This window comes from Neolamprologus brichardi, chromosome 20, assembly GCF_056152115.1.
Source record: "Neolamprologus brichardi isolate AB-2024 chromosome 20, ASM5615211v1, whole genome shotgun sequence".
Classification (NCBI taxonomy): domain Eukaryota; kingdom Metazoa; phylum Chordata; class Actinopteri; order Cichliformes; family Cichlidae; genus Neolamprologus; species Neolamprologus brichardi.
This window is the reverse complement of record NC_142123.1, coordinates 16,240,831-16,310,560: the sequence shown is the minus strand read 5'-3', so window position 1 is coordinate 16,310,560 and position 69,730 is coordinate 16,240,831. Positions and strand designations below refer to the sequence as shown.

At 39.8% G+C, this 69,730-nt stretch overlaps 6 protein-coding genes and 1 long non-coding RNA gene across 15 annotated transcripts; 2 read left to right on the top strand and 5 right to left on the bottom strand.

Annotated features, from left to right (window-relative positions):
- Window positions 1-50: 50 nt before the first annotated feature.
- Window positions 51-16,328, bottom strand: ikbkg (inhibitor of nuclear factor kappa B kinase regulatory subunit gamma). Of its 5 annotated transcripts, XM_006808633.3 has the most exons (17): window positions 16,234-16,328; window positions 15,980-16,026; window positions 15,292-15,432; window positions 10,904-11,178; window positions 10,377-10,451; window positions 10,159-10,260; window positions 9,538-9,723; window positions 8,610-8,671; window positions 8,334-8,381; window positions 7,643-7,745; window positions 7,412-7,527; window positions 7,150-7,302; window positions 6,519-6,591; window positions 6,269-6,403; window positions 4,956-5,092; window positions 4,708-4,784; window positions 51-1,289 (listed from the first exon to the last, which is right to left on the bottom strand). In XM_006808633.3, exons 3-17 carry the CDS (start codon window positions 15,428-15,430, stop codon window positions 1,105-1,107), a joined length of 1,866 nt encoding a protein of 621 aa, XP_006808696.2. In that variant the 5' UTR covers window positions 15,431-15,432; window positions 15,980-16,026; window positions 16,234-16,328; the 3' UTR covers window positions 51-1,104. The 5 variants fall into 5 exon arrangements, with proteins under 5 accessions (XP_006808696.2, XP_035771667.2, XP_006808697.2 ...); XM_035915774.2 differs by having other exon boundaries at window positions 15,980-16,316; XM_006808634.3 differs by lacking the exon at window positions 8,334-8,381 and having other exon boundaries at window positions 15,980-16,316.
- Window positions 16,329-20,040: 3,712 nt separating this feature from the next.
- On the top strand, window positions 20,041-26,254 carry tmed4 (transmembrane p24 trafficking protein 4). Its single transcript, XM_006808632.2, has 5 exons — window positions 20,041-20,236; window positions 21,856-21,956; window positions 23,056-23,181; window positions 24,592-24,738; window positions 24,844-26,254. The coding sequence occupies exons 1-5, from the start codon at window positions 20,074-20,076 to the stop codon at window positions 24,991-24,993; spliced, it is 687 nt and encodes a 228-aa protein (XP_006808695.1). The 5' UTR covers window positions 20,041-20,073; the 3' UTR covers window positions 24,994-26,254.
- Window positions 26,255-26,365: 111 nt separating this feature from the next.
- On the bottom strand, window positions 26,366-30,111 carry plpbp (pyridoxal phosphate binding protein). Of its 2 annotated transcripts, none has more exons than XM_006808630.3 (8): window positions 29,969-30,111; window positions 29,263-29,370; window positions 29,128-29,163; window positions 28,972-29,047; window positions 28,343-28,483; window positions 28,120-28,262; window positions 27,901-27,999; window positions 26,366-27,520 (listed from the first exon to the last, which is right to left on the bottom strand). In XM_006808630.3, exons 1-8 carry the CDS (start codon window positions 30,056-30,058, stop codon window positions 27,329-27,331), a joined length of 885 nt encoding a protein of 294 aa, XP_006808693.2. In that variant the 5' UTR covers window positions 30,059-30,111; the 3' UTR covers window positions 26,366-27,328. The 2 variants fall into 2 exon arrangements, with proteins under 2 accessions (XP_006808693.2, XP_006808694.2); XM_006808631.3 differs by having other exon boundaries at window positions 29,871-30,000.
- Window positions 30,112-31,615: 1,504 nt separating this feature from the next.
- snrpg (small nuclear ribonucleoprotein polypeptide G) lies at window positions 31,616-34,581 on the bottom strand. The gene is made up of 4 exons (XM_006808629.3): window positions 34,443-34,581; window positions 34,247-34,269; window positions 33,448-33,572; window positions 31,616-31,874 (listed from the first exon to the last, which is right to left on the bottom strand). Exons 1-4 carry the CDS (start codon window positions 34,472-34,474, stop codon window positions 31,824-31,826), a joined length of 231 nt encoding a protein of 76 aa, XP_006808692.1. The 5' UTR covers window positions 34,475-34,581; the 3' UTR covers window positions 31,616-31,823.
- Window positions 34,582-38,025: 3,444 nt separating this feature from the next.
- si:ch211-148l7.4 (uncharacterized) lies at window positions 38,026-41,958 on the bottom strand. Its single transcript, XM_006808628.2, has 2 exons — window positions 41,805-41,958; window positions 38,026-41,382 (listed from the first exon to the last, which is right to left on the bottom strand). The coding sequence occupies exon 2, from the start codon at window positions 41,355-41,357 to the stop codon at window positions 39,801-39,803; it is 1,557 nt and encodes a 518-aa protein (XP_006808691.1). The 5' UTR covers window positions 41,358-41,382; window positions 41,805-41,958; the 3' UTR covers window positions 38,026-39,800.
- Window positions 41,959-43,813: 1,855 nt separating this feature from the next.
- On the bottom strand, window positions 43,814-68,943 carry tbc1d22b (TBC1 domain family, member 22B). 4 transcript variants are annotated; one of them, XM_006808626.3, is made up of 14 exons: window positions 68,673-68,943; window positions 64,449-64,505; window positions 62,502-62,694; window positions 62,225-62,387; window positions 59,270-59,437; window positions 56,873-56,943; window positions 56,476-56,604; window positions 56,321-56,386; window positions 54,075-54,189; window positions 53,801-53,907; window positions 53,653-53,728; window positions 53,428-53,555; window positions 51,210-51,305; window positions 43,814-46,167 (listed from the first exon to the last, which is right to left on the bottom strand). In XM_006808626.3, the coding sequence occupies exons 1-14, from the start codon at window positions 68,726-68,728 to the stop codon at window positions 46,039-46,041; spliced, it is 1,554 nt and encodes a 517-aa protein (XP_006808689.2). In that variant the 5' UTR covers window positions 68,729-68,943; the 3' UTR covers window positions 43,814-46,038. The 4 variants fall into 4 exon arrangements, with proteins under 4 accessions (XP_006808689.2, XP_035771669.2, XP_006808688.2 ...); XM_035915776.2 differs by having other exon boundaries at window positions 43,815-46,167; window positions 56,873-56,940; window positions 62,225-62,390; XM_006808625.3 differs by having other exon boundaries at window positions 43,816-46,167; window positions 62,225-62,390.
- LOC102795536 (uncharacterized) lies at window positions 47,096-47,890 on the top strand. Its single transcript, XR_437689.3, has 3 exons — window positions 47,096-47,452; window positions 47,547-47,666; window positions 47,753-47,890. It is a non-coding gene; the product is annotated as an uncharacterized LOC102795536 (long non-coding RNA).
- Window positions 68,944-69,730: the final 787 nt, after the last annotated feature.

Here is a 69,730-nt window from a genome sequence, read left to right as displayed (position 1 = left end):
GTGTTTCTAAACGAAACATCAATTCCATATCTATATAAAAACATATAAAGTCAAATGCATAACTGATTTATTTTGTAAATCTCCAACAGTTTGATGTATTTTTTCCACAAATGTTTCTATACTTAGTTAAAATCCACACAAACTGTGAAGAAATCTTACATTCAGATAGATAAATAGGTGCAACAAGTAAAGCTAAGAGAGAAGATGGGTCACAAAAGGGCTGTTGGGTTAAGGACTGGGTTTAGCATGAGGTGCAGTCAGTCATGTACACAGGCACAGAACACAGAGAATGGTTACTTTTTTCCTCCAACAAGAGTAAATCCATCTCTAATACATCATAATACATGTTCTGAGGTAATGCAGACAGCTACGTTTACAACCATAACATGTCTGACTTTTTTTTTTAAGCTCAATATGTTATTCACATGATCGTGTGTTTTCTTCTCTGGATTGTCACTCCTTTTTTTTCTTCTAAACTTATCATCACCTTAGGTCTAATAATTACTGATCTTTTGGACTGATGCAATTACAAGTATACACATTTACTTCACAGCATGTAGTGTGCTCCTCTGTCATCACTACAGCATTAAAACAAAGAAGCAAGGAAATGGGGGATACAGGATCATGTGAATCTAATCACTGAATCTAAAAAATACTGATGAAAATGTGCATCAAAGTGCTGTCTCAGAGGAAAGTAAGCATAGGAAAAGGTAAGAGGGGAAACATAAGAACAGAAATGATTATAATGATTGTAGAAAGGGAAAAACTACAGCAGAGACTGGATCCACACTAGAGCTACAGGGAAATATCATGCTGATTTTCTTGCTTTTCTTTCACTTGTTCAAACTGTCATAAGATTGCCTTGGCATGAACTGTCTCGATTCCAGCATACTGAACTGTTCAACAGAAAGATCCAGAATTTGTGTTCAGGTTTGTGGATGTGTGTTTGTTTGAGAGAGAGAAAGCGAGAGTAAGGTGCAACTATTCAAACATGTTTTTCCAGCGGGCACCCAGAAATGGGAGAAGACACACTAAATCTAAACAGACTATACATACTGCATATCTATGTATGTTGTTGTCATGGTGCGCAGGGCAATGCTTATGTTACTGTATACAGTCCATTACATGTATCTGCAGTGTGTCCATATCTGGAGCCAGGTACTGGCACTTAGGACAACATAAATCCGGCAGCTCCTCAGTTCCGACTGGACCTTGATCACCGACTGGTCCCAATCCCGGAGTACGGAATGAGGGAGCAGGGGGCACCGTGTTGAAAGGGGGGAACACACCTAAGGCCGAGAGAAAGAAAACCTTTAAAAGAGAAACCACGTTTTACATTTCCTCAGTATATGGTGGTGGTAAAAGGTAGATTTACTCAAGTACGTATACACTGATCTTGACTTGAAAAACTAGACTGTCTATTGTTATCAACAGGACGATTTTAATTCAGTATAGTTCTGTTGTTTCTCTGGTAATAATAATAATAATAATAATAATAATAATAATGGATTGTATTTATACAGCACTTTTCGGGGCCCTCAAAGCGCTTTACAATTCCACTATTCATTCACTCTCACATTCACACACTGGTGGAGGCAAGCTACAGTTGTAGCCACAGCTGCCCTGGGGCAGACTGACAGAAGCGAGGCTGCCATATCGCGCCATCAGCCCCTCTGGCCATCACCAGTAGGCGGTAGGGTAAAGTGTCTTGCCCAAGGACACAACGACCGAGACTGTCCGAGCCAGGGCTCGACCGGCAACCTTCCAATTACAAGACGAACTGCCAACTCTTGAGCCACGATCGCCCTGGTAAGTACTCCACGTGTCAGCAGCAGTGCACCAGTGTCCAGAAGGAAGGCTACCATAACATGAAGGAATTTAACAACAAGAGCTGAGCGGTATTTTGTACTTGCTGCTTCATCACCTTTTCTATACCTGTGAATAAACCGCAAACAGCTGTCAAGTTAGTACAATGCTTTCCATGTCATCTCTCTCCCTCTCTCATTATGTTCTGACTAATTAAATCAATACTTGTTGGGAAGAGGCTTTTGCACTGACAGTAATATAGCCAGTTGTAATCAGCTCCATTAATCAAGTTGACACATGCAAGCAGGTACTCAGCCAGTAGCAGTATGCAGTAAAGACTTTCACACGATTTTGAATTAAGGCTACATCCACACTTATGGATGGATCCATGAATCGTTTTCAAACAAAAATGCATCGTTTTCTCTCCGTTTTGGCCTCCCGTCCACACTGAGACGGCATTTTCCCCGAAGGAAAACAGCGTTTTCAAAACGCTCTCGAAAACGCATACATTTGAAGATGGTGCTTTCGCGTCGCAGTGTGGACAGCAAAAACTGAGACTTTTAAAAACAATGACACATGTTAGTCATATGATGCAGTCATGTGACCAATTAAACAAAGACAGCGGAGGGCATTATACAGCAGTTGTTTTGTTTGCTCTCAATTTTGACAGCCCTAAAAAAGATGAAGATCAGTTTGTACATGCTCCCGATAGGTTTTCTTCAAATTCTTTAATTCTCACTTGCTTTTGCAACTTTGTACTTTTGTGTTACTCACAGCACAACTCAACCTCATTGTTAGTCCATTTAAAAAAACTTGGTGCTTTTCCTTGACATTTTGCTGCGACGTTTCAAAGAGCCGGAAACTAAATAAACGGCAGACAGAAATGAGGCAGGCCAAATCCTCTTGCATTTCACGCATGCGCAGTACTGGACCGTAAGCGTTTTAGGCCGCTTCAATGTGGACGCACAACTCTGTGAAAACAACTGAAAACGCTAGTGTGGACGCGGAGCACTTTCAGATGAAAACGCCGTTTTCAAATCTATCCGGGCCAGTGTGGACGTAGCCTAAGAAAAGCAAAACAGTTAATAGCAAAAATAGTTTTTAAATTCTTACTGTTTTTAACTTGTATTATGTTTTTTACTTGTATTGCTATGTATTAGGGCTGCACAATTAATCGTTAGAAAATTGCGATCTCAATTCATACTTATGTGCGATCTCATTTCGAAATGACAACGATTTAAAAAAAAAAAAGATGACGATTGTACCGCATTTTGATCCGGGACATAAGCTGCATGAAAACAAGCGCTCACTCTTCCTGCTCAACAAATGACAAGGGCGGAGGCTTATACCACGTGATACAGAAGTCAGCTGGCAGGGAAAAAACAACGGAGAGCACGTGAGAGATGACGAAGCTGTAAAGGCCAAGAAAGTGACAGGAGAGAATCTGTCCCGGTCAACCACCCAAACATCAATATCGGGAACCTTATACAGCGCCTCCCCATACCCGTCGAACTCCAGCAGGCACAAAGAAATTACGAAGGCTATCACTTATCACCTGACCAAAGATATGGCTCCCATCAATACTGTTCAAAACGAGGGACTTAGGAAAATGATCAACATCCTAGATAAACGCTACACAGTGCCGTTTTAAAAATGTTGCACTACCTGCTCTATACACGCAGTGTCGAGCAACGGTGGAGACGGAATTACAAGCAGTACAACATTTTGCGGCAACGACAAAATGTGAGACATTTATTGTTTTTATGTTTATTTGTTGTTTTTATGTTCAGTCTCAACTGCTACGAAGTTGATGTGCAGTTAATAAGTGCAATAAATATTTATATTGGAAAAGAAAATCGTGAGAGAATCGTGATCTCAATTCTAAGCAAAAAAATCGTGATTCTCATTTTATGCAAAATCGTGCAGCCCTACTATGTATCACTTTTATTTATCTTTTTAGTTTCAAATAGATGTATGGCACTTTGTTTGAAACGCTTTATAAATAAAGTTATTATTATTATAATTACTATTAAAAGTACACTGTAAGAATAACATCCATAAATACCTGTGCTAATATTGAGGCAAAAAAGTAGGATCGCTAATTTGAAAAGTATTTTTTTTCTCACTGTTGCATTTATTTACAACATATACGTAGTTAGATCCAAATGGTTTTGGACAATGACACATTTTTAGCCATTTATCCTCTGTACACCACCACAGTGGATTTAAATCAAATAATCAAGATGCAATTGAAGTGCAGACCTAAAAAAAAGTATTACAATACATGTTTAGGATTTACAAACATTTTTTTTACATAATCCTCCATTTTAAGAGGCTCAAAATTAGTTGGACAATTGACTGACAAGCATTTCATGGCCAGCAAAATGAGTTCTGAAGTGTATAATAATTTACACTCTGCTTTAATTCAGCCTAATGCAACAAAACTGATCAGATAACGTTTCAATGTACAAATGGAGAATGACCCAAACCATACTGGAAAAGCAACCCGAACGTTTCTGAAGGCAAAGAAATGGGATATATTCTTCAATGGTTAAGTCAGTGACCTGATTTCAAACTAATAGCACATGCTCTTTAGTGACTGCATAAAAGGAAACTGACTGTGGTCAAGCAAAACTAGACATTCAACAGACATTGTCATAAGATACAGGCACTTCCAAAGAGCGTTACTATTTCTTTGAATCTTATGAACAAAACATTGAATCTACTAATGAATAAAATAATTGTTAAAAACTTTAACAAATTAATAGTTTTTAATTGCAGCACTATATGTGAATAAATTAAAAAAGAAAATAAATTCCAAAAAACACACAGCATGAAATTTTCTCAATTTCAGTAGTGAAAGTAGAGCTTCATGAAAATAAAACTATCATGATTCTGTACCTTGTGGGGGGGGGATGAGTGTGGGCCGTGCAGAGAAGTCATCCAGGTGTCTCATCTTCATTTGTTCCATACGTGCACTGAAACAGAAGGGAGCATTGAAAAGTTCTATGTTAAATCTCATCTTATTAACTGTACATGCAGATGAAACACACATGATGAAGCATAAACACATCCACATACCCAAACTGATGGCACAAATAATTATTATAATTTGCAATGTCTTGGTTTTTGTTTTTTTTGGTTTTTACCGTGCGGTAGCTTCCTGTTTAAGCCTCTCATTCTCAGCCAAGGCCTGATTCAGCTGCTCCTGCAGCTCCTCCTTTTTCTGGTTTAACTTCTCTCTGGCTTCTCGCTCAGCAAGAAAATCTGCCTTGTAGATCTCAGCCTGGGTGAGAGAGACATGTGAGGTCATTTTTCATGCAGTAATTTGGGTTCATTTCAATAAACTGGCATTACATACATGTTAAAATGTCGGCGTGGCTGATACAGACTGAAGTTCAAATATGTGCTGTCATCATTATAAGAATACTGAGGTTCTCTCTACTCTTTCCAGGGCAGCTGCTGAAGTCACCTTAGTTTGTGGTGGTTTGAAACAATTATTAGCACTTTAGATTTTCCAGAGTGATTCAAAGGACTCCTATGAGAGGAAAGAATCTGAGGGACCAGTTCACCTTGGCTGGGATAGTGTGGAGGGCACTCAGGGGAGAGCATCTGGTGGCCAGGCCTATCGAACCTATGTGTTACACTACACAGCATTCCTGGAAATGTCTATACCAGGTCTATGTAGGGGTTAGGAAAGTCCATCCATTAGTCGAATTTAGGATTCAGAGGGAACAATGTGGTTTTAGTTCTGGTTGTGGAATGCTGAACGAGCCCCTTACCCTCTCACAGATATTCAAGTGTGCATTTATTCTACATGTACTTTGTGCATGTGGAGAGGGCATTTTTCCATTGAAAGATACGGAAGAAGGTCATTTGGTCCCTGTGCACCCGCAGTGAGAGTTTCATCCACATTTCAGGCAATGAGCTGAACACAATCCCAGCAGAGTTGGTCTCCACCAGGACTGTCCTCAACACCATTTATATTCATAATTTTTATGGACAGAATTTCTAGACAAGAGCTAAGTTGCACCGGTGGCTCTCAAACAGTCTTTGTGTCAGATTCAAGATGCTGCGATTAGCATTTGGGCATTTTTGCTCCACATTGATTACATCACACTTGGGTCGTGACAATGAGATTCACTATACCACTATTGTGGACTAAAGAAATCATATCTCTAATATCTCCCCATTTATAGAAAATTTCAAAAAGTAATGCAATCATTTTTTATTTATTTAAAGTTACAGTGTAAAAAAATCACACCACTAGAAGTCAGTAGACTGCAAATTGAGTTCTATGCATAAACTTAGCTACATTGGCCGCTGTTCATCTGTAGACTGTCAGTCCGCTGTTTACTTCAACTGTCAATATGTGTCCATAGTCACTGTCATCTACCAGACCTGTCAAGTGACCACTTTATAAGTCAGGAAGTACATCAGCTCAACAGCTAAGAAGGAATACCTGTGCAGTAAGGACAGGAATTGTTTCCAGGGAGCCTTTCTGTTGCTCCACCTCTTCCTTCAGTTTATCAATCAGGTCCTGCTTCAGGGCCAGCGCTCGCTCAGCCTCCTCCAGTCGGCTGCACAGATCTCCACCCTGGAATGCATACACACAGATTCATGTTTGGACTTGACCCCCAAGGTATTCCAAAACTAATGAGTGTAAAACCTTTTTTAATTTAATGTTTGTTTGTTTGGGTGTGTATTTTTACCTCATTCTTCAGTTTAGAATCATAGTCTCTAAAGAGACATGTGTATGCATGCTGTAGCTGTGTCAGTTTTTTCCTGAGGAAATAAAGTGCAATATATTGGTAAACGTTCAATAAACCAAAAGGAGGAATGACCAAAGAGACTGTTAACAACACAGAGCTATTACCAATCAGTTTGTCTGGCTAGTGATCTATCACAGTTCACAGGTATTGCCCATAAAATCACAAATATGACTTTGACCACAATTTGGGTTAAAACCCATTAGGTTATCATTGTGTATAATTACCAGTGTAATGCATCAATAATGTAATATAGAACCACTTTTTTGCACAAAAGATTAAATAGTAAAGTAATTATTCAGGGTCATCACAAGCTAGTATACCCTTAAGTCCTAAGCTCGGATAAAATGGGAGGCTTGTGTCAGGAAGGGCATCCGATGTAAGAACTGTGCCAAATCAAACATACATATCCGTTCACTCTGGTGGCCCCTTGTTAAATAAGGGAGCAGTTAAAAGCTTCTACATTTTTTTAATGCATGTTCCACCACTCAAATAAATCTTTCTAAATAGCACAACAGTGCAGAAACATATGAATCATGTTGGCTTCTTCTATCTGTTCGCATCTTGGACTCACTTCTCCTCAGTGACAACATGTCTCTCTGACTTCAGGGCCTGCTCCAGGCTCTGGGTTTGCAGCAGCAGCTTGTCCATGGCTACATGATGCTGTTTCTTCTGCTGTTCAAGCTCCCGCTCTGCCACCTGCAGGGCCTTTATTTTACTGCTTAATCTGCACACAAGCAAAAAAAACAACAACAAAAAACACATGAGCACACCTAAAGGGTGAACTAAGACATAATTCTGTGTATGGATCTATTGCAGGTGATGTAACAACTTACTTGTCTTCCAGGAGTACGCGTTCATGCTCACTTTTGTCCAACCAGCTCTGTCTTTCCTGTAGTTCTCCTAGCAGGGAAGTTGCCTGAGCTTTCAGGGCCTCGCAGTCCTTGGCAAGCTACAAAAACACAAACAAGCTTTTTTGCACTCCGCTTGCTAGAATTAAAAGTATAGGAGGTAGAAGATTTTTTTATGCTGTCAGAGTAAAAATGACAGCTAGTCACATGTGATACCTGGGCACAGTCCTTGTCCTTCTGTTTGAGCAGAGCTTCAGTTCTGTCCCTCTGAGCTGAGCTCTTCTGCAGGTAATCAAGCTTCTCCTCCAGCTCCCGATACCTACAAAATAAAAATCACTTGTAACAGGCAGTGACCGTGACAAATATTGAAAAATAAATAAATAAATATAGGAATGCCCTTTTTAAATGACTGTCTAATACAAACAGACAGCATGTATATACAATATACTGCATATCATTATATATTAGACTCAAAGAGCTAATCTTTTCTATAAAAGCACAATTTGAAAGACCAGTTAATTTGACATAAAAATAAATTAATTTAAAGTAGTTAGAAAATCTGAATATTGTACTTGTACATTACTGGATTAAACATTTATAGGATGTCTTTTAATAACTTTTGGAAATCATGAATGAGATAAAATACTAGATGACACTGGACAAATCATTGCTGTTGTTTTACAACATTATTGTGTTATTGGTCTGTGAGCTGAAGTTTGGCAGCTCTAATAAAATAAATGAAATAAATACAAATACATTTCCTAAAACAAACAAACAAAGAAAACAGGCTTTTTTCAGAATAAGAGACACGCAGGTAGACCTCCTGCAGTGATGGAGAAGACAGCAGAGCAGGAAGCAGACGTGCAAACAGTGAGAAAGACAAAGCCACACAGAACTGCGGGCTCACCTGCCCTGTGTGGCCTGAAGTTGCTCTGTGAGCTTAGCCAGGCTAGAGCTGGGAAAAGGGAACAGAAAGAGAGGAAGGAGAAGGAAGACAGCATCTCAAACGTGAGGCTTTTGTTGTTTTAAGCAATCAAAAAGCATGCTGGTGTCATTTTCCAAAAGAGAGCAATTCTCTGCAGATATTCTGTATCATTAAACAGAACTGTGTTAAAGGTTTAGCAGAAAGTAAAGTTAGTGCTGTTAGTTTCCAACAGTGCGCTTAAGTGAAAATGCTTCATACCAGTCGGACGAGTGCTGTGCCTCAGAGCGCTGCTGGACAACCTCCTCAGTAACATTGTTCGTCTGTAAAATAGTCATACAAGTTTTTCCACATCACAGATGACAAAACAGATTGTGTTTATCATCACGTGATCTCTTTTGTCATTTGCAAGCAGTGAAAGGTCACATCTACCAGTGACACGCAAAATGCAACAGAGGAAAACAAGCCATTACTTTGTGAGGAGATTTCTTCTGATAACAATTTATCATTTTTTAAATCTTCTTTATTCATGTTTTCAAATGTTATTATTAACTGTAGTGCTAATTGCTATTTAACATTTATGCAAAGAACAACACACAAGGAGGCTGAAAGCCACCAGGTGGAACTGAGACATGAATCTTCAACGTAACCTAAACAGTGTTGTTTAGGAAAGCTACTCAAAATTATTTTATTATTTTTGATGTGATTAGTTTTTATTTACCATGAATCTGATTTGTCTGACTACCAATCCAAAACCTGAAACACCTCAATCATATTTCAAATATGATTACATGCAGCAGCATCCGTGAGCGAAATGATAGAGTTCAGCACATGTAGCTACACGGTATAGTAACATTACCGATAAATCATTGCTAATATTTGATATTTATATTATTAATTAATATTTTTACCGATTTTACTTATTATTGTATTTGTGATTTCATATTAACTTTTACCTTAACATGCCAGCTAACTGCTATATTATCTACAGTAGCATCTGGGTGTTACGTTCAAGGCCAAGTGGCAGTTCATGCTATACAAATCTGGAAAGTTATGTGACAAAAACAGAACATTCACACATTGTTTTGCTAGTAAATGTTCCCTTTACACCTTCCAGGATCATCTACATTGCTACCTTACCATAGTGACTCATCTGAAAGACTTTTATGTGCCTGGATATCAACGTTACCTGTGCCTGGGCCAGTTTACCCCGGAGCTGGTCTATGCAGTGAAGCATTCGCTCCTTCTCTTTCTCTCCCTCGTCCCTCTGCTTCTCTAGCTCCTCATTTTTCCTTCTCAGCTCTCGCATCCCTTCCTCCAGTTTCTCTTTGTGGCTCTTCAGCAGCTGCAGGAACTCGTTTGCACCTTCCACAGGCTCCAGAGAAAAAAATGGAAGTGGCATAGAGATGGGTTAAATAGATGAACATACAGAGAAGAATGAGGAAAAATGGATCGTGTTCGTTGTGGGCTTCAGCACTGAAACTACACCGAAACATCCAACACCATGTGGCTAAGGAGAAAATGAGAGGTTGTGATTGGGATAAACTGTGTTTTCAAAATTTTATTTGAGTGTTGTCGAAAAAACCCCACGTTTGACCTCAAAATTTATGCTGCTGAATGTAAAACACAGTCCAACACACTTCAGTTGCTGCCAATGTCATTTTAGTCACATTTTCTATTAGTTACAATTTTTGACCTCAGCCATTGTTTGTAGATTAGGTGAGGAAAGCTCAAACTGGAAGTGTGAGGCCTGCAGGTGCAGCGTTAGAGATCTGACTGGTAGAATTAGGATGGGAGTGACCGGGCTCACCTGGCTATTGTCATTGCCCATTATATCTCCCAGTTCATCTGAAAATGATATGGGGGGAGAGGATTGTGCATAACTCAATGAGCTATGCACACTTGTGTTATCCTAGACACACAGACACACTGATTAGATGAAAAATATGAGCAGAAAAAAAAAACAGAGTTTGACTGACCATGACAGCACATGAACATGAGCCACAAACACACACACAAACATCTTACCAGGCTGCGAGGCAGTGATGTCTGTGTGCATTGCTCTGTATCTTCGACTCTCTTCTTTTCTCGCTGATCTAGAGTCTGAGAGACATAATGGAAAAGATTAAAAGTCCATTTCTCACCTTTCCCATGATATATATGGAGGCTCATATTAAACAGGATTAAAAAATTAAAAAAAGAAGAAGACCTGTTTCAGACCTTTTTTAAAATCTTTGCTCTGTATGTTGTCATATGAGCAGATATCCCTAATATGGTCATCTCTGGCTATTATACAAAAAAACCCACCCACCTATTACCCAAGCATTTCGTTACTGAGGAACAGCCAATCAAAAGAAAGCTAGCTTAAAGGGGGGGGATGAGCTAAAACAGTTTGTTTCTGTACTGAGGGGCCACACAAAAACCCGTGTGAGTAAGGATTGCCTTATATACATCTACAGGACACACAGATTTGGTGCATGTCTGCTTGCCTTTGTAAATTTGAAAGTAGGTAAATGGAAACATAACTAATAATTATCAATTTCCAGCTAGCCAACCTGTGGTCCGTCCACTGGTCCATTCCTGGCTGGCCGTAGCTGCGGGTTTTCAGTCTGGCTGGAGCTGCAGCAGTGATTAGACGAGGTGTTGGAGGAGCCAGGTCCGTTCACCATGCTCTGTAAGGAGTGGTTCTCCTGGGCCAGCCTCTCCACCAGGGACCTTGCTTCTTGGAAGCGACAGCTGAGAAACTCTCGTTCCTCTTTTGTCCTTCGTTGCCATCCCTCCATCTCCTCACAGCGCTGACGCAAGGCCAGGTTGCTCCGCCGCAGGGCCTCTGTGGGAACAGAATGAGGTGGTAAAAGGAGATGGGGGAGACTAATATATACTAAATACAGTCATGTGAAAAATAATCATTTCACAGGCTCTGCAAAGTCCTGTAAAAGACAAATCTGTGAAACTGTGATTCAGTAGCTTGCAGAAATACCTGTACCTGACTATCAGTCTCTCACACGATTGTGGAGGATATTTCACTGATTCCTCTTTGCTCCACTTCACTTAGTTGTACACTTGTCATTTCAGGCAGGCTGATGTCTGGACTTTGGGCCACTGCAACACTTTGATTCTTCTGGGGTTTTTTAGTGTAGATTTGGTGATGTGGTTGAGATCACTGTCCCATTGTTGCATGACCCCACTTTACGCTAAGCTTTAGCTGTCAGATAGAGAGCCTCAGCTTTGAATCTATAATACTTTCACCAAATGTGCCACTGTGCATTATAACCAAATACAATCTCCACTTTGCTCTCATCTATCCAAAGACATTGTTTCAGAGTTCCTGTGATTTGTTCAGAGGCAACTTTGCAAAGCTAAGCTATGCTCCCATCTTTTTTTTAGCGAGAGGAAGTTTTCTCCTGGGAACCATTCCAGTACAGCCATACTCCTTTAGTCCTTTTCTAATTGTCAGTCCATGAATTTAAACATGCTAATTGAAGCCGGTGGAGTCTGAGAAGTAGCCTTCAGGGTTTTTGTAATCTCCCTTTGCATTGCATGCACTGACCTTGGGGTAAATTTGATAGGACATCCACTCCTGTGTTAACATGCACCTGAAAACCAGCAACCTTAATTTTTTTTTTGAAATGGTCACACCTGCTGTAAGGGTGTACTTTCTGTATAAAGGTGTGTGAAAAGTATGCTTTTCACACGACTGCGTGTTAATGATATTACTGAGTAACTGAATTAGTTTGCTGATGGTTTCCTTGAATTAATGTTAATAAATATAATTTGCTTAACTGAAACACTGTTCCACTGACACATAAAATCTAATTATACTTTTACAAACTCTTGCTCAGTTCTTGGAAATGCACTCAGATATGACTTTTATTTTTGTGACACCCTTTCCTAACTGAGCTGTAGCTGATGTCAACATGAGCATAGAGTTTAAATAATGACACAGACTCAGTTTGCTGACTCTTTCTTCGCCTTCCTGTTGCGCTACTGTGTCTATTAGTCATGTTTACCATTATACAAATGTTGACAAAATAAATGTTCAACTTTATTTGCAGTAAAAACATTTCTCAGTTGAATTAATTTACATAAGCTGCAGCATATAAAGGTTAACGCCAACTAATGCTAGTTAACTTCAGATAGAGTTTGCTGTATAACTGAATATAGAAATCTTCCTCTTTACACTCTATAAACTCAACAGTGAATGACTGAAAATACTTTGTTTAAATGTTCCTTTGAAACAGTAATGTGTACTCAGTAAACACACCACATTACTTACATTAATAAAGTATTTTTTGTGCACTTATCTTGAGAGAGAACGCATACTGAGCATACCATACTACATACTGGACACAGTTAAAGTGCTGTGACTCACAAGGTGTGTAAAGTAAAGTAAAGTAAAATTTTACTTATATAGCACCTTTCAAGATAAAAATCTCAAAGTGCTTCACATAAGCTAAAACATAAAAATAAAAATCAACCAAAAGCAGGTTTAAAAAGATGAGTTTTTAGCTGTTTTTTTAAAAGCGGCCACTGAGTCCACAGATCTCAGGCTCAAAGGGAGAGAGTTCCACAGTCTGGGGGCCACAGTTACAAAAGCTCTGTCGCCTTTTGTTTTCAGCCTCATATGTTGGACAACCAGCAAGCCCTGATCACATGACCTCAGGGACCTGCTGGGAATGTATGGATGTAAAAGTTCACTTATATATATGTTGGTGCTTGTCCATGCAGAGCCCTGAAAGTCAAGGTCAAAACCTTAAAGTGGATTCTGAATTTAAGAGGGAGCCAGTGCAGCTGAATCAGCAGGGGTGTGGTATGGGAGTACTTGGAGGACTTGGTCAGAAGCTTTGCAGCAGCGTTCTGAACAACTTGCAGATGCTCCAAAGAGGCTTTACATAAACAAGTAAACAAAGAATTACAATAATCCAGACGAGATGAAACAAATGCATGAATGACAATTTCTAATTCGGAGCGCGATACAATGGGACTCAGCTTAGCAATGTTTCTCAAGTGATAAAAACAGGAGCGGACCAGATTTTACATGGGCATCCAAAGTCAGAGCTGAGTCAATAGTAACACCAAGGTTCCTGATAGACGGTTTGGCAAATGTAGCAAGTGGACCCAAGTTTTCCATAACACTAGGAACAATTTTTTTAGGAGCATAAACAAGGACTTCAGTCTTCTCCTCATTTAGTTGAAAAAAAGTTTCCAGCCATCCAACCTCTAATGGAGTCTATGCACCTATGCAAAATCTGTAGCTTGGAAACATCTTGGGGCTTAAAGGAGATATATAACTTAATATCATCTGCATAGCAGTGAAACGAAATGTCCTTAAAAGTGCTCAATAAGTGCTGAAGAGGAAGTAAATACAACAAAAACAATAAAGGCCCCAAAACAGAACCTTGTGGCACACCATAGGTAAGAAAAGTAGAAGAGGAACTGTACTTAGAGGTAGCCACAGAAAAGGATCGTTCATGCAAATAAGATTCAAACCAGTCCAAAGCAGCCCCTGATATACCCACCCAGTGTCTCAGCCTATCTAGCAGAATATGATGGTCCACAGTATCAAAGGCGGAGGTCAGGTCCAACATCAACAAAACGGAGCATTCTCCTGCATCACATCTCATCAAAATGTCTTTGGAGACACTAAGAAGTGTAGTTTCAGTAGAGTGAGATATACGAAAGCCAGATTGGAATTTATCCAGAATGCTCTATTAATCTAAAACAGCTATAAGCTGCTTAGCCACAACCTTTTCTAAAATCTTAGCAATGAACGGTAATTTTGAAATTGGTCTGTAGCGTCAAGCTTAGGTTCTTTTTAAACAGTGGGTGAATAACAGCATTCTTACAATAAACAGGGACCTGACCGGAAATCAGTGAGGTATTGATAATTGTAAGCACAGTGACCAATAGACTGAAAGACATTTTTAAACAAAGATCCATGTAAAATATCAAGAGAGCAGGAGGATGCTCTCATTGAATCAACGCCTCCATGTTTCTGCTGATCTAGCTTATGTTTTTCTGTCTGTATTTGTGGTGTAGGTAAAGGGGGATCCTGCTGCTTTGTGAGGCATCTGTTGTAGTCAAAACACTTGCAAACAGGTGTGAAGAATTGTTCAACTTCATTGCATGCATCATTAGGTCTCGTTAAATGCTTACTAATTTGTAAATGTGAATAAAGGAATTTGTATCTTAAGTAACATGTGCTTGCAAACTGAGACCTGGAATTGAGTATACAAGTGTGTAAATGACCTGTAGTTAGAGACAAGCGTTCCCACAGATATTTACATCTACAGCGGCACAAGTATATCTGTATAACTCATGAACTTTCTATTTTTCAGCCATTAATATCTCCGTACACATCTGTAGATTTCATTACACTAGGAAATCTGAAAATAGATTGAGGTTTTTACAAATGTACAAATCGGACGTCTTTTCCTGTTAAATGATAGTTCTGCCTCACCAACATCATCAGATACTTGCTCATAGGGGATTGTCTGCTCTTTGGGGTTTTCCCTCTATTATGCTGTAGGGTCTTCACCTTACCATATAAATGTGACTAACACCAGAGACATTGTAAGAATGAGATGTGACACTTTAAGAGCAAAGATGCTGATAGAAACAGAACTTCTAGGGGGAAAAAGCTTTTTAAAACTTCATCCTGGAGCAAAGTCTGTAACCTTTGAAAGTATTTGTTATCTCTGCATACAGTTTGTATATCCCAGTGACCACTGAATTCAAGAGTTAATGTAGATAAATGCTTTAAAATAATGAACCATGCAAATATGCTTCTAAAATGGCTTTTAAATGACAAGATTTGTTTCTTTCTTTCTTTCTTTCTTTCTTTCTTTCTTCTTCTTCTTCTTTCTGCGTCTGCTGTTTGAGCTCATCACTCAGTGCAGCGATATTCTTTTAAGAGACCTTTTTTTCATCTGAACATGCTTACCTCTAAGCTGCTGGTTGTCACTCAACAATCTGGTCACCACTTCATTGGCTGCAAGCTCTGGTGGGACCCTGAGGGTCCCTCCACTCTCTTCTCCGGACATCTCCCATTGCATGGGGCCATCGGGTTGTGGCTGCACCATCACTGCAGAAACACATCAACATTACATCACATATACACACATTTCTTGTTTAACTAAACCGTTATTAATGTTGAACATCAATATGCCGATGACCTCCCCGGCATTCTTCATCACATGACACATGGCAGACCAGGCCTCAGCGCCCTTTAGGCGGCCCAGGCTGTAAACTTTCATTTTCACTTTAATACAACGTCTAAATCCAAGTCCAGCTTGTGTGTGAAATGGGTATCTGACCTGATGATAGACTTCATGAGTCAAAGATAAAATGTAAGTGATTTTTGAGCTCACGTACAGGAATGGAGGAAAACATTACGTCATCCGCATTACCGAGGCAATGGACTCGACACAAATGTAGATTAATTAAAGTACAAACGCCAGTCGTCAATTTTAGCCAAAAGCACCAGATCGCCCCAGCTGTGTTATAGGTAACGTTATAAACATCTTATTTTCTCCCCAACTAAACAAACAGGGTCAAACATGACTCCCGTACTAATTCTAAGCCCATCTGGCAGGTAATGTAGCAGTATTACTATGTGAAACTTCACTTACCCAATCTTCTTTTTCACTCCAGTCGCGTAGAGTATCAGACAACACAGCTGTCAGTCACATACAAACTGTTAGTAAGGGTATTTAACGCAATTAAACCAGCGTCAGGGAGCTGGCGCTAAACAGCTAGCGACTTAGCTAATGAGCTAGCTAGGATAACAAACCAAAAAGACAACAAAGTAAACTTAGGCACGTGTTGACTGACATTAAACTAAAACTACATTAACGAGCTGTCTGTCTTCAGAAAGATATTGTACCTGGTTTGTAATATTATTCCAACGGACTGAACGTGTTTGACATGGGCTGAGCTATCTGTTAAAGCTGAAGCGAGTGTTGTTAGCGCAGGAAATGAGAGAGAAAATTTCACCCTGAGTTGAGTCTCTCAGGCTAACCCCTAAGTCTTGCTAGTTTGAAACGTTTCACATCCCATTATTTATTAGAATTAATAGAATATCTTCTGAAACTCAATTCAAATGGTGACCCATTTTAACTGAAACGGATTGCCCATTATATCTAAAACATTAACATAAACTGGGCTGTTAACTAAAACATAAATGTGGTTTATTTTACAAAATGTCAGCATTTTATCTGACAGGAACCATCATGACATGGAGTAATTTAGAGTAATTCATTATCCTTTTTATAATTGATTTATTGGCTTGCATGCTAAAATTGAATGTGTCAGGTCAGTCACGCAGTTTTCTGTGTCAATCTCGCAATGAGGTGCTGCTCTGCACCACCTAAGTCTCAGACCAATAAAATCAACCAACTCAAGTGTTAAATGTACTGTACTGTTGTGGCACCAGCCTGCAATCACTATCACTCACTGGCTTAAAGCTTTAAAAGAGCTAACATGCTCATAGCTTAAATGACCAGTTTTACAGACTTTGCTGATTTCATGCCTAAATTACACAGATACACAGCTAAGTGACAAAACAGTGGCATATATACAAATATTAACTTTCAATATTGATACCATTAGTACTAGCGGACAATACTTCGGTGACTAAAGCTGGTTAGATATTTTGGGTATATACTGAAATTTGTTATAATCAAACTATTAATATCTTTCTAAAACATACGACGTTGTCACCTTGAGGGACTATAAAAAGGAAACAGAACTCACTTGTATCAAGTCAATAAAAAGGCCTAAAACAAAATACTAAACAGAAGAAAGAAGAAGAGACATAACAATTTAACATAAACCAGTGACTCTCCAAAAGTTGATTCTGTTCATCTGGACGTAGCGTATTCTGGGAGAAACGTTTCGTCACTCATCCAAGTGACTTCTTCAGTCTCAGCTGACTGCAGGATTCCCCAATCTTATAAACAGTACATTTGCATAATGACTGTAACCAGCCCACTGAAGGAACAATGGGCTGTGAGGTCAGTTCCTTAATCATAATTATGCAAATTCTCATGACCATTGATCAACAACCACTGACCAAAACCCACTGATCAAAGACCACTGATCAACGGCCATGAGTACCATTCACAGAGAGTTGGGGAATGGCTGCAATCACAGCATTGTAAGATGGCGAAAGATGTACCCTTAGGCCCCCTCCTCGATTCAGAGATGGTCTTTCCCTTTTCACGTAAATGGCCTCCTTGACTCCATGCTCAAACCAGCGTTCTTCCCTGTCCAGGATGTGTACATCCTCATCCTTGAAAGAGTGTCCACTAGCCTGTAGGTGTAAATAGACTGCAGAGTCCTGGCCTGACGAGGTAGCTCTTCTATGTTGTGCCATCTGCTTCGCCAGAGGTTGTTTGGTTTCCCCGATGTATAAATCCTGGCACTTAACAGCATACACTATGTTACTCTGTTTGTGTCGGGGGACCTGATCCTTGGGGTGGACCAATTTTTGGCGCAGCGTGTTTTGGGGTTTAAAAGTCACAGAGACCCGGTGTTTCGAAAAAATGCGTCTCAACTGTTCCGATACTCCTGACACATATGGGATCACTACAGGTTTTCGCTTGGGCAGCGGTTGTCCTTCTCTCCTGGATTGGCTGGAGCTTTCTTTAGGTGCATTTCCAGCTTTGACAAAAGTCCAGCTGGGATAACCACATTTACTCAGGGCCTTTTTGATGTGCTGTTCTTCTGCCTCCCTGGCCGCTGTGTCAGTGGGGATGGTGTTCGCTCTGTGTTGTAGCGTCCTGATGACACCCAGTTTGTGCTCCAGTGGATGATGAGAGTCAAACCTTAGATACTGATCCGTATGTGTAGGTTTACGGTACACGTCAGCTTTTAGATGTCCCCCATTACTGATGAAAATCTCACAGTCTAAGAAGGCTAACCTGCCACTTTTCATATCCTCCCTGGGGAATTTGATGTGTCGGTCCACCGAGTTAATGTGATCCGTGAAATGTAGTACGTCCTGAGATTTGATTTTCACCCAGGTGTCATCCACATATCTGAACCAATGGCTTGGTGGTGTTCCAGGGTAGGATAGCAAAGCCCTCTTTTCCACTTCTTCCATGTACAAATTGGCCACGATGGGTAAAACTGGGGAGCCCATAGCACACCCATGTTTCTGCCTGTAGAACTGACCCTTGTATGTGAAGTAGGTGGAATGAAGACACAGTTCCAAAAGCAAACACACTTGGTCGATGCTGAGAGTAGTCCTGTTGCTGAGGTTGGTGTCATCCTGTAATCTCTTACGGACTACCTCCAACGCTTCCGTGACTGGGATGCAAGTGAAGAGAGATGTAACGTCGTACGAGACCATGGTTTCATCTGCCTCCATAATGACATCTCTCACCTTCTCAACAAAATCCAGGGTGTTCTGGATGTGGTGTTCAGAGCTGCCCACCAGTGGGTTGAGGATCAAAGCCAGAAACTTGGAGATGTTATAGGTGACAAAATTGATCATGCAGACAATCGGTCTTAAAGGTGCACCCTGTTTATGTATTTTTGGTAAACCATACAGACTTGGTGTAGATTCCCCTGGGTATAGCCTGTGGTATGAGGTCTGGTCAATAGCCTTGTCTTGTTCTAACTGCTTCAGACAGTCTATCACCCTCTTCCTGTAGCCACTTTCTGGGTCTCGTTTCAGGGGCTCATAAGTATTTTCATCACTGAGTAGTGACAAAATCTTCTCATGATAGTCTTTCTGGTTTAGCAATACTGTGCACCTACCCTTGTCTGCCGGAAGGATGATAATGTTGTTGTCATCACTAAGTGATGTGAGTGCCTTCCTCTCCTCCATGGTGATGTTGGATGCTGGAGGCTTTGCATTGCTGAGACAGGCCGAAACTTTCGTCCGTAGTTGCTCTGCTTCCACTTCTGCAATATTGTTGTTATGAATTGCTGTTTCTGTGGCTGTAGTCAGTTCCACTAGTGGGATTTGTCTCAGTGTGACAGCAAAATTCAACCCTTTAGCAAAGATGTTTTTCTCTGTTTGGGTGAGCTGTCTGTCAGACAAATTCTTCACCCACTTGTCCACATCCTCCGTGTCGCATCCTTGTCTCTTTTGGCCACTGAGGACACTCTCCGTATTTTGCGGTGGTTTCCGACGTACAACAAGTAAGTCAAACTTCCTTTGTTGCCTGGTCTTAGACTTCTTGTGCTGAGCTAGACGAGCCTTCTCAGTAAAGTCAAACACCTTTATAACAGTATTCTCATCTAAAAGACCGAAAGTTGAGGCACACAACGACATGTCCCGCTGGTAAAATTTCTGGGCTGCCTTTCCTCATAACAGCCATCCCTCAAGATTTTCTCCATTTAAAGCAATGCATTATCAGGCATTGTAACATCTAGTCCTTTTACTAAAAAACTGGTTTCAACTGCATCTGAATAATCCAACAATTCCAAGATGAGGCTTCGGTCACTACTAATATGTTTTTCTTTTTCATAATACAGTGGGTTTCTGTTAGGATTTAGGATTAGGATTTTTAGATCTATTTATTGAATTTATTAAAAAGGTCTGTGCACTAAAATATAAAACTTATTCACGGGGTGAATCGTGGACGAGCGTGGAAGAAAGTCGTGCCTGAGAGGTTAAACTCAGGGCACCTCCTTACACTAGGAAATCCCCTTCCTTTTTTCGCCGAGAGAGAAACGTCAGGTAGCCGCAGCGGCTTTACAACTTCCTGTGCTGATGCGCCCAAGTGAAAGAGGCCACAAGATGCTGTCTTTCCCGGCTGCTGGAGTTATTTTATTACTAGCTTGGATTTATCCAAGTGACAGCCTTTATTTTCACATAGGGGAGACGGAGAAAAAATGTTTCATTGAAGAAATTCCGGATGAGACCATGGTTATTGGTAAGGACTATTCGCTTGTTAGCATAACCTAGCTAACTAACAGTACACGCTAACAGCTGGCTGCAGAAGAGATGCTGCGTTGGAAATGACAACGGGGACCACACGAAGACTTCTTCACGGTGTTCACACCGGTTAAAAGTGTTTAAGCAGCAAACTGTCAAGTTTTGGCCTACTAAAGAGGCAATCGGTTTGTCTCTTTATACTTAAAAAATATGTTAACGTGAGTTTCTAATCTTAGTTAGCTAAACAGTATTTTACACCTGAAGCTAGCATAGTTGGAGTTGTACGTGGTAAAACTGGACGGGTTAACATACGTATAAATAATATAAATATATATATATAAACAACCCATATTAGTGTCAAGTATTGCCGAAATAGTATTGTAAATATTTGTGCCAGCCTTGAATTCATAATTTGTCCACATCTAGAAGGTTTAGCTTTACCTTCACTCGGATGAATGCATTGGCACTGCTCCCCGCAGATCTATTTGTGGCAAGTAACCTTCACAGTACACTTGATTCGGTACATTTTAAGCATATGGATCTTTACTGTAGTTTTATGGTGTAATAGATTTAAATGACACGCTTTCACCAAGACTTTTTTATTTAAAAATTGTCCAAACTCAATTTCTTTTTCACACTGGGTAACAATATTCATATTACTAGAAATCTGAGCAGATTTCTGAGCATGATGGTGATGCACCTAATATATGACAGTATTTTTTTTTAAACCAATTTTAGGAACAGTATCCACAAAATTGTACTTACCTTACAGGGCTTTTATATGTGTCACATGTTTGCATTTTATGTATTTATGCATTTTTAGGATGTGTGTAAGGGTTCAGCTGCACTCAGAATGCTAAAACATTCTTAAATTGATTTCAGAAATGAGTTTTTTTTTAATGCTGCTTTAATTAGGTGTAAAAAAAAAACCAAAAAGAAAAAAAGGTGACTCTATGATGCTACACTCCATTAACTCTACTGAGTGTTTTGGCCCTTACAGTTTAATATTTTGGTCTTGCTCTCAACGCTCTGCCAGCAGTGATTTTACTAACTGCAGCAGTGGTGTTTTGACTTTAGCTACATTTACTAGCTTGTGAATTTTGTGTTTAAAAACAATTTTTTGCCTGACATGAACAGAAATATGCATATTGTCAGGATGTAGAGCTGCATTTTTAAGATCTTAAGCTGACTCCGCTATTTTTATGAATGCTTTTTAGAACGTCAGAAAACTGAATTCCAGCATTTCCAAAAGTGAAATCTGCCTTTATACCCAAACATGCATAAATGTTAAAGGCTGTTAAAAGTACAGATCCACTGAGAACTGTTGTATATTTACGCTTTAATGCATCAAATATTTGAAATAAAAAAATAAAAATAAACTATGTTTACTTACTTACATTTTGCTTTTTATGCTTTACCATTCAACGTGTTTTTATGTCCTGACCCTGTACATCTTGCGTAAATACCCTTGTTCAGTGTTATGATAGTATTTCCAACAGTATGTTTAATATAAACACACTTTACTGGCTGTGTTAGCAGTGCAGAAGTGAATGATTACATGATCCATTGATGGTATGTTTGCTTGTTTTGTTTTGTTTTGTTTTTTTTATTTAAAAGGAAAGTACAGGACTCAACTGTGGGACAAACAAACCGGCTCCTTCCTTCCATCCACCCCTGGTCTTGGGATGCATGTGGAGATCAAGGATCCAGACACAAAGGTAAATACATGAGAGGTAATTTTCCATGAAGTGAAATTATTCTCAAATGAATGCTCTATGTTCCACAAGTGTAAACTAAGATTTGCAAAATGGTACAATTTGTATTTTTGAGTAGTCAAAAATGTGTGCTCAAATCTAAATCCAAAGCAATTTGAAAACACAAAAGACAATTTTACAAAATACACATATGAAAACTTGAATAAACGCTAATCATTGACACACAGATTTTTAAGTTCAGCTATCTAAATTGATCATTTTTGCTTTCATAAACCTTACATATGTTTGTTAGTCATTAAGCTAAGATGAATGCTATTGTGCTGTGTTCTGAGACTGGTAAGGTGATTCAGATGTAGTTATCCCACATTACCTGAATTATATCTGTATTTCGATTATACAGAAGAATAGTTATCTTGTACTAACTTAAGAGGATGAGCCAGAGGGATGGCTTATCGTGCTGTTCTCCAATCCGCAGAGGCATACTGATTGGCTGTTTTTGTAGCGGAAGAGCATCCACCAGGAAGCAGCAGCATATTTGAACCATATATTAACCTTCATATATTGCTATATAGGATCTGTAAGTGAAGGGTGACAGGTTTTTTTTGTTTATTTAGAAAACAAAAATGTCTGTGTTGTTTGAAGTAATGCAGAAATCCACAAGATTACCAGATCTTCCAGTTTTTTAAGAGGACTTGAACGCTGCTTACGTTTGTGGATCTGTTCTAAGCTGACACTGTGAAAAGAGTCCCAAACCCCTCTGTGCATCTCTGAATTGATCTGTGGAGGAAGCCTTTTGAAAGCAAAAATCATAAAATTTATGTAGCTGAACTTAAAAATGTGCATAAATGATGAGTATTTATTCAGGTTTGGATATTTGCATTTGCAAAAGAGTTTTACCTTCATTCAAAAAGCTTTGTACACCTGTATGGATTGGAGCCTGCAGTTGTGAGTACGAACACACATTTGTAAATCTTAGTTTACCCTTCTTGGTTATAACATACACTTTTGCAACCCTTTTGATACCAATTTAGCTCCATAGTTTTCTAATACACATGGAACATATAAGTTAAATCTAAGCATTTGCTGCTTACACATTCCCCAGATCATCCTTTCGCGTCAGTATGGATCGGATGGACGGTTCACATTTACTTCCCATACACCTGGAGAGCATCAGATCTGTTTGCATTCAAACTCTACCAAGATGGCTCTGTTTGCAGGTGGAAAACTGGTATGTACAGAAGTGCACCTCTGACTTTTTGAACTGCCAGACTGCTTTCAATTTAAAATAATTATCATTTGTTTAACAATAACTGAGTAATGTTAAGCAGTGTATAAATGTTTAAACTGTACATTAAATGAGTGGTTTAAAAAATAAACGACCTAAAAGTAGTTGATAAATCATTAAAAAAAGAAAAAGAAGTGTGATGTTAGTCAAGTTTAGTGTATAAATGGTTATAATGGGTAGAGATTGTTTATATTTGACCAATTTCAGTTGGTAAGTTTGAAATTGCTAGCTAAAATAGTTAAAAAAGGAGCTGAATACCTGCAGATAATTAAATTTAAATGATTAAATTAAGTGATTTAAAAAAAATTAGTTGATGAATTAGGTTTTTAAAGTAATGGTAAAACCCTAGCTACATAAGGGTAAGTTTATAACAGATAAATAATCCTTGTAATACAAAGTTGACCAGATTTCTTAAATGAAAACTCTGTCACCCTTTCTGAAGTATTTGACCTTCACACCAGTGTTAGATAACACATTTACTTGTGTCTAAAAACTTAAATTTCTCAGTAGTCTGAGATTGAAGGTGAGTTAACCCTAGACGCAACGAAACAACAACAACAGTGGCAGCCTACCTTAATGCTGTTTGATCAGCAGCGAAAATGTAGAGTCAAGTCACTAGAAACACAGTGCTACCTTAGATAAATTCAAAGTATTGTCTCTTTTTGTATTTTTGCATTACCTATTTATTATCATACATCTTAGACTTATGTTAATATATTTTTTGGGCACATCAGTGAGCTTAAAAATAGTTTTCACTGATATTGTTTGTTTGTTTTAATCTTTATATATAAAAAAGCCTCTTAACTTTGTCTGGTCTGGCACTAGTCTGCACTTCACCTCAGACTGAAGTAGCAAACAATATGCCAGTATCCAGAGAACATAATGTATGTGCTGTAAAATAACACCAATAAATATGGGTGTGTTGAGCTATGCTGGAAATGACCTAAGCCCATTCTGATTCTTTTGTTTGAGCCTCTTGGAAGGTTTTTCCACCAGATTAGCTGAGGTTCTTAAACCAGTACAGTTCAATATTCTTGGGACCTTGGTGCTAGCATTTCAACTATGCTTTGAGTGAAAACATCATAATCAAGGATACATTAGCACCAAAGAATCCCACTGATGTCATCGTTCTTCTTCTGTGGAAGGAGAACCTGCTACTTTTTGCTTCCAGACAGGAGTGAAATTTTAAGGTCTAAAAAAAATTATTTCATAAGGACAGTGTGCAGCTGTAGTCACCATTTCCCAAATAAAACTTAAGGTTTTAGTTAGTACATCAATTTAGCTTATTCTAAGGAAGTTCTTGATCTGAATTTGACTGAAAAGCATGTAAATCTGAAGTGTCTGTTACTGCAGAGAGTGCATCTGGACATTCAAGTGGGAGAACATACCAACAACTATCCTGAAATTGCAGCTAAGGACAAACTCACCGAGCTGCAGCTACGAGTCCGACAGCTGCTGGACCAAGTCGAACAGATCCAGAAGGAGCAAAACTACCAGAGGGTGAGTTAAAAAACCCCAAAAAAACCAAAACAGTTCTGTTTCATGGCAGAAGCATTGGAGTTGAAGCCACTGCAGTGACTTGAATATGCTGGTTGTCTTCTGCAGTATCGTGAGGAGCGCTTTCGCATGACGAGTGAGAGCACCAACCAGCGTGTTCTCTGGTGGTCCATTGCTCAGACGGTCATCCTCATTGTCACTGGTATTTGGCAGATGAAGCACTTGAAGAGCTTCTTTGAGGCCAAGAAACTGGTGTAACGTGAGTGTGAACAGAATCAGTGAGTGTGAAATGACACGAGCAGACAGACTTTGCTCACCCAAATAAAAAGGTGTAGGAGGAGACACTTGGTCCTAATATTAGCCATAAATGGTACGCGCAAATCTGCAGATACAATTTTGTGTCCCGGGTAATGTGGCTTTTTCCTTTCCTTTTAGTTTTTCCACAGTAACTCAAAACGGTTTGTTGTGTAATCCTGACAACACTGGACGTGTCACCTTTCTATCTTAAAGTGCAGGAAAAAGCATTTTTGTGATTGTATATGAAGAAAAATGAGAATGCTGAAGTTGTTACAAGTATTTAATTTTGGTCATTGTTAGCGTTACACATAGTTTCACACAGGTTTTGTAACTTTTAACCATAGGATTTCAGCTGTACTCATCAGGTACATACATTTCTGCATATACTATAATGCCTTTGGTTCCTTTTGCGCCCATTTCAGTGCTTGAGTCCCAGTTAGTTTTTATAAGCAGCATAATAAATAGTTTATAATTATTCCAGAACTGTGTTAAATACGCACATACAGGTATTCAATGATTAACTCACGATACTTTGCCCACAATAGCAATGACATCATGATTCTGTGATATACATTAGGTTGATTTATTCAATGCATTGAGTTTCTATAGCTATATTTAGCTATATATAATATTAATATTTATTTAACCTATTGAATATTTTAGAGCTACAGCTTTGATATTGTTTCAGGTGCTTTACAGAAGCTATACCAATATTAAACCACTCGTCGAGATAGGCTTACAGTTATATTATAAACCTTTTATATGCTGCTTGTTTGTGTGATGTTAAAGTGTTACCATCCATCTTTCTACAGACTATGTATTGTTTGTAGTATACCAGATCTATCTGTAGAGCCAGTTTATGATATTAACAACAGGAATGTGTGTATAGATACTGGCTGCCCTTTTCTAATGCCTTTTACAAGGATTTATTACTACAAGAGCCTCTACACTTATCATTCCTGACACTAGATTGTGTTTCAACAAAACTTATTTATTGAACAATTGTGACTTTTTTTTTTTTTTTTTTGCTGGGCTAGAGCCAAGTTGACTGTCAAACATTAGCAGGACAGCATTTTAAGATTTCTGATCATTTCTTAAATGTAGAGTTTAGATCCAATTTCAGATCCATAGACATCATATGCACTGAAGCCTTTTCAGAAATGTTAAATTGCCACTCTGGAAATATTCTGTTTTTTTACTGTGGTCTGGGTGCCTGTTTCACATGCTTAATAAAAAAATAATTAAAAAAAAAAACTTTGGCTGAACTCTTTTTTTGTTGTTGTTGTTATTTGCGCCACTTTGTCCTAAGGAGAAGGAATACACAGCAAATGGATCATCGTTTCAACAATAAAATTTATTGCTTGGCTTCGGCTTCCCTGTGAGCCAGATTCCAAACCAAACAATGCTGAAATGCCTCGGTAGGACAGTAACCACACATTAAATCACAAACTGACCTTTTTTCTCCCCATGTTGACAGAAAAAAACAAAAACAAAAGACACACACAGATCTTGTGATACCGGTAAATAAACCACTGCTACACCATCAGAGCTGCAGTGTGAAAACCTTTGCATAGGTTAACCCTCACACTCACCTCCAACAAAGCACCACAGCACGGACACGAGACTGCTACACAGAAACACTTCCTCGGTTTACGCTCAGGTTTATTAATATCAAGAATAGAGTTTTGTCACCTTTGGCACACCAAACAGAACAATATCAAACACACAATACAATGTGTCATTATAAAGGGATAAATGATTTATTTGTTAAATCAGGTCTTTGTTTCATATGTTCAACAAAAGTGGTACACTGTGCTGTGTAGAGGTCCTGATCTGTGGGAGACACATTTCAGCACCGTCATGTGTTTGAGTGGAAAAGTAGAAAATATCACACACCATCACAAGAATCCAAAGAAACCTCACGCAAAAACACTGAAGTCGTTGTGTTTTCAGTAGTTTGTCTTGTATCCAGTTATCTTGACTAAAAGGTTTTCCATGAGGAGCAAGTCAGGGCACTAAAAGTTAATAACACTTGTTAAACAACGTTAAAAAGGTTTTCTAGCTCTGTGCCAAATGCCACTTTAATGCTTAAACTGCAACAAGGGCACACAAAAAGTTAGGATTAGGCAAATACAATTTACAATTAATGCAGGATTCCTCAATCCTAGCTCCACAAGGCTGTGTGGAAAAGATCTGCTTCACCGCTCTGTTCGTTCTGCATGTGAAGAGCAGAGCTCTTTTGTTTTTTGTTTTGCTTTTTTAATTAAAGGTATTTCAAAGAAGGAGAGGCTCTTTCTTAGCGTTCAGACACGGTGAGGTGCTGCATCTTCTTGGCGGCATCTTCTGACACCATCTTAGATGTTTTCTCGGGACTGGGAACTGGACTGGGACCGGGACTGGGATTAGGAGTGTTCAATGCACTGTTGGGATACTCCCTGTTGCCGAATATGATACTACCCACTCGCACATTGGTGGAACCCACCTCAATCTTTACATGGAAGCAAAGAAAACAAAAACAACAGTTAAAAAGGAAGAAAATGGGATGTGCAGATTCAAATCAAATATCAGCAACAATGCTGAGGAGTCTCCAAGGACAAATGTTTGTGCAGACTGTCAGATTTTCACGAAGACTCCACTGATCTTTTCTGCAGTGCCAGTACAATGTTGACATTTTTTCAAAGTTCAACTTTTAGGAAATGCAATGTATGTGCTGATGTGGGGTTTGACACAGACATTCATGACCTACAGAGGATCATTGACTTTAATCAAAGTGCATGCTCTGAAGCAAAAGAAATTTGATTTCAGAATTTGGACACTCAAAGTTTTTTAAATTGCTGTTACCAGCTTCCATACAGGAGGGACACTCACCGCATGTTCAAAATCGGTGGACATACCCATACTCAGCTCTACGTCCTCCGTAGGCAGCTTCAGACTGTCACACACCTCCTGTCTCCGACTCAGCAGCATCTGTGCAGGTGTATTGTTAGGATTACAGACTGACACTAATATTAATAATGTTTTTCATTTTTCTTGGTCCACACAAAAATGACCACAGGTATATGTAGCCGTTCTGTAATTGTTTCGTACCTGGAAGTCTGGGTTGGGCCCCAGAGTGAGTTCATAGCCGTAGCGCCCAATGGTCATGAGTCCTAAGAAGTGCAGGGCGGGACACTGTGTCACTATGTGCTTCACCGTGTTGACCGTGTCCTCTGGTGGCAAGCCATGTTTGCCTAAGACAAACATTTGACGCATTGTTCACGTAACAGCAGCAGTGTTGGTGATCAGATCGTCACACCCAAGAAGCACTCACTCTGTTCTCCGCTGGTGTTGACCTGAACCATGACCTTTAACCTCTGTGTGCTGGCTCCTCTGATGCGCTGCCACGAGCTGTTGACCCTGTCAGCCAGTTTTGCAGAGTCTATTGTCTCCACAAGGAAGAGATTCTGGACTCCTGCAAAAATGAGGATAAAAGGGTATCATGCTGCTATAGCTTTAATTTGGTACAGTCATGGTAAAGAGAAAGTACACCCAACAAGCATCATGGCCCTTCCCACACTGCTTCTCAAAGATCACTGCTGATTGTCTTCCCTGTGTTAACACACACCCGAATGGTCCAAATGATCACACTGACAAAACGTCTGCCTTTATAGTCACGCTTGTAACGATTAGAAGTACCTGACTGTTCTCTCTTTAATTACTATGGTAGCAGTAAGAGTGTACTTTTTTCAAACACTGTTTTGTTAAAACAGATAATGACACAGTGTAATATGACGTGTTGTTGTTCATCTGAGGTTCTATCTACCTAATTTTCAGACCTGCTAACGACAAGATGTTTTTAGTTTTTTTTTTTAGGTTTACATAAAACCTTAGAATAACCACAAATCACTCTGAGCGTTTCGCAGGTCTGTGACCTCTACGAGAGAGCTGATGGTCACTCACCCAAAAGTTTGTTGACGTTATTCTTCTGTAGATGGCCGATAAAATGCCACTTGATTTCTGGACACAATTCTAAAATCTGGATGAAGGGAAAAGAAACACGGTCAAGGTCTGCGGTGGGGGAGGAGCAATCCAATCTTCTAAAATATGTGAACCTACCAGAGGATCTGAAGCTTTGTCAACAAGTTCATTAACCTAGGGAGAAATGAAGGGCAACGTCAATCATCTGTATTACTGTCCACCTTCATTCTCCTCACAGGTCATGCAGAGACGCTGGCAGTGTTCCACACTCACATAATTTTCCCCAAAGTTCCGCTGCCCTTGCTTGTAGGCCTCTACAACCATCTCTGGGGGTTTTGTCTTGCTGACAGCTACAAGGCGGGGTGGTACAGCTGGTAGTGTCTGAGGAAGGACAACAAAAGCTCATTTTTCATCTGTATCAGTGAGCATCAGCAGAGGAGCGTGTGATGCAGCATGCAAGCAGAGGTCTTTTGCAGAGGAGTGAGTCAGCCCTGTCAGCATCATCCAAAACAACGATCCTTCCGGCTGCATTCACATCCTGCTACAGATCGTTCAGCTGCTCCTCATCATTTAGATAAACCAGCTCACAGCATGTTCCCACAGCTGTGACCTACATCAACCTTGATTCTATTTGAATGGAGTGGCACTTGTTGAAAAGGACATCTACACTCGTGGACGTTTCCCATAGAGCAACAGTCACACAATAATGGAATGAGTAACTGACAGACATCATCTGTACCCACTAACACGCAAACACAGCCAGAGTGCGTGTACCATGCTCCCCGCACGCACTGTCACGCTGCATGCATGGGGTGTTATGAAAGTGCTGCCGCAAGCCCGACTGTCTCCCATTCAAAGGTTGAAGTGTTTGGCAGCCTTACATAACGATTCGTGCTGCCGCAGCACGTTTTTCTCAGGGCCCCAAGAGAGGAGCGAAGGCAGCGGCGCTACCGAGCGGAGCATCCCGGCCTGCAGTTACCTTAGGCCGCCGGGCCGCCGCCTGGTTCACCCGTTCCACTACCGACTGCAAAGCCTTGGCAACTTCCTCCGACATCGCTACTTTCCACATTCCGTTGAAACAGCTATGACACAGAACGTAAAGAAACGCGTCCGCACTGACGACACTCGGCTTTCAAAATAAAAGTCCAGCTGAACGGGAAGTCAGTCGTCCGGAGTGCGCCCCCTGTCGACCCGCCGTCAGCATTTGCGCATTATGATTACACATGCACACAGCACTCAAACGCACCGGAACTGAATCCTGAGTGAGAATTCCTCTCCGGCTTCAGGCCAGAAGAAAAAAACTTTTTGAAGTCATATTTAGGAATAAGGTCAGCAAAACTGTCTTTACCAGGTTTTTCTAGATGCAGATTTTATGTGCTGCTGACATATAAAGGACAACAGTATCCAGAGGCATTTGTTGGCTGCTGCAGTCTGGGAGACTTGCTACTGAAAAGGAATGACATTGTTGTTTTTGTGTATGTAGATACAACCTGTTGGCAGTAAAACCTTTATTTCGATCATATCCTGCATTAAAAACACATCTAAAACAATACACACACTTTATATATTTGTGATCACTTAATTCTTTTTCTAAATATAAGAATTGCATTAGGATAAGACAGGTTTAGTCATTTATTTATGTAGTCTTTAGTAGTTCTCTTAAAGACAACGTTGGCTGCTTTTTGTCCCATTCTCTGTCAACGTGATCCCACACTGCTTCACTAATGTTGGCTGAGCTCTGGGGACACCAAACCATGACTGACTGATCAAATTTCACTCACTTCACATGGCCTGTTGCCACTGATTTTCAAGCCACTTCTAATGTCAAATCAGAATCCTTTAATAATCCCTAAGGAAATTATGTGAACACACATACCTCAGCCTTTTCTGCCTGTTTGTCTTCCTTAAGGATGACTTGTTGACAGCCACTCTTCCACTCAGACCATTTCTGACGAGTCTTTGGTGAACAGTAGATGGGTCAGTAAAGGGCCTGTGCCAGATCTCTGCTGGATTCTTCTTTTATTTCTTAAGAACATGACATTCAGATACTGTTTGGCTGCTGTAGTGCTTTAGGCCGGCCACTCCTTTAATCCTTCACTTGTTTGTTTTTCCCAAAAAATTTTAAGCACACACTTGACACAATCTTGGCTCAAATATTCAGTTAACAGCTCTTTGGGCATCACATCATTGGTGACCCCCCCACACACACTCTTTTACATCTGTCAGGCTGCTATCTTTGTAGATTCTGAAGCAGAAGGAAGAAATTACTTTTTTGTAAAAGGCAGTGACTAAGTGCATACCTAAATTCAACATGTATTTGGTTTTCTCCTTTTGAAAATAGGCAGGTATAAATGAGCTCAGCAGCAGCCAATCTCCAAAGAAAAACTTTTAGCTTCCAAAGGCCCAGAGAATTACTTAAAATTTCCAAGAAAATCTGTCTCTTAGTGGGGAAAATATGAAGAAATAAGGGGGTTGCACAGTATTTTATATCGGTCCAGCTGGACTCTTATCATCATATTTAGTGTGCAGCTTCCTCTGCCTGTTGCTATAGTAACATGTTGACAGTAACAGAACAATAACTTGTTGTATTGTGGTAATGTGATATAAACTGAATGCAGAAAACCAATTACAAAGAAAACTGATTTATTCACAAGATCACACATTTCAAAAGTCCAAACAAAAAGACTGTATCTATCATCTCACAATTCAAATACAAATGCTTTGTCTCCTTACTGAGGAGCCAGAAAGGGACAATAATGTAAAAAAAACAAAACAAAACAAAACAAAACAAACCAAAATGTAGGGATCATTTTCTTCAGGTGCCTCCTCCGCTCTCATACTCTCTCCAAGGCCTCCAGCATGATGATGCTGTTTCCCCTGATGACCTGTGAGAAACAACACCACACAGAGTAAACACACTGCCATCATGGCAAATCTCCTAAAGGTTTTAAATAAAGCACTGAGCTCTCCAAATCTAAACAGAATTTAGTATCTTATTCATAGAAGGTAAAGCAAACAGCTTTTCTTGACATTTTAAAGCCTAAATTATACTGAACAGCTGAGCACTCATTCCTGTTGTTTGTAGTTCATTGCCTGGGGAGAATGTGTACTTAGTGTAAAGTAAATCATCCACAGACACAGAGTCCACACAGTCACAAAAAGCAGGCAGGCACAAACTGCCCTAACCATCTCATGATGAAATTTATATCAGTGGGACCTGAGTGTACCCTAGCGGACTTGCTGACGGTATAATTCCTGCTTCAAACCGAGCTAGGATGGTTTTGAAATGAATGAAAATGATTTCCTGGGGCAAACAGCAGCAGATGCAGGTATAACTAATAATGTATGGTATGTGAACACAATTCCACAAGTGTGCTATCGTGCAGTCCACCAAACAGTCCCAACAGCATGTCACTGGATGTGGAAGACATATGTGTTGTTCAAATGCTCACAGGTTGACAAGTGGGCCAGAAACGGGGAGGGCGCGATTGTGGAGTTCGGCAGGAAAGGGTATGACTCAAACATAAAAAGAAAAGTACAGACCGTGACTGCAGTGGACACTTTTTGTTGTTTTTGAAAACACTGTTCACTTCATCTTTATACTTCTCCAAGGCTGGCTGATGGAACAACGACAGCACATGCAAGTGTGGCCCACGCACAGGTTGTAATACATATTTGTGACACTCCATCAACAACAAACACCCTCTGCAGGCAGTCTGTGATTGCCCAGGAACTGCGTTCATGCTACTCCCACTCAAGAATAAAACAAGCATAACAATCTGAAGTTGTTCAGGTCATGGTTAATGTTATCAGGGACGTGCTAAATGTCTGTGAAATAAGGCCCTAAAACTTGTTCCACCAGCTGAGCTAAAACCAAACTGTCAAGTACAACCAGGTAACAAAGGACGAAATACTAGTAGCACATGATATGCAACCAAAATGTATACAAATGACTCCACCAAGTCTCTTTGCAGTCCATATGACAGGAAGAGCAAGCGGTGGATGGAAATGACTAACATGATGGAAAAACAGGGCTTTAATCAGGCACAAAATATTTATTTTATTTTGTAATGATATCGTGCAGATTTCAATTTGTACTGCTGCTGAAACAGAGTGTGCCAAAATGCAAAGGGTTCACGTGCAAATGAATATTGGCAATCCTGTTAATATACTACAGCTAAAGCTATCAAGAAAGATCGGGGTCTTAATGGGAGTGCTTTGCAGCACGTTCAGACCGTGGCAAATATGAAGTCTGACACCATTATAACCAGAACTCTCTCGTAAATAAACAAGCTGTAATTGAGAGGAGAGCAGACTGCTTGAAGATAACAATGCTGTGCTTATCTTAAGTGCACAACTTTTCTTTGGTTGGATGCACAAACTAAAGAATGAACAGAAGGAATGGGTTCATGGCCTTTGGTGACAATACAGAAAATTAAGAAAGACAAAGGTACTGACCACCATGCCAATTGTGTTCTGCTGTCCTCCGGGGCCCATCTCCAGACAGTCATCCACCACCAGGTTCATAAAAGGGTCAAACCCCCGCAGGATGCCTTGCACATGTCTGCCTCCATTCAGCTTCACTGAAAGGAGAAAAAATAAATCACTATGAGGAATTTTACAAACTGCTCAGTTTATTTATTTCTGACACTGATCCATCTTTAAACTCAAAGTTTAGATTGTCCACATACTACCACGAATATTTACATACAGCAAAGTAAGACATCCATATTTATGCTATCACATAACCTAACTTTTGAGTCCACATCTATGAAAGGTACTTGACTTACCCAGTGTGAGGAATCAACTTATTATTCCGAGGGTTACAACAAGCTTATTTTCCAACTTTTAAAGACCATAAAGACATCTCACAATTATAGTATAGTGTCAATGAAAGACAGTAGGGGTTATAAGACCTGTGCAAGTTATACAATATATCAACATTTGTCCTAACCATCGCATTTCTAGCAGTACTTCCCAGCAACACAACACGCTGCGCGTATTAAAATAAATTTCCCCCCATGTGTATTGCCTGCACTACATGTCTGCTCTTTGTTATGAGATCCTGAACAAACAGTGAGCAGAGGTCATCGAACGAGGCTTTGTGAAGTGTACCAGCTGAAAACATAATTACTGAAATTATTCAATAACTTTGCTTTGATAATTCATGCTGTTGCTCAAAAACAACAAAAGACAGGAACAGATTCACTTTTAACATTCCGGCTGCATTTGAATCTGTGCTTGGAGTCATACTCACATGAAAGCTTCTTGTCCATGAACCTGGAAAAGAAACCCATCAGCATCGGTTACATGGTCACAGTTTCTTCACAGGCATGTTAGCTAATGCTAGCTTGTGGCTATTACAAACAATGTACCAGATCTGCTATACAGGAAACAAGAAGCACGTACAAAATAACCAGTGCGCGTTTATTTATCAAAGATCACTGACTTACTTCTTCAGCTCGGGTGGGTGTGCTTTACTCATTTTTATCTGTATTTTCTGAACGCCGAGGCACTCGTTCGCAATCTCTTCGTTTCACGAAACCGCGGAAGGAAAGCGTGCGCCGACAACCGGAACTTCATTGGTGAAATCTCATAGTGGACCTTCTGCGTTTTCCTCACAGCGCCGCCATGAGGACAGGAGGAGGGAGAGCCGGCCAGCTTTGAATGCACATAGTAGTGGAAGAAATATTCAAATCATTTATTTAAATGCAATTATCACAGTATATCCCTCACATCACCACCGGAAACAGCTTTTCCTGTTGATAAAAGGCAGGATAGATTCATACTTCGATGTTTAGGCAAAATTCTAACCAGGGGCGATTTTAGCCCATTTTTGGGGGTGCTTCAGCACCCCCAAAATGAATCAAAGCACCCCCAAAGATTTCTTACTTTTTTTTGACAATATTTGTTGTTTGTGTGACACACTATTAAAAATATAAAAAATATACAGTACTTAATTGAGATGGAAGATTTAACAGCAAAAGTTTAGATAACCCCCCCCCCCCCCCCTCCCAAAATGGTTTGTTCCAGCTCGGCTCTCCCCTGCTCTGCAGCGCCGTTGCTGCCAGAGCAATGGTGGCTGTTACGCAGCGGAACGGAGGTGTGAGTGCCTGGCTTAAAACAGGACATATTAGCTGCATTTAACCTTCAGTTACTCTTTATATAGTTTGGTAGGAGTCAGACCATGTTTCTTTTTAGCTGAAAAACATTACACCCAGGTAACCTGCAGTGTTGAAAATGTCTTTTCCGACGATGTTTGCTACCCTACAATCCGTCCTGCTCTGTAGTAAAATCAGTGATATTTGACCGTCCCGTTGCGCCCATTGAAATTTATATAGCCTATTTAAAATCTAAAACTTAACATTATCTAGCCTGCTGTTGTTACTACTGTCCTGTTTGAAATGTAATGAGAGAAACTGGTTATTTTGTCATATGTGCATGTGCCGATATTGAACCCAAGTTACTAACTAGCTAACTGACTGGATGCAGTACAAAGAGGCAGCCAGGTTCATAATGGATATGAGGAAGTTTTTTCAAAAGAAGGAGCCACATTTAGGTAAAAGTGTAAAATCAAATGATCCATCAATAAAGGATAATGTTGGATCAGTGTTTCAATATTTGTATCCTTTATTAGATGTGCATGTGGTTTGGTTATTTGCGTTTTGGTTGAAAGTACACTGAGAGAGGACTTTTTTTTTATTAGTGATCTTAATAGTATTTTTTTTTTAATCTAATTGAATACAATCTATTTGTGTATGATTGTCAGTCCAAAGAGGGAGAGAGGAAAGAGGGGAACATGAGGAGAAAGTACAAGATCAGGAAGAACCAGGTAAGGAAACAGACAGGGAGTACTAACAGGCAAGACAGAAACTGTTAAACTGGCAAATAAAAAAAACAACAACTAATTTTACTCATACAATCTGGAAGTTGTGTTCTCCCTATATTAAAGCTGCTATACAGAATCTACTAAACAAACTGGGTTGTCAGCCCTGGCACTGCATTACCATATTGAGCTTCAGTCAGAGGAAGTCGGGTTGCCAAAAACTTTTTGAAGCTCAAGAGTGAGGCTGGTGCCATTCCAGATATGTTAACATTGTACAATCTTCTGGATAATCAGATCTTCCCCAAACTGAAAACTGTTATTCAGGTTGCCCTAACAAACCCAGTTAGCAGCTGTAGCTGTGAGAGGTCTTTTAGTGTCTTGAGTCAGTTCCATACCTGGCTGAGAAGGACCATGCAGACTCCAGCACCTGGCTGTGATGTCAGTTGAGAAAGAGATGCGTGAGAGACTTGACCACCAAAATGTGACAGATTTACCAACCTCAAGGTGAGGCGACATAGGTTAAAAGAAAAGAAAAAATCTGCAGAGCCATAGTAGTATCTGCAGTAAAGATCTTTTCATATATTGTATACATTGTACCATAGGCCAAGGTCTCTCAATTTTCTAATTTTTTAATAATATTTTGTACATTTCAAGGACTCTTCTATTTTTGGAGTGTATTTTTTATGTATCTATTTTATATTATACATACACATTAAAAGTGAATCTCTGTCCAAAAAATGCACTGAGTTTACTTTTTACTCACTATGAGCATCACTCATTATTCTCCCGCAGTAATTAAGGTTAGGATATGTTTTTTTTTATTCCAATCCATTCTTCTTTAGCAGCATTTAAATAACCTTGATCAGATTTGATGGTTTTGTTACAGACTTCTTTCACAAATGTGGGGATTAAATTGTGTTAAAACGTACAAAACAGTGATGTCATGTTTTGTGACGAGGACCCAGGCACAGAGAGACTTGATGAATTTAAGAATCTTATGATTTAATAAAGAAATTTGCAGACTTGCACAGAGAAGGTAAAATTATGATGACTGATAATGGAGATGAAGTCAGCAGACGATGAGGACAGAGAGGAACAGGGGTTTAAATGCACCAAGGAGACATTCAGAGAGAACTCGGGACAACTGGAGACATTTAAGGATGCAGGGACTGACAGAGACAGGGAAGACGTCTCATTATGACGAGTAAAGTTTATCTTGCCTGGATGGGCAGCTCTCTGGGTGCTCAGCACCCCCAAAGCTCTGATCCTAGAATCGCCCCTGATTCTAACCCTGCCATCCCATCCTGGGATCAAAACTCATCAATCCAGGTAACATTTTTCTAACCCTGTAATGTCCACTTTTAGTGAGCCTGGTTGATTAATAGTGTCAGTTTCCTGTTCTTAGCTCACAGAAGTGCCACCCGTTGAGTTCTGATGGTGCTGCAGCACATCTGCTTCATTGTCCATGTTGTGCATTCAGAGATGCTGTTCTGCATACCTTGGTTGTAACCAGTGGTAATTTGAATTATTGTTACCATCTGGCCTGACGAAGCACTAGGCCAAAGCATTTTCACCCAGAGAAATTTTGTTCACTTACTGGGTGTTTTCTCTTTTTTAGACAATTCTTTGTAAACCCCATTTATGGTTGGGTGAGGAAAATCCAGTGTATGTTCAGTTTTTTGGGGGGTGTTTTGCTATAAGACCAAGTGGGCCCAATGACAACCATTATTTGTTGACAAATACATTTAATAATTTGAGGAAAATCATATTAGTGTAATTATTTTTTTAATAATGAATTCCCATGTACATTATTGCATTTTATAACATTGTTTTACTGTTTCTGCTTTAAGAGTAATGTGTAAGCTTCATGGCCATTAGTTGTTACACCGTTGACTATGTTCAGAATACAAATGGAAGAGCTTTTAGCTGCGACCTGCAATTTCAATAATGATTTATATTATCTAAACCTAGAAACTAGCTAAAATCATCAAAAATAAATGTATATATTTGAGTAGAAATGAAATGACTTTAAACCACTTTGAATAAAATCAAATTATGGTATAATTTTTGCAATTTCCCCTTGCTAATTTCAACTGTCATCCATTAATTACTATCAGTCTGCTGTATGGCTGTGGCATGCAGTCAGTTTGAAAATTCACAGAATTAGAACAGCAGAAATGATGCAAAGAAAACATCTGACAACTGTTAAATTTTATTTATGTCATCTGCAAAGAGCCATACACACCAACTTACAAAAGACCTCAGAAAAGTAGAAACTTCAAAACCTAGAAACGTATCTTCTACATGTTCACAGTCGCATTTTGAAAACAGTAGTTGAAAATACTTTAGAAAAAAAAATCATGTTGATTTAAGTTTATTCACCAAAGCGCACTTATTGAGCATCGTAGACACACTGAAGGGCTGCCGTCAGTCCATCTGTTTGCATAGTTAGGAAATACGACCCGAGCTCATGCAAGCTAAAAAGCAGGGCCATTATGAAAGGCATTGTTTCGGGTAGAGTTATCCATGAAAGCCAAGTTTGCTCACTGTATAGATTACTGCGATCTGTGTTACACACTACAATCTCATTTAGACCCTGGGGCTGCATTTTATCTCTCGAGCAAAGAAATGAACCTCCACCCAGCGCCCTAAGTAGTGCTGCTAACACTCACATTCGGGACACAAGACTGACAACACGACAAGTTCAGACACCACAATTGATGAATAATTATTGCCAAATTTGTAAGAAAATACAGCAGAAAACATAACAAAAACTAGACAAGTAGCAAACAATGTGTCAGGCAGTGTTCTGGCCAGAATGTACCACAGTTGAGCAGATGGCCTCATTTCTCAAAAGAACAAAAAACAAAACCCTGAGGCAAAGATGAGCTTAGCTCCACTTTGAGCATGCGAGCAAATCCCAACCTGTTTTTGGAAAATGGGGTTGATTAGAAATGAACAGTTCAAACTCTAAGCGCTGGGAAGTTTATCCAAGGTCCAGGAACCTTTACACAACTGATGTTATTATTAACAGCCATTTTCAGCTGCTCCCTTCTCACAAGGGATCGCCACAGTGGGTGACTCCACAAGTTTGACTGGCAGAGTTTTATGCTCTTTTTATGGCCTCCCTAATACAACCCCAAAGGGGCTTTGTGTATCTGGCTGGAATTAAACCTGCCAAGTGGTGAGACCATCTTCCAGGATCATAAGCTACCATTCTTAATTAAAAGAAAAAAAAAAAAAAAGGAAAAGCAGACAATTTGTGGAAGTTTTTATACCACTCTGTGGTGTAAAAGTGGATACACAGACAACAACTGGTCTGAAAGAGGGACTCCTGGGTTTAAAGGTTTGGATACTTTGAATGGATCAAACGAATCAAAATCAAACTGTTCTGGCTTCTACAGTTTTCAATGCATTATAGAGTGAAAATTTGCAGACAACAACAGTCCTTCACAGTGAAAATGTTAGCTTTATGTTCAATTTCATATCATCAGTCTTGCTGTAATAAAGCTGAGGCTCATCTTAAAGGCTGCTGCTGCTAAACAACATAAACACATATTCTGTGTAATTCTTCTTTGTTGTATTTCACTACAATGCAACTTATTAATGCACCGTTGCTCTGCAAGACGCATCTGAGAAGATGTCATGTTCTCAGATGTACAAACACTGATTAAACCTCCCTTTAAAAGCTGCTGTGATGGATCTTAGACAAACTGTTATCCACATTGTGCTTTTCAATGAGTCTTGCAGGAGAAAATAAAATAAAATAAAAAGGGCTAAATAAAAGCTCAATAAGACATTCTTTTTAACTGTTGATATGGTTTGGATAACAAAGCCCGAGCTTGGGGTACAAAAGCAATATATTCTGAATGCTCAATCAGTGAACTCGTGACTCAACAAGAATTTCACAGAGATTTCATCACTCCCCTCTGTCTAACCCTTCAAGGCAAAAAGGCGGGTTGCTGATGACATTCACACTGGCACGTCAGGCTTTGTCGGCTTGATGCGTGTAGCCCTCTGTCAAGCTGTCCTCCTCCACCCTGACTCGCAGGTGCTCCTGACAGTGTTCTAGGAAAGAGTCAAGTGCAGAGAACCCCTGCTGGCAGGGCACGCAGTGGTACAGCCTCTGCCTCCTGGAGCCTGGCCATTTGCACGTGTCCATCTCGGTGGTGCACACACTGCACTGTCTCCTCTTCATGGAGGTTTGGTGGAGCTCCATGTGTTCCTTCAGCTGCTGCTGCAGAGAGAAAACCTCTGCACAGGAAGGGCACGGGAAATCTCTCTCCACCTCCTCCTGAGCTTCAGGCACTTCTGTGCATCTCCCTGAAACACCTTTCTTGGTCAACCGTCGAATGACTTTCCTGGGTCTCCCTGGGCCAGCCCTGACTGTCTTAATCTCAGCGAGGCTGGTTTTGGCTTTATTTGGTCTGTTTTCTGATAGTTTGGAGGAGTCTTTGGTGGTACATCCTACAGTCTTGCTTTTGTTTTTGATAGCCACCAAGCTCAAGGCTGTATGCTGTCTGTAGTGTGCCCTAAGTGATAAATGGTGGACAAAGACTTTTCCACAGACCTGACAGGGATACGTGCCTGCTTTCCTCCGCTTGATGACGACTGGCCTCGGCTCTCTCCTGACATTCTTCTCTCTACTGTGCTTTTCTTTTCTGTGCACGTACAGTTTAGAGGTGCTCCTGAAAACCATGTCACAGGAGCGACAGCTCAGCAGCTTCTTTTGAGATTTTGAACTCTTGCTTGGCTCTTCATTCACCTTAGCACTCTTTCCTTTCCTCACCTCCCCATCAGTGGCATTTTGCTCCTCTGCATGGCTGGCCTGTTCATGGCGTTGCAGTGCAGCTTCTGAGCGGAAGACTCTTGAGCAGAGTTGGCACGTGTTGATAGCTCGGCCACTGGGCCCTGGAGTATCTGAAGAATCAGAGCGAGTGGAATCCCCCTCAGAAACAGGTGAAGAGTCGTCAGGGAGTCTGCTGGCATCAGCTATATCGGACAGGGACGGCAGCTCATTGCAGCCGGCCTGTTGGTGCTGCAGCAGAGCCTGCTTCTGGCTGAAACCTCTCCCACACGGGGCACACGCATATGGGCTGCGGTCCATGTGATGAGGCTGGCGGTGAAGTGGCTTGTCCAGGGGCCTGCCAGGATCAGAAGTGTGAGTCGCGCACATAGAGCAGGGGGAACCAAACAATGACATCCCATGACAAAGCTCGCAGCGTGTGGACTCGCAGTTGTGTAGCTGTAAGGATGACCTCAGGGAGAACTCCTGGCCACACGAGGGACACCGGTGAGGCTTGGGCAGTGTGTGTTCAGACTCCTGGTGTTGTAACAGATCTGTGGCATAAGGAAAGGTGCTACCACATTCTTGACACAGATAGGTGGGCTGCTGAGGCAGACGCTGCCTCTGGGTTCGTGTGTGCTGTTTTGTCTCTGCCCTAGCGATAAAGGTGGCAAGCCTTGACAGAGTGTCTGTGGCTGAGCTGGAGCGACCAAATGACTCCTGGGACCTTGTAGTACTCCAGCTGACTCCATCCATCCTCCTTCACCAAGCTTTCTCCTGGCTTTAATGGAGACACAAGAGGTTTGAGCAGCTAGCCTTTAATTCACTCAGACACAAGATCTAAAAGGCTAAGGTACTGAGAAGTGTTTTGGTTGTAAGCTAAATGGCACCACGCCTGCAGTCAACAGCTAGCCAAGCCAAGCTCTGATAGGATGAGGGGAAACGTGCCTTCTTTTTAACTTGTTCCTCTTTTTTGTTGACATTCTGAATTACTGGTCGCTAAGTTTTATTCTTCTATTCTATTTGGACAACACAGACTGAGACGATAGGTATCAGTTTAGTGATAAGTCTGAGCCTCTACAACGGTACCCTTACAACAACACAGCTGCGACCACGGGCTAGCTTTGTGTTTGCTAAGGTTAGCTCGCTGCTAGCCTCGCCAACACGTCAGAAATGCACACTTGCGCTTGTTAACTAGCTTACCTTGGCACTCAGACAGGAGCAGTGCAGCGGCTGTATTGACGAGTGAATAGATTCAGACAGTGTGTTGCATTATTAATGGGATTCTTCAACAGAAACCACACTGGCATGACTGCTAAACTGAAAGCGAAGTTTTCTTAGCACTGGGTCCGGGTCACTTCCGGCACGTCACTTACCCATTTTGCAGCTCGAGTTCTCAGGTATGCACAGTGACTGTAGGTATGATGCTTCTCCTCTCTCTTATCTAGCCCATTTACAGCCTTGCTAGTTACAATTAAAATGACTTTCAAACCAAAACAATTTATTAAATTTTTTTAAATTAATGCCAGCAGTTACCCCTAATTAACTATTAAAAAGACATAAAATCAAAAATGTTCTCTGCCCCTTTCAACAAGGGTGTTTCCAGATTCATATCGACCATGTTACAGATGGGAACTAGAACAAAGCAGGGAAAGCCCAAAGAAATCATATTTCATCAGAAAGAATAGATTATAATGTAGGATACTGGTAACGTAAGAAAAAGTTGTAAATATTTTTTAGGAGTTTATAATTACAGTACTTAAAGTAAATTACTTATTATTTAGTTATTCTTATTGGATCATAAAATCGATTCTTTTGTGTATATCACTTTAATGTTGCTGGTGGAGATATCTTCAATGCCTTGCGATGTTGAGTAGAAATGATTGAGGTAGCGTGGTGGTCCTGGGTTTGAAACCAGGCTGAGGCCTTTCTATGTGAAGTTTCCATGTTTTTCCCCTGCTTGCGTGGGTGATCCCTGTATACTCTGGCTTTCTCCCACAGTCCAAACATATGGATGGGTTAGGTTAATTGGCCATAGGCGTGGTTCAGGGGGTTGGGAAGCTCATCTTGGAAGGTTGCCGGTTGCCAGTTCCATCCCCAGCTCTGTCTGTCCTGGTCGTTGTGTCCTTGGGCAAGACACTTCACCTACTGCGTACTGGTGTTGGCCAGAGGGGCCGATGGCGCGATATGGCAGCCTCGCTTTAGTCAGTCTGCCCCAGGGCAGCTGTGGCTACAACTGTAGCTTGCCTGCACCAGTGTGTGAATGTGAGAGTGAATGAATAGTGGAATTGTAAAATGCTTTGAGAGTCTCAAAAAGCGCTGTATAAATGCAATGACTGACTGTTTGTGTGTTTTAGTCCTGTGATATACTGGCAACTCGTGGAGGATTACTCCACCTTTTGCCTGGTGACCCTCCCCCTTCCCTGACTTGGAAAAAAAGAAGAAAATGCATGGCTGAAATAAATTATTGTCACACAGAAATACTCAAGAAAAAATTTAAAACTAGAGAAACAACCCAAGTAAGTATAAAATGCAGTTTTTAAATGATGATTTCATTTATTAAGGGAACAAAGCTATCCAAACTTAATTTAAAATAGTAATTACATGCGACCCCTGGCAGGAATAGTGACAATCAAGAACAGTGGCTCACATCGCTGTGGAAGAATTTTGTCCCACTCTTCTTTGCAGAAGCATTTCAATTCAGCCACACCCAAAGGTTTTTGAGCAGAAGCCGCCTGTTTAAAGTGACACCAAAGGATCTCAATCAGGTTTAAGTCTGGACTTTGATTAGGCCACTCAAAAAACTTTTTTTAGTCATTCACAGGTGAACTTGCTGGTGCATTTTGAATTTTTGTCTGAATTATTAAGTGTGCTTGAGCTTCAGGGCATGAACAGACGGTGAGAAATTCATTCTTTCGTGTAGAGAGCAGAATTCATAGTTCCATCAATTACAGTTGAGTTGATGATGGCTGGGATGACGTTCTTCTTATGAAATGATGTAATATTTTTATGTCAAAGTGGTTTTTACTACATTCATATACAATTTTAAGTTTATATGAATGTGTGTGTGATTGGGTGAATGACCTGCTGTAGCAAAAACCACTTTGAATGCCCCCCCCCCCAAAAAAAACAAACAAACAAACAAACAAACAAACCAGGAAGACAGCAAATACCTTTTCACATCACTATATGTGCTTGTATAATTTTTCCTCACATAGATTTTATCATAAATGTGAAGGATGTTGGAACTGCATGCTTTAAATGGTGCTATAAAATAATATATCAACCCAATCCATGTACACACATCTTGTTTGTTTAATATAATCAGAAAAGGTAAATATACAGCTGAGACTGTAATAATTTAACAAGTCTTCATTTAAGGCTGAAGCCAGCATTGACTAGTGAAGCACTCTGTAAAACAGGCTGTACTTTTCCAATAAAGATTGGATTTGTTGTTGCAGCTGCATGGAAAAAAAAATATTTTGTTAAGTCTTTAGCTATTAACATCACATTTTTTGAACAGAATGACCTTTAAATTAAAACAAACAAACCAACAAACAAAAAACCCCAGCATGGAGTCACAGTAATGACAATCATGTGGCTCGCCTGAATGAATGAAAGTGACTTTAAGGCTACACGCATACTGTAACATTCCAAAAAACATTCAAGGTGGTAGGTGAAGATTGATTATGGAAATCTGATGACTGATAAATAGTGGACAAGACTGGTGTTCCTTCATAAATAAAGGAGAATCTATTTCACCATCATGTCTTCAGTAGCACTTCACTGAATAAAATGCCATTAAGTAGCTCAGAACTCCAGTTATAGTTGAAATGGATTAAGACTCATGAACAATGTTGCTCCATTCAGTCTGCTGTGATCTATGGTGATGACGGTGGCAGCCATCAGCTGGGCGTCACAACTTTCCAACAGAGACTTTGGTCCAGAATGAATCAGGTTAAAGAGTGAAGCAGATGACCCAACTTAGATTGATTTTCTTTCTATTAGATGCACAAAGTATAAGAGTGTTGTCATACCTTTCAAACATATGTTGCACTATTATTATCACTGGCAATGAAGGTAGATGAGTTGTAACGCACACAATCATATTTAAAAAAAAAAAGAAAGAAGAAAAAAGAAAGAAAAAAAACACTGTTGCACAAATAGTTTCATGGAGCATGTCAGGAAAGCATTACACTGCATGTGTACCTTACCAATGCTCTATAGGGTATTGTCAGGGATGTGGAGCTGCATTCAGATAGCATAATGACTTTCAATACCAACACAGGCATTTCCTCCAATTAAAACATACTGATTGTAAATATTCTGTATAACTGATGTTATTGAATGTTTTTAATCACTTGTAATTATGCACAGATTTTACACTGACAGGTATCTCTTGAAACACTTCGGGTAAAACCTCCAGTTTTGGCCCGGGTAAAACCTCAGGCCAAAACTGACAGCTGGCTGACTTTTGAGTGTTGATGCAGTGTGTCAATCTGCAATCTTCATCAAAAGCTGGATTACAATTGTATAAACTTCACTACAATTTTAAACAATTTTAAGTAACTACTGAATTAATTTAGCACAGTTCAGGTTCAGGAAAGATCTGAACAGTGCTAAGTTTAGATTTTTAAATAAAACTCTAACTTTACAGTTGTTGTTATTTCCAAACTATACCTCCGTTCTTCACAGTGATTTAGAAATTAAAAGTGATATTGACACCAAATCAGTCTTTTTGCTTTACACCCCAAACACAACCTAAAAAATGAAATACAATACCTTCTATTTGCTACTCTTAGGTAATACTTACTAATTACAACCCAGAATATCAGTCGCAGCTTTAAAGATGCTGATTGTACAGAGCGATTTTGGTTAAACCAAAAAGCCTGTATTTAACAAAGAAAGGGGACTGCCAGCCAGGCAATGTAAAACTAAGCTTTGTATTCCAGTTGCCTGCTTTATACCCAATATTGTCCCTTGTAAAACAAAAAATGCAAAAAATATAATTTTTAGATACCATTTCTCACTAAAAGGATGATCTCACAAACATTCATCATCCCACTATATTACAGTGTCTTCTTTCACGCTTACAGTGAACATAAGAGATGACCAAAAACAGTATAAGTAAACCAGAGTGGCATAGTCGAGTTGTTATTTATACTGTCACAGTCCACCGTTGCAGTGCAACGCTGCCTGCAAAATAGTCCCATATTCACTGAGCTGTGTGCAATGTAAGCCCCCAAATCCACTTAATATTCACTGGACTTCATTTTCACAGTTGATATCACTGACATAACATCCCGTCAGTCTCTTTTACGTTACCTCAGAGACAGCACCTGATGTGCATCTCAGACACCAAAGTTGCCCACTCAAGGTTTAAATTGATTTTTAAAAGTCAAAATGCAGCATTTTCCCTGGTGCGGAAGCATTGGGCTTATCTCTTGTAGTGGCTGGGAGCATCTGCAAACATGTATTTGAGCCTGTAAGCTTCAGCCAGGAGGAGACCGACTTCTTCATTCCCCCAGTGGATTGTAGGAAGGTTCTGCAGTAGCATGAGGAGACCCTAAAGAGCAAGAGAGAGTCCTTAAGATACTCAGTGTTTTGAAAGTTGGAGATACAAAGCCTTTCATTGTCAAACGTTACATATGGGTTAGCATATAAAACTTAGCAGATGTACATGCATACTTGGTTGGTAAACCTACTACAAAACTACAAGCAACACTTTTATTTTCTGGTGATCAAATAAATACGGAGCCCCGCAGGGGACATGGGAGAAAAAAAAATTAAGACGGACTTTTCCGAGATCTCACAAAACTTTTGCGAGATCTCGCAAAACAAACTCGGGAATCTCGCAAAACTTTTGCAAGATCTCGCAAAACAAACTCGGGAACTCGTAAAACTTTTGCAAGATCTCGCAAAACAAACTCGTGATCTCGCATAACTTCAAAAGTTGAATTCCAACAATGGCGGCAGCTACTTTTTTTTTCTTTTTTTTTCAAACATTTATTTAAACATCAGTACTATACAAAATGGAATTAAACAGCACCACAATAATGGTGTTGTACTTACAAAAGAATTGTATGCATAGATAAACAAATACAAGAACAGTATTGAGAAACAACAATATAAATATGCTAGGGGGAAAGTAACTGATCAAGCCAAAGAATAACGTGATTGAAAGATCTTGATTTTTTCACAAACACCAATAGTTTTTATAGCTTTTGGATAGTGGAGTTCTTAATTGAGTTAAGATACTGTACAAGTTCAAAGGAGAATACATAAAAAGAGGGATGTCTTCCTAAACATTTGGACTTATGAATATGAAATTTAGCCATTAAAATTAACAAGTTAATCATATATCTGTTATCAAAGTTGAATTGTTTTTGGTTTTTGTGCAGACCAAACAAAACATATTTCCAAAACAGTACAAATCCTTTAAATATATTTTCTGAAATAAAAACACATAAACTCTGCCAAAAATCTTGTACAAGGTTACAAAACCAAAAAAGATGTATAGTAGATTCCTTGGAAGTTTTACAAAAGCTACAGCTTGTATCAATGTCTAATTTGAATTTGCTTTGAAGATAATCTTTAGAAGGATAAATTCTGTGTATTAATTTATAAGAAATATCTTTCATTTTGTTGGTAATTAAAAACTGATTTGTTAGGAGGTGGTGGGTAGGTGTATTGTTGTTCTTGGGTTTTGTTTCCCTTCTTGGCACAGGTAGGCGGGGCGGGGCTTGATGGCATTCCGGCACACCTGCGGCGCATCGGACGTCATCAGTGAGCGCTTTTATGGAGCTGAGTCTCGGACGTCTGGTGTTGGAGTATTGTCGTTTTCATAAGTGGTAACGTGTTGGTGCAAGCTGAATCTGTTGATTCCACGCGACTGAGCTGCATGTTTTTAGGATCCATCACCTGCCTGCTTCTCCTTTGTTCTAGCCTGTCCCGCTGCCTGCTCGCCTGCCTAGTTTTCTGTGTATTGGCTTCTTTGGATCGGTGACGGAGAGTTACTTCGTACCAGGCTGTGACCACCGCTACAGCTGTATTTCTGTGTTGCAAGTAAGCTCTCAACTCTCCCCGTCCACTTTTAGTTTAACTCTCGGCTATCGACGTACTCTGTAACTTTGTTTGTCCCTCGTTTTCAGGTAATTCCGGTGCGTCATCGGTCCGCCCGCATACCTCGGCTCCGTCTCATCCTTTCAGCGCTGCTCTCTGTGCACATTTTTACCTGTCACTGTATATAGCCCCTTCCCTTGTAAATATTCCCCCATCATTGTATATAAATCTGCATCACTACTATCCTGTGCTTGTGTGTGTTTCTGCCACTAAATCCATCCGGATAAAGTCCCCCTAACATGATTAGGGAGTCTCCAAACTTCGTTCCACATAATACTATCTGACAGCCGGTTCCAGAAAAAAATGACATATGGTAGCGTGGTTATAATACTCTGAAATAAAGCTCTGATCGATTTATTGTTGTTTTTAGATTGCTTAGAAAAGCAAATCTTGCCAACAGAAGTTTGTATGGGAGATGCCAACGGCCTGTGGAATGAAGTGATATTAGGTTGATTCTTAAACTGCATACAAACCCCTGATGGTATTGATCCAAATATTTTTGTATAATCATGACGATTTATAGCTAAATTGAAAGCTAAACAAAATTCTTCATAGGAGAAAAGCCTACCATTTGAATCAAATAATTGGTTGACTAAAACAATGTTATTCCTAAACCAACTATCTAAGAAGAGAGATTTTCTTTTAAATAAAACATCCTTGTTATTCCAGATATAATAACTGTGTGGACTAAAGTTATGCTTGTAAATAAGAGTCCATGCTAAAAAAGCTTGACGATGAAAAGCAGAGATTTTTAAAGGGATTTTATCAATATCAAAATTACAAGTAAGGAAAAATTCAGTGCCACCTAACTTACAAAACATGAACACAGGTATAGTATTCCAAATGGAAGTAGGATTAGTAATTAGATTCTTTAACCAATTTATTTTGAATGTGTTATTTAAAGTGTTAAAATCTAACACATTAAGTCCTCCATTGACATAGGAGTTCATAAGAACTGTTTTTTTTAATGTAGTGTGTCCTATTTTTCCAGATAAAGTTGAAAAGTAACTTATCAACCTCTTTTATGAGTTTTTTATCAAGGTGCAATGCCAATGCAGCGTATGTAAGACGAAAGATGCCTTCGGCTTTAGTTATTAATACTCTGCCTTTTAACGACAAGAGCCACTGATTAAATCTGTGTTTGAGTTTCTCTAGAATAGGATAGAAATTTTGAGTGATTCTACTTTCCTGATTTTTGGTTATTATGATACCTAAATAACGAACTTCTTGTTTTATTGGAATGTTATACAAAGCTGTTTTCGAACATTCTTTTATTGCCATAAGTTCACATTTAGGAATATTCAAGTACAATCCAGAAGCTTTGGAAAATATGGAGATTGTTTCAATAGCAATAGAGATTTGATCTTCATCTTTCAGGAATAATGTAGTGTCATCCGCTAACTGTGTTATGAGTAAATCTTTGCCAATTAGCGATACCTTTTACATTGCTTGATTTCATATGGTTAGACAGTAGTTGGGCAATTAACAAAAACAGGTATGGAGAAATGGGACAGCCTTGTCTTATCCCTCTTTGTATGTTAAATCTGGGTGAAGTACCGTTTGTTAATTTAATACTGCTGTTACTGTTATGGTATAATGTTTTAATCGCTGTAAGAGCCAAAACCATACTTATCCAGAGCTTGAAATATAAATTCATGCTCCACCGTATCGAAGGCCTTGTAGAAATCTAAAAATAATATGAAACCATTGCAATTTATGAGGTCAGAATAATCCAGAATATCTAAAACCAATCTGATATTGTTAGTTGTGTGTCTTTTGGGCATAAAGCCAGATTGTGTTTCATCAATAACAGAGTCAAGAACCATCTTAAGTCTGTTAGCTATAATTAGAGCAAATACTTTATAATCATTATTTAGCAAGCTAATTGGTCTCCAATTATCAATCATTAATAGGTCCTTATTAGGCTTCGGAATCAACGTAGTCAAACCTTGATTCATCATAGTGGGAAGCTGTTGGTTTCCTATGCTTTCTGCAAATACCTCAAGAAGAAAGGGAGACAACTCTTCAGAAAAAGTTTTATATAATTCAGCAGTAAGACCATCCGTACCTGGAGATTTATTATTTTTTAATAGGCCAATTGCATCTTTGACTTCTTCTAATGAGATGGGTTGATCACATAATATAGAATCTTCTTGGCTGATAGATTTAACATTCAGCGATTCTAAGAGATGATTTGCAGCTTCCTGAGAAAATGTAGAGCTATAAAGTTCCTTATAGAAATGACTACAATGTTTAGAGATTAATCTGTAATCCTGTTATAACCCCATTTATCATTAATTTGCTAATATTATTTATGCTTGAGTGTTTCTTTTCTAAACTGAAGAAATAAATGGAATTACGCTCACCTTCTTCAAGCCATTTAGATCTTGATCTGATAAAAGCTCCTTTTGCTTTGTCTGTGTATAAACAATCTAATTTATCTTGTAATTTAGCAAGGTTCAATTTATCCTCTTCAGTTAAAGTGTCAATTTGTTTATTAGATAACTGTGTGATTTGAGAGATTATATTTTCTTCCTCTAATCTTTTGGATTTTGCATTAAGGCTGCCTACCTTCCTTAAATATTTGCTAATTTCAAATTTTAATGGCAGCAGCTACTTAGTTGTAATATTACTCTTTCTGGGTCACAAAATACACTTTTAAGATATTTTGAGGCGTGAATGTAGTTGTGTAAACGTCAGATACCTGATCGGTTTACAAGACATCACATATTTGCAAAAGTGCTCCGACGTTTTCGGAGATCTGACACCCACTAGCTCGAAGCTAACGGGAGGTCGAGACCTACTACAGCCGGGAGGAACACCGCTTTCCCGGCACATCGTGCCTCGACCTCCCGGTCGGCTTCAAGTCGGCGGCCTCCAAAGAATGCGGCTAAAACTTTTGTGAGCCCAAGTTTGTTTTGCGAGATCTCGCAAAAGTCCGTCTTAATTTTTTTTTTCTCCCATGTCCCCTGCGGGGCTCCGTAAATAAATGATTACACTGACATGTTGATGTTTAGAAGGATGAAAGAAAAGGAAGTCAAATTACAGTATTTAAACCTACTGCCCCCTTGCTCTAGTTCAGGGGTGTCGAACTCCAGGCCTCGAGGGCCGGTGTCCTGCAGGTTTTAGATATCACCGTGGGTCATCACACCTGAATGAAATGATTAGTTCATTACCAGGCTTCTGGAGAACTTCAAGACATGTTGAGGAGGTCATTTAGCCATTTAAATCAGCTGTGTTGGATCAAGGACACATCTAAAACCTGCAGGATACTCGAGGCCTGGAGTTTGACACCTGTGCTCTAGTTCATCATCTTAGTCACTAGTTTCAAGTCTTACCAATTGCAGCAGATTTATTTAGTAATAAATGATGGTACCATTAAGAGTAAAATACACATAAAAGCAGGACTCCGCCCTTCTCCGCCAGTCTGCCTTAAATGGTCATATTAGTTTCTCTGCCGTGACTGGATGACATAGACAAATGTACCTGAAAGTCAACCATGGACAGGATTTCTTTGCGCCACTTAATGAGGAAAGCCGCACAGACGTACAAGTGGAAGTGGGAAAAACCCTCTGCTTCAGCCTGTGGAAAACAGAATAATGGTAGCCAATTATACAAATCAGCTTCAATCAAGAAAAGATTTGTCTAATGACTTACAAATACTGTGTAACAGGCCAAATATTGCAACCACTGACATACACAAAGGTTAAATTATTGTGAGTGATTGAAAACGGCATTCTTTCTAATGTTCAGAAAGAGGCAACTCCTTTGACTGCCAAAAGAAGAGTCCTTGTACAGAATTCTGTGAGGGAAAAACTGTTACTTTTCACTTTATCTTCGACCTCAATGAACACATTTCTGATGGGTTTATTCAATTCAGTTTTATATGTATAGCCTCAAATCACCAAAACAGTCACCTCAATTCACTTAATATTGTAAGGTAAAGACCCTACAATAGGGAAACCCCCAACAATCAGACAACCTCCTGTGTGAAGGAAAAACTCCCAGCTAACAGGAAGAACCAGTCTCATGGAGGGGCATCCATCTGCTGTGACCGGTTGGGGAGGAGGAAGGAGACTTACAAGCTCTATCGCTAGTTTCAAGTCTTGTTTAAGATGTCATGGGGTTAATTTATTAAATCATCATTTGGTGTAAAATATAAGAATGCTTTGATGTATGACTACTTTGGTGATTCATTTTGAGTGTGCAGTGTCTCTTGGATTCTTAGTCACATCCACCCCTTGGCTATCATGTCCAGTTTTCTAACATGATTTCCAAAAGAGAGTATCCTGTCCATCCTTTATGTCACACTGCAGTTTGTACTGCTGTTGCACTGGATTACTTTATTTGAACTATTCTCCACCAGTCATAAGTGCATTAACTACTTTGTAGGATAACAGATTTCCATTGTTGTCATTGGTGTACTGTTTATCACCAATGGAACAATAAAGGTGCCTGGAACCACACAAGTCCTTGTAACTCTCTGCATCCTCAATTAATGTTCATGTGATCCATGCTGACCTGCTGCTCACTTCTGGAGGGGAGTGCAGTGTGCAAAATTAACCTCACCATCAAAACTTTTCATTAAAAGCCAAAACTGGTACATTAATAAAACTGGTAGTGGCTATAACAATTTAGTATGTGGCATCTAATCTGGTAAAAAATGTGAATGTGTAAAATCACCTTTCAGGTATTTTCTTTTGTAACAGTCCTATACCCATTTTGTAATTATAAGATGTATAATGCCACACATGTTGGACTAATGAGCTTGAATAGTTTTACAGTCTATCAGGGCCCCATTATACCCACTGTCTCATGCCAGGCAAATTGGAATCTGTCATTTCTGTTGTTCATGCACTCAAGATTTTTGTAACCTGGCATGCTAAATGAAGACAGGAGGATTGTGTCGATTGTTACTGTGATTATTGGGGTGGCTGTAGCTCAGGTGGCAGAGCGGATCAGCCACTAACCAGAAGGTCGGTGGTTCAATCCCAGGCTGCTCCAGTCTGCATGCCAAATATCCTTGGGCAAGATACTAACCCCATGTTGCTCTCCGATGCATCCATCGGAGTGTGAATGTGTATGAATGTTAGATACTTAGCACTTAGGCTTAGAAGTGCTTGTGTGATTGGGTGAATGAATTAGCTGTATAAAGCGCTTTGAGTGCTCGGACAGAGTAGAAAAGCGCTATATAAGAACCAGTCCATTTACCATTATAATGACACAGATGCTCAGAGATTTATAGATTATACAGAGGCGATGATGCAACAGTTTGAAAATATGACTTTGTGTAAAAAAAACCCAAAAACTTTTCAAAGCAATTTATTTGTGTCACGTTTTGACAACTTCTCCTACACCAGCACTGATGTGCAGGATTTGTTTGAGTTGTGACACTTATCAATCAGGAGAATACTGCAGCGAGTACCTGTGCTGTAACGGTCAGCATAAAGGGATACAGCCATGTGATGATGTCACCAGTGACACGCAAAGTGACCAGTGTGGTAAGTATAATGGGGCCATCAGAGATCTCAAATGCACATCACAAGATTTCATGAAATTTCTTCATCTTGACCCACAGAGCATAAAATAAGCTGCACTACAGATGCAGACGCACTGACTGAAACAGCAGCAAATTGTCTGAGACAGCTGTGACTTGTGTTCATTGCTCATAAAAGCTCAGATAATGGTGGACACCCTGCCTTACCTGGTAGGTGTCCCAGAGACGGATAGTGCAGCGGAGTGGCAACTCCCTCATCAGAAGATTGTTCATCCACCGGAAAGCAAACTGCAGGTACTCCACTTCATACCTCTTGAAATGATTGTGAATGTCCTCTGGCAACAGACACAGATACACACACCTGTTAAAACTGGGTCTCCTGCTGTTAGCTTGTGGAAACAGGTTTCCCTAAGCATAAGCTTGTCCACGTACCATCTATCCTGCTGACCAGCTCCTCTAAAGCTTTCACTTTGTTCTGGATTCCAGGCTGAGCAAAGGTGTAGTTGTCCTGAAAAGAAATAAATTTCAATAAAGTTGCTTACTAATTTTAAATTAGCACTGATTGAGATTGTGTCCCGACCTGTATTCCATCCAGCAGCTTGCTCATGCACCAGAAACTGTCAGCTTCAATATTTCTCTGAGTTTCCAGAGGTAGTGCTGCTACGTCAAAGTTCTCCATATCCTCCGCTGCAAAAACAAATAACACTGACTGAGACTGATGACTCATATCAAGTCTTCTCTGATGTGAGCTGAGCTTTGATGAAGAAATTTAAAATTGTTGACATTCAATATATAACCGAACTAGAAAAAGAACAAACCAAATGTTTTCCCCCCCGATTCAACGTGTAACTTACTGACAAACTCTGACAGGAAGACAACAAAAAAAGGTGTGACCAGATCGTTGATTCCTTGAACGTAACCGCTGGCTGGGTGACGGATGGCCCAGATAAAGAGAATTCGCTCAAAAATCTGAGGAAACAAGGAGAATTACTGCTAATGTTCAGCTCCAGCGTGGAAGTCTTTTTTCCTTTTGATTCCTGTCCACATTTTCAGTCTTATGTCTGTAGACACATATAAGCGTCTGTAAAAAATAGCATGAATGCTTTGAAGTGTGTTTTACAGACTGTTGAAACTGTTGTGTACATTAACTGAGGTGCCACAACATGACTGGTATGTCTAATGCTTATACCTGGGTAGTGTGGGCAACATTCTTGAAACTAACTGTGTTAAGTAATAAGACTATCCTACAGCACATTAACTACTGATAAATTACATGTACACTGGTGGTCAAAAGTACCCCAAGAAAGACTTATTTTCTAACCCTAATTTCACAATATTATGTGACAGCATTTCAATGTACAATATGAACAGTATCACAAACATAAAGAAAAGCAAAATATTTTTATTTGACAGGTGTTGTCATGAGATTTGAGCAGCTGTAAGAACAAAAAACTGAAGAGCTCAGGGAGTTTACAGAGGAGGTTGTCAACTGGTGTCAAAGAGTTCAGGTTCTGGCAAACCAAGTAAGGAAAAGGGAGGACAGGAAGGCTTCCCTCGGGATTTGTTCTGCTATCTTGGACTTGAGACCTAACCAACACATCCTTGGTGGAGGATTATGAAGACCTTGGGGAAAGTATCAGCCATTACTCTGGCAAGGCTTACCAGAGGAGCTTCTTTGTGGCGTGGCATTTAGTGTAGATGAAAGCTCTGGATATCAGTAGGCTGTAACATTATGTTGAGATCGGGATCAGTAACGGTTGAGTGCTGGATGAGACTTAGATTCTTTCTCGGATGTCAAGTTTGGAGGTATTTAAAAGGAACACGAACATATGTAAATCCTTAAGAGTTGACAGAGGCTGTACATTTTACCATTAATGTAAATACATGTTTGTGCTGAATATTCAGAAATAATTATTGTCATGTGTAATATCTTGGTTGTTTTGCAAAGCCACTAAAAATCACTTCCTTTGAGGAACAGGCTGGGCTCAGTGCATTTCCTTTTTAACAGCTAACTTCCTCTGGAGTGTACAAATCTGATGAAGCTTCTTCCTCAATGACAGGCACATACACCACACTATACAACCCTGTATCACTTACAGTGTTGTCAATGCTTTTCACAATGAGTCCAGCCACAGAACAAAGCTGGAATGTTAACTTTTTGAGCAAATTAAGATGATATGCTGTATATCAGCACACACAAATAAAGACAATGAAAAACTTCATTATCCCAAATTAGTTTTTCAGTAAAGTAACTTCTCATGACTTCTCAAAAGGTGAGTTCCCTTCATGGATTTATCTTCCTCCAGAAAACATTTTTCTCCATGCAGAATCTGACTTTGTAAAAAAGACTGACCAGTTGCTATGTTCCCTGCTGATCTGCACTAATAGAATAAAAAAAATAAAATAAAATCTTTTATAGTATACATAGTCCCTGTGCAGCCAGCCAGGAGACCCTGCCTGTTTCTCCATAAGAGCAAGACTTTAAACATTTTTAATAACATATTCATAAGGAATTCAAAGTGGAATGTGTAACATATCGTTATTCTTAAGTGGTGTACATACAGGAAGAGATCAGTAGCTATATGGTGACCAGAGACCATAATGCCAATAAAATTCAATATCTGCCATGACAATGAAAGGCGAGTTAACCACTGGCGTGAGTAGGTGGGTTTCTGACAAACTAATGTCAACTTTGAGGGGACACAAATGAAATCAGTGGGAGGATAAAATTGAAAGAAAACAAAAAATCCAGAACTTCCAATGATGCCAGCGACAAAGCAAAGCCTCACATTACATGTCTTATAAAAGCAATAACTTATACTAGGGGCTTAGCTATTAATATAATCTCAACATAGGACAATCTGTTGTGATGTACCGCTTAAACATTTTGTAATAGTGGAAACGCTGAACTGAACCAAGAATTAGCTAGAGCCACTATCTCCAAAACAAAAACAAGTCCCTGGTTCACTTTAAACTGGAGAAACGAACCAACCAAACATTAAAATAATGTCGGTATTCCGACCCTCATCATGAACATAGAAAACGAGACACGTGTTGGAGAAACAACTGAGATATTGGAGCTGCTTTTCAGTAATCTTACCTCTTGTACTGCAGGCTGCTGAAACAAGGGAATCAGAGGATTTGTTCTTGGAATGTCAATGTGGATCTGACAGGAACAAATATTGACATGTTAGGTCATGGATCTTTTACATACATAAACTACATCTCTTTTTTGTATTTCAGCTGCAGGATCACCTGTCTGTATGTGTCTTTATAGTGCTCGTCTGTTCTGGAGTGGTAATACTGCTCTATGAACCTGAAATATTCCTCTCGCTTCCTTTTCAACACCAGCTCTCTGCGTTCCTTGTTGGCTGGCAGGTAGCCCTGAATGAGCCATTAGAAAGGTTAAGATACAGAAAAAAACAACCCTTTTTTGATTAGCTGAACAATTTTAGAGGAACAGAACAGGCTGACCATTAGATAAGACTTGAGATATGTTCGGCTGTAAAGATAAAGCTTTTAGCATTATCTGAAAATTTTTACAAATCAAACAAAAAGAATAAAAAAAAATTGAGCTATTGAGACAGAATGCTTTGGATTATTAAATGCTGAGAAAAATGTGCTTTTGCAAAACTGAAGGTCACAGCCTTACAGAAAGAAGTCTCCATGTGATTGGCCGGACTTCTCTTGGTATGCCTGACCAGCTGTGCTTGCGGAGTTCTTCTGTAACAGCACAGAGCAAGATAGAAACAAGCACTGTCAATGCTATATAGAAACCAGAGCAGAGATCAGCACAACCTACACAACTAGTGACGAGTCACCCATGCAATAGAAAAATAAAGCTGTAAAATCAGTTTAATAGAAAAAATGTGATGTTCAGCTTTACAAAAGAGAGTTCTTTTGGTGAAAAAATCTCATCAAGTCCTTCATTACTTGTGTTAACAGGTTTATTAAACTGAAGGCTGTGTGGGTTCTTTCAGACAAACCCGTACCACATATTCTGGATCCATTTCTTTCTGGTGACAAGCTCATAAAGTTTCGCAGTCTATTCTTTAGCTTGACATTCCAGTACAATAAGTGAAATCATTATCATGTTGAGCACTGATGACAGAAAAGACATTAAAAGAAAATGCCTACAACCTGAAAAATACATGTCTACAGAAAAATCTAACTTCTAAAGCACAAACACAACCAAAGTCTTTTAGAAGAAAGTCTCAGCACACGAAAGGCATTGTGAAGTGCAGTTCTTTCAAAGTGCGATCTAACTCACAGATATTTCATTTCAGAAATCTTTGAGGACCAGTCTTACAATGTTCCTAGCTACAGCCTAAAGTGCAACAGTTACAACACGCCAGCAGTTCCTCTTAAAAGCTGGTGAGATACTGTGCCAATTTTATTAAATATGTATGACATGTTAATTCACACTACACATTTGAGTTAAAATCAGGCTTACTGTGCAGCCAGAGTTTCCATTTTATTTGCACATGGGTGAATCAACTGGAGCTCACACCAGAGCCTGGTTGTTTTCATCTAGTGATAGTTAACAAAATTACAAGTTGAACAATGTCCTCTCTATGTCCTCAGTGTTTACAAAATCAACATCCAGCAATGACTTTTTAAAAGCTGAATTTGAATTGCTTATCATTTAAGTTGTTACATAGGTGTCTTCATGAGCAATGTTTATTTGCATTACATTTAAGAGATCACTGACCTTTCCTTTGAGCTGCATTGAGGATTATAGTTAATTTGTAAATTTTGGATCTTGTATGGCTAATGAAAGAAATTTCTCTGCTCTACCAAAAACATATAGAAATATATAAAGGCTTACATAGACTCTTGTAAGTAGAGTCTAAGGAGCTTGGAAAGAAAAGCGTCCGGACTTCTTTAAGTTGCTTGAAGACATTTCACCTCTCATTTGAGAAGCTTCTTCAGTTCTAAGGTCAAACGGTGGACAGTCCCAGATTTTAAGCCCTATGGGAGTGTCCCCGAGAGGGTCATGGACCCCCTATTGATCCTCTACATAATCACATGAGCCAAGGTGTGAAAACGGGTGTAAAATCCAGAACTCTCCACCAATTGCGCTTAGAACTGAAGAAGCTTCTCGGATGAGAAGGAACCTCATCCATGAAGTCCAGACACCCTTCTTTCCAAGATACTTAGACTCCGATGACCTGGATGACTGAGAACCTTCACAGACCTCTCAATTAGACCACAAAAATGTCAAATTAATCAAATCAAATTATCCTAATTTATTGATTTTCAGCAAGTGTGAGCACCTCTATAAAAGCAGAAGTTTTGGCAGTTTGCTTGTTTGAAGTTAACACCATATCACACAGAAAAGACATCAGCACTGATCTTAGAGGTGCAATTGCTGCTGTTTATCAGTCTGGGAAGGGTTATAAGGCCATTTCCAAACTATCCAAGTCCATCATTCTACAGCAAGAATGATCACTCGCAAGTGGAAAACATTCAAGACAACTGCCAATCTCAGCAAATTCACCCCAAGGTTCAGTTGAAACTGAAACTTCCCTGACCAGGGCCATTGCAACACGCTGATCATTTCCTTTTTCAAAGTCCAGACCTCAACCTTGTTGTAAAGAAGAGTGGGCCAAAATTGCTCAGTCAGCAATATGAGAAGTGTTAGATATAGCTGATTGATTACTGATTGATTGCTGCTAAAAGTACTTCTACAAGCTACTAAATCATGGGCTGTACTTAGTTTACTTAGTTTTCCACACACTGCGTCTGCTTTTTGGCTCAGTTTTTGTAAAAAAAAAAATGACACAGTGTAATACGTCACATTTTTTGTTCATATTGTTGTATTGAAATAATCTTAGAATCTGTTTTATACATAAAAAAAACAGAATTTCTTTTCAGGATGCCTGCACATTATACTTGCATGTCAATAATCTGTTTCCTTGCTGATGTATGGTACTGTAAATTATTAGGTAGCTATCTTCTGATTCAACAAAAGGCACGGGCTTCCTGCAACGATCACAGTCCTTTAGCACATCCCAATATAAGGGAAAAGCTGCTTCTCTTGCTGTACCTAGGTCAGTGTTGGGACTAGCCAGTAGCTGCCTGAATTTGTCCAGCCGGCTTTTCTCCCGCACTGTCATCGGTGGTGCCCCTGATGCATTCTGGTCTGAGATGCGAGCCACCAATGGGATGATGGGACGAACTGGGAGAGACTGCTGCTTCTGCAGTGTGGAGCGAACTGCATAAGGAGCACACGGATTAAAAACAAGAGGCAACTTTACAATGGAGAATGAAAACAAGCAAGAGCCACAATATTAAAGGAACAATAAAAAGGTTCAAATATTTTCCAAATGCAATTAATCTTAAATTAAACAAGTAAAGCTAAAGAGATGCATATTATTTTACAACAATCTCCTTAAGCTATGCAATTATTTTCTTACTTTGTTGCCATATTTATTTCTGTGGTCAGGTATTTATTCCTTGGTGGGAGTTGTTGACCTACTATTGATCCTGTGCCTCACCAAAAAAGGCACAGGTCATTACCAGCAGAGGTTTTGGGTGAAACCATTGGGAGACCTTGCCTCACCCTATTATGTGACCTCACCTGATGTGAGTGGGGGCTAAGGTGCCTGGGAAGGGATTTCAAAACTGGATTGTAGGTGGAAGACAGTCATTGTTGTAAGTCACCAAGACTGTGACTTTGTAAACACATAAAGGCAGTTTAATAGGATTAAATTAGCTGAAGTGTTGACTACTGGCTAAGGCTACATCCACACTAATGGGTTTTCGTTTGAAAACGCATTGTTTTCTCTCCATTTTAGCCTCCCGTCCACACTGAGACAGCACTTTCCCCAAGGAAAAACGCAGCGTTTTGAAAACGCCCTTGAAAACGCAAACATTTCAAAATGGAGCTGCCCCGTCGCAGTGTGGACACTCGAAAACGCAGACTTTCTAAATCGATGACGCATTTTAGTCATGTGATGCAGTCATGTGACCAATTTAACAAAGATAGGGGAGTGCATTATACAGCAGTTGTTTTGATTGCTCTCAATTTTGACAGCCCTAAAAAAGATTAATATCAGTTTGTACATGCTCCAGATAGCTTTTCTTCAAATTCTTTAATTCTCACTCACTTTTGCGCATGCACAGGACTGGAATGTAAGCGTTTTTGGCCGTTTCAATGTGGACGCACAACTCTGTGAAAACGACTGAAAACGCTAGTGTGGACGCGGAGCGTTTTCAGACCAAAACGCCGTTTTCAAATCTATCCGGGCCAGTGTGGACGTAGTCTAAGAAAGGCTAGTGGGAGACCAGTCAACAATGTGAATATTCAGAAACTAGGTGACTTCTGAATAATGATTCAGCTGACTATTCATCATATGAAAAGCCACTAGATTTGAAACAGTGATCCTACTCATAAAGCTGAGGGTAAAGTTAATTAAGAATTAATGAAACTTGTTTTCCATGTATAATTTTTCATTATTCACACAGTCCTACAATTACATCTGGCTTTGATCTTTCATCCTGTCACATATAAGACATTTGCAGACGGGAGTTCTCTTTATTCATGTGCAGAACTTCAAAAAGAAAAATAAACTTTTCTTATTCAATTTCATAACTTAAGCTATGAAAGGGGATTTCTTATGCTTATTTTCCAATCCATATTTTTAGTCTTTAGTCTATTAGCTCAGACTCACAGTTCAAAATAATCCTTGTTTATCAAAAACGGGTCCTTGGTGCAGCCCATCAGTTCTTTCAGCTATTTCAGTTCTCTTCCCCCTACCTTTTGAGACAACAGTCTTCTGACTGAGTGCTAATCCAAACTTGTTTGAAAAGCGGTTGGGTGGGACTTCTGTGCTGACAATCAGAGCTGTTTGTCCAAGGTGAACATGTAAGATAATCTCAGTGATATTAAACAGAGGCAATAGCAGAAAAAATATGTGTGAGTGTTTGGAGCAGTCTACAGCCTGAGTGACTCACAGGGATTCCTGCTGTACGCTGTTTGGTGAAACTGACAAATCTACTGAATTAAAGGCCTCCATTAAACTTTGGTTTTCTTAAAGGTGGATAATGAAAGGATATTCTTTTGGCAGACTGACTCCCAAAATATTTTGGACTCTGTCTGAAGAAGTCTGAAGAAGAGGGACTGACATTTTATGCTGCATAGGTCCATCTTATCTCAGTATTGTAGGAATAAAATGTTCCCCCAAGCATTTTTGATAAATAAGGTACTTAGGTTGGGTACATATAACCTGGCGTTCTGTAAAAAGTGTTGTGAAGTTTTGCATAAATTTTCCCTGTACTCGATCTTGTTAATTATTGAATTCACACATGACAAACTGTTTAAAATCAACCCTAATATCGAGGGGTTGCAAGAGATTTTACAACCTAAATCCAGGCACACTAACGGTAATTAAACACTGTACTTCCCTCATAGGCTCTTAAAAGAAAGCACTTAGAGATATTAATTGTATAGAGGCTGAACAAGAATTTGCAACTGTTAATTCATGCTTATTATAAATTATATAATTTCATCACAACAACATAACTGGATTGAAATCTGGGGGGCTGGTACATCACAAGAAGAGCTAGTCACAGAAAGAAACACTGGTTAGGATAAGATTATCAATGAAGTAGAAACTGATTTCACTAATTCTGTGTGAATGTGCCTTATGACAGTTGGTCAGATAATTATTAAATCACAGGTGCTCTCTCTGTAATACTAATCCTGTATACATCTTTATTTTAGTATTTCTAGTTCTATTTTTTGAACATAAAGAAAACCTAAAGACATTAATTGTACAGCAGTAAGATAAATAAGTGGTATACAGTCCTCTGTTGTCTGCATTACTCAATTGTGATGATGTCTTGGAACATCAGACACATCCTAGAGACCTTGCTATAATCCCACCAGCCCTAACTGCAGTCTTAAATCCCACCTGTGAAAATCTGTAATTAGCTTCACTATGAATCACCAGATAATCTGCTCTGTAGATCTTAAACCTGCAGCATATTAGCCACATACCTGAAGATGTGTTAAGGTGTGCATCGCTGCTAGACTTGACAACCTTGCCATTGGCTTGCTCGTACTCCGTGTCCTCCTCCTGCACATCCTGAAGGTTTGGACCTTCTGTCGTGGGTGGTGCCAATCTGTGTGAAACTGCACTTTCTGTGTCACCTGCTTGATGCTGCTGAGATGAAAATAATATCAAATCAAAAGACACACTAGAATGTCTCTTTTCTTTTCACACTTGTTCATTTTCTTTACTGCTGACTGACAAAAAATCAAATCTTGTAGCTACTTGGTTCTGTATGGATGATGTAGTGTGCAGGCCTGGTGGTATAGATACAGCTGGGTTGAAGGTGCCAAGGAATTCTTCATCCTCCTCATCATCAATATCCCAAGCATCGTTGGTGCTGCGGGCAAACTCATAAAAGCTGGAGGCTTTTTTGGTCTTGATATTGTTGAACTTGGGCTTTGTGTCTTTGGGATACCTGCAGGGAGACAGATTGAAATATCAAACAAGCAGAAAAGAGAAAGAAACCAACCAAAAAACAACTTTAGGAGATGATGTCTTGATGCATGTTCAATCATTCAGTTAAGGAAATCCCTTAAAAGTCAATTCTGTTCATCTAGACGTAGAGTTTTCAGTGGGAGAAATGTTTTGTCACTCATCCAAGTGACTTCTTCAGTCTGAGACTGAAAACTTTAGGGGGGTTTAGGAGATGATGCTGGTACATGCAGTCCACACATACAGTGCGGTGGAAAAGGTATCCGGCCCCTCTCCGATTTCTTAGTTTGGTTCATTTCTCATACTTACAACTTGTGTTCTGATCACTCCCAATGAAAAGTTTCACTATCTCCAAACTGTAGACCATCATAGGAGGTCTCACTAACATCTTGTAAATCTTCCCATTTGCTCTAACTTGCAACCTTCTGGCACAAATCACTTGACACTCTCTTCTTGACCGCTTTTGTGCCCCATCCCAAGATATTTAAACTACACTACCTTCACAACCTACTCTTTGCAACAATTCTGTTTCTCATTAACTTGCTGCTACTAACTTTCATTGTTTTACCTTTCTAGTGCATACCTCCATCTCTCCAGCCTTTCTTCCATCGGATCCCTACTCTCACTACAGATCAACGTCATCTCCAAACATCACAGTCCATGGAAACTCCTTCCTGACTTCATCTGTCAGTCTGTCCATCACTATTGCAAACAAAAAGCGTCTCAAAGCTGATTCCTGCTGTATTCACAACCCCACCTTGAACCCATCTATCACTCCTACCACACACCTCCCCACTGTCTTGCTATACTTACACATGTCCCCCACCACCGTCACTTACTTCTCTGCCACCCCTGACTTCCTCATGTAGTTCTATAGTTCCTCTCGTTCCACAAAGACACTAGTGAAACTAGTGAATCAGTCACTAGCTGTCCTCAATCTGTCTTCCTCTTTCGCACTGTCCTCATTCTTCAGCTCTTCAAAGAACTTCTTCCTTCTTCTCAAGACATTCTCTTCATTTGTAAGTACATTTCCATTCTATCCTTAATAAACCCAACCTGCTGCACATCCTTTCCAGCTCAATCTCTCTGCCCAGCCAATAAACACAAGTCGACTGTTCTGGCCTTAGTGTCCAACCTCACACAGAAATCAGTATTTCTTTGCTACCTGTCACTTCACTGTATGCCTAGCCTACCAGCATACTTGTCCATTTTCTTCATCTCCCTCACTATTCCACTTTTTCTTTGCCAACATTTGAATACTTTTCTGTACTTCCTCATTGCACCACCAAGTCTCCTTGTCCACTTTTCTCTGTCCAGTGAACAGAGAAAAGCCCTAAACAGCCGTTTAGTACACTAAGCAGCTTCCCTCGGCATTACAATGGTACTTTCTCAGTCATCAGGTAACTTTCATTTAAGTCTGGTATTTACTCTTTCACAAAGGACCAGGTAGGTTTAGAAAAAAATTCCCCTTTAATATATGAAATAAATAAAAACACAAACTGTCTTTTGTATTTATTTGATATTATCTTTGTCTAATATTAAAAATCTGAGGAGCTGAAACCTGTGTGACAAATATGCAAAACTATAAGAAATTAGGAAGGGGGCAAATATTTTTTCATAGCACTGTATTCAAGCACTTGCGGCAAGAAACAGCTACGAAATAGATGTTATACTGAGATTAAAAGTTAAAATGGATTAACTGGGATGACGCGACACCATGCAGCCTACTGCACTTACGTGCGTCGCAATCGGGGGTCAAGAGGTGGATGCTGAGCTCCATAAACCGGTTGCACGCTGTGGAAGATAACATGTAAAATGCCGTCATCTCTTCACCGAAAAACACACGCAGCTCTCGAGTGTCTGACTGAGCGAACAATCAAAGATGAACTTCTTAGAAGATGTTAATTAATAACTGTTCACAGGAATGTTGGCAGACATATGTCCTGGCCTCTGATGTGTTGCTCTCCTGAACTCACCGTTCTTAGTTTGAGTAAGTTGCTCAGTTTCTAGTTAATTAATTACACAGCAAAGAGGGAGAAGTCACAGAGGAGAAGCAACATCTGGAAACAGATTGTATGACTATCAAAAATGTGTATATGGGAAAGGATATGCTTTATATGCTTTATAAGTGTTTAAAGAAAAAGGTGGGCCAACATAAAGCCTATGAACTGAACCCTGCACTGGAGAATTGTTACACCCCAAACATATAGGCAGGCTGTAGCCCGGCTAGAAGATCTGTACTGGCAGCAAACACAGTTGTCATTTCCTGTTGAGTGCATAATGACATCTATTTGATGTTTGGAACATCCCTAAAAATGAATTTCAAATCTGGGAACTATCTGAGCATTTCTTTAATGATCCTGCAATGCTAAAATCCCAGTTGGTAAATCACAGACCCAACAAATACTGTTCTACATGCTGCCTTCCCTTCCACATGACTCAGTCAATCCCTTATATGAAATATCCCTATTTCACAAAATGAGCTTGTTTTAAGCATGCACTGAACAGAAGAAGTGGACAGCTTGCAGAGCGCCTGTGTTCTTTACCACCCTGTGGTGTGCAGTATGTTCAGCGGATTTGAGAATCTTAATACTCAGCTTCTTTCCAAATCTCTGGTGAACTAAAGCAAAGATAGTCTGGAGTGGTAGGATAGGATCTACAATTGCCAAAAATGCCTCTTACCAAAATTTTATTTGCATTCTATTAAAGTCTTTACTCAACGGAAAAACACTGATAGCTGCCCATTTTGCGTTTCCTTTTTTTTGCCCCTTCGACTTCATTAGTTACATGTTGCTAGTACCAGGCTGAACCTACTTTTGCCTTCAGAACTGCTTTAATTTTTCGTGGCACCGATTCAACAACGTGCTGGAAGCATTACTCTGAGGTTTTGGTCCATATTGCCATAATAGAATCATGCAGTTGCTGCTGATTTTTCAGTTGCACGTCCATGATGTTAATGTTCCGTTCCAACCTGTCCTTAAAGGTGCTCTGTTGCATGTGTAGGTGACATGGATATAGCAAAATTGTTGTGGTCAAAAAGTCTGAGAATATTTGAGTTTGGTGACACCGTGAATTATCCTGCTGGAAGCAGCCATCAGAAGATGTGCACACAGTGGCCATAAATGTATGAACTTGGTCAGCAAGAATGGTTGAGTAGTATGTGGTGTTCAAATAATGCTCAGTCAGTATGAAGGACCCAAAGTGGGCCCAGAAAATTTCCTCCACACTGTTATACCACCACCACCAACCGTCTGAACTGTTGATACAAAGAGGAAGGTTTGATATTATCAAATTCTGACCCTACCATCCAAATGCTGCGGAAAAAAATGGACACTCATCAGACAAGACAACATTTTTCAATTCTTCTATTGTCCAATTTTGGTGAGCCCATGCAAATTGTAACCTCAGTTTCCTGTTCTTATCTGGCAGGATTGGCACTGCATGAAGTCTTGTGCTGCACTAGCTCATCAACTTCGAGATGTCAGCTTTTGGTCAAAGTCACAGTGACAAAGACTAAGGTCTCTGTTAAAGAGGGCTCTCTATGATATGGGCCATTTAGAGATTCAGACATGAAAATATTATGATAATACTAATCTATTTTCTGTAGTTTTTCATAATATTATCCATTTGTCATGATAACCCAATTATTCTAAGTAATGGAGTGGGTTTTGTGAGAATATCACAGGGCTGCAAATAATATGAAGTTTATCAAACTGCAGCTTTTCAAGCCTAAGGCTGAGAACTGAGCCTGCTGATTATCTGGCAGTGCCAGAGTGTCTTGTTTACCAGCCTCACACTTGTTTTATCAGGAGCAGCTCAAGGACAGGCAGCAAGACTAGCTGTTAGCCTTCCTGTTCAAACATATGTTTGTGTTTCTAACAATCCACCCACCCCAGATCAGTGTGTGTGACAAAGACAGCACCGCCCTCTCCTTGGAGATCCCGTCTTCTCAGATTTCTAAAACAGGCTGACCGCCCACCTCCACCCACTTCTTTTCTCTGCTCCACCCTCTTGCAGTTACATGGTACCAGAAAAGGACATTAATCAGATTATCAGTCTTGATGGTCATAAAAAACACAGAGGTCAATAAAGATACAAACGCATAAACTTGAAGAAGCGTCTTGTCTTATCAGTGAGGTGTGAGGGATTTTTCAGCTTCCACCTGCTCACAGGAAAAACTAAAATAAAAAAAAACAAAGCAGGGAGTATACCCTTTATTAGCCATGCCCATGATGTCTATTGCGTAAGCTCTGCATGCTGGGACTAGCCTAACTCAAGTATGTGTCTCCCATTATACTCAGCTTAGAGACTAATAAACAAACTCCAAATGAAGTTTGCAGCAGAGCAAAAAAAAAAGTTATGTTATTTTTCTGTTGTCTTGCAGTACTTTATAGACAAAATAATGCACACATGGGTAACAAAATAAAGATAAAAAAGTGCCTCAATAAAGTGTTCGGTCCCGACCTGCCATCAGAACGGTTTCAATGTGTCTTGGCATAGGCTGCATCCAAAAAAACAAACACTAGTGTTTGTTAAGTATGCCGAAATATGGTATTTTCAATGATTCCAAGAATTATTAAAATGTACCCAATATTACAGCAGATGCACTCTATATTCAGGTGAATATTTAAGTATGCACACTCAGAACATTATACCAGCATAAATATCTCACAATGAAATAGAAATACAGACACAGTATAATGTCAATAACTCTCCAGTTTAGGTGCTTAAATAGTAATAGTGCTTAAAGTTTTCACCCTGACAGGCATTATATATAATTTCATCAGATATTCACTCTTATGAAATGAAGTTAGGTCTGTGTGATTGGGCCTTACCTACATATCAGCGGGTGACTGCCTGGCAACCATCAGTTACTAGGGAAAAATTACTATTCTCCAGTTGCTAGCCAAAACTGCTCCCAAAAGGTATACATCACTGCATCAAATACCTCCTTGTGATCACTAGCAGACTGCTCCATGGTTGACACTAACTGGTCTGAGAACACTTGGTAACTATTCACTGCACAGTTGTGAAATTGTTAAGAATGAACAGCTTACAAACCCATTCGCTGCCCCCCCCCCCCCCCCCCCCCCCTCTCTATTAGCATGTTATTAACATGTTTTCACTACAGGATGAAATCAGCATTCCCAAAGTGCAATGTTTCCCTCCTATAGTTTCTGTTTGCAATGACCATCACCAAAATGCCCCCAACAGGTGGATAGAAGGGCTCTGCATTTTTTTTGGTGTGCTTAGTCAGTGTCTGAAAGATGTACTTTTTTTATTTATTCTTTTTTGGGGGGCAGTGCAGTTTGTAGAAACTTTTTAAATATCTATTTACAAGACACTTTGAACACAAAGGCTTTCTACTGTGCACTTTATTAAAATTAAAATGTAAGATAATCTTTACTATATACACATTTCATTTGTATACAGTAATGTCTTTACTGTGTCCTCCCCAAGTAATGCTGCCATAAAACGAGGATGCGTTTCATTTAACTCCTCCAAGAAAACCCACTGAGATGACAAAATAAGATATTAGTGCTGTGTCAGTGGTTCAGACAGTGCATTCTTCCTCCCTGATGGTTTTGATCGTTTTACTGTACTGTCACCAGCACCTCTCAGCATAGACTGAGAAAGCATATGGCGGTTGACAGACAGCTGCCACCTCCAGTGTGATCGTTAGAAACCGCAGAGAAGAAAGAGATGGGGGTCTGCCTCTGAGCTGGGAGCTGTTATAACAACACACACTCGAATAAGACACTGGAAGCGGCTCATGCGTGAAATCCAGCGAACGAGTCGATTTGTGCGCTTGTGTTTCCACACAGATCTGTTAGTTACGAGTATTATTAATAGAAAAGAGTATTATTAATGTGTGTCTTTGTTAAGGACAATATTTCAACAGTGCCTGTTTGAAATTCACTAAGAAATGTAGTGCTACTTTATGAAGAAAAGAGGACCTACCTTCCAGGAACCTTTGCATTTCTCCTCCAAAAATTGATCCTGTTGTCGGTGGCCATACTCAGATAACCCCCGTCAGACCGACACCGAAACCGGCTGCTCTCGTGAAGAAACCATGCGGCAACCGCTTCCGCGTTTCACTGGCGACAGCTCGGCCCCGCTCGGCTCTCTCTGCTCGGCCTCCTCATGAGTTTAAACGGTCGAGTGATAGTAATATTCGCTTTCCAGTGTGATGATGTACACTACAGCACACTGTAAGCCGCCATCTTGGGGCGCACCGACAGGAGCGCGTGATTGGTGCCAGACTCTAACAGGTGCAGCGAAAGCAGCCAATCGGACGAGCTCGCGGTAGAGCGACGGTCAGTGATGCTCGTGGATAAACAGGCACAAAGAGGTGATTCGTTGACACTGGATGCTGGCAGGGGAAGGTTTGGTGTCGACCTCAAACACCATTCTAATGCAAAGTCTTTCTTAGGACTCCAGCCTCTGTTGACGCCTGCATTGTGATGTGTTTGGTTTGACCACTCAAGTCAGCAGATGGGTGGAAAGGTTTCTTTATTTGACACAGTTTGATAAAATAAACTTGAAATCAGACGAACCTCAGCATAAAGTAAAATAATGTATAGGTATCTGTGTACAATACTGATTTATACTACCAATCCCTGCATGGTCTTTTGGCCCAATGCTACTTAACTTTCAAATCTCATCTAAATATTGATCAATATGCTGTATACATGTGGTGTGTTACAGTTATATTGCAAAGGAAAAATTATAGGGTCACTGCTTGACTCTACACTGCTAGCTGTGACGCTACTCTACTACACGTGTATGTATGCTATCTTGGAATCTATAGGAAATGAGAAAAGAAACCCAAGTTATGTGCGTTCCCCCCTAAGTGGAAAAAAAGACAGTAGATTGGGGTTAGCATAATGCTTGACATTAAGCACAGTATCTGAGACAAGGTTATTTTAATTCAATTCATTTTGATTTATATAGCACCAAATCCAAACAACAGTCGCCTTGTGGTGCTTTATATCGTAAGGTAAAGACCCTACAATACT

Excerpts from the sequence above, each read along its gene's own strand:
- ikbkg (XM_006808633.3), bottom strand. The coding sequence starts at position 15,430 with ATGGTGCAGCCACAACCCGATGGCCCCATGCAATGGGAGATGTCCGGA. Across the intron at positions 6,404-6,518 it reads ATTCTAAACTGAAGAATGAG|GGTGGAGATCTGTGCAGCCG; the intron begins GTAAAAATACAC and ends TATGCATTCCAG. Across the intron at positions 4,785-4,955 it reads AAACAGGAAGCTACCGCACG|TGCACGTATGGAACAAATGA; the intron begins GTAAAAACCAAA and ends CTTCTGTTTCAG.
- tmed4 (XM_006808632.2), top strand. The coding sequence starts at position 20,074 with ATGCGCCCAAGTGAAAGAGGCCACAAGATGCTGTCTTTCCCGGCTGCT. Across the intron at positions 21,957-23,055 it reads TCAAGGATCCAGACACAAAG|ATCATCCTTTCGCGTCAGTA; the intron begins GTAAATACATGA and ends CACATTCCCCAG. Across the intron at positions 23,182-24,591 it reads TGTTTGCAGGTGGAAAACTG|AGAGTGCATCTGGACATTCA; the intron begins GTATGTACAGAA and ends CTGTTACTGCAG.
- plpbp (XM_006808630.3), bottom strand. The coding sequence starts at position 30,058 with ATGTGGAAAGTAGCGATGTCGGAGGAAGTTGCCAAGGCTTTGCAGTCG. Across the intron at positions 29,371-29,968 it reads CGGCGGCCCGGCGGCCTAAG|ACACTACCAGCTGTACCACC; the intron begins GTAACTGCAGGC and ends GTCCTTCCTCAG. Across the intron at positions 28,484-28,971 it reads TAACGTCAACAAACTTTTGG|GAGTCCAGAATCTCTTCCTT; the intron begins GTGAGTGACCAT and ends TCATTTTTGCAG.
- snrpg (XM_006808629.3), bottom strand. The coding sequence starts at position 34,474 with ATGAGTAAAGCACACCCACCCGAGCTGAAGAA. Across the intron at positions 33,573-34,246 it reads CATGGACAAGAAGCTTTCAT|TGAAGCTGAATGGAGGCAGA; the intron begins GTGAGTATGACT and ends TTCTCCTTTCAG. Across the intron at positions 31,875-33,447 it reads AGAACACAATTGGCATGGTG|GTCATCAGGGGAAACAGCAT; the intron begins GTCAGTACCTTT and ends TGTTTCTCACAG.
- si:ch211-148l7.4 (XM_006808628.2), bottom strand. The coding sequence starts at position 41,357 with ATGGATGGAGTCAGCTGGAGTACTACAAGGTCCCAGGAGTCATTTGGT.
- tbc1d22b (XM_006808625.3), bottom strand. The coding sequence starts at position 68,728 with ATGGCCACCGACAACAGGATCAATTTTTGGAGGAGAAATGCAAAGGTT. Across the intron at positions 64,506-68,672 it reads AATGCAAAGGTTCCTGGAAG|CGTGCAACCGGTTTATGGAG; the intron begins GTAGGTCCTCTT and ends TATCTTCCACAG. Across the intron at positions 56,944-59,269 it reads TAGTCCCAACACTGACCTAG|AAGAACTCCGCAAGCACAGC; the intron begins GTACAGCAAGAG and ends GTGCTGTTACAG.